Consider the following 68,609-nt stretch of genomic DNA (forward strand, 5'->3'; position numbering starts at 1 on the left):
GAACTCCAGGCCCTGGAGCTCTGGTGCTCTGGTGCAGGGTTCAAACTCGGGAAGAATTTGGGATGGAGGCTGGAGAGAGCTGCGGTGTTTTTACTGCCTGGGACGGGATCACGAGCAAGGCTGTGAAGTGACCTTTGCTATGCTCCCACTGTTTCTGTGCACTCTGTGTGTGGGGACACCACAGTCTCTGCCTAGGACACCCTTCCCTCCTCATACACTGTGGAGATTCCTCCACCACAGGGATGGAAAGGGCTGGAGCTGCGCTGCCTGAGCGTGGGGGTAGCTGGACGCATCATCATACAAAGCATTGTTGCAATGGCTCTGTACAGTGTCAGACACAGATCCTGTGGTCAGAGCTCTCTGTAGCTGAGACACCTCAGAGAGCATCCTGCCTGGCAGTGCATCGCTCCCTGTGTCTGCCTCCATCCTGCACCTATGAGCTATGGAAAAAGGTGGTGACTGCAGGAGCCCAGGTAAATGAGCAATGGGTTATGTGCAGGAAATTGTGCCTGGCCAGATGCTGGAGGGTGCTGGTGTTTGAGACCCCTAAAAAGCCTTGTCTCCTCCCCCACCACTGTCAGCTCCTCTGTATCCCAGAAGTTTGGTCATCCCTGCGAACAGGGATGCTCACTCATCTCTCATTGCCAGATGCTCCCTTCTTTCTCCTTGGGCTGGGGGAACAGGAGACAGAGTAAGGCACATCAAGATGAAGGACTGAAGGGGGATGGTCTGAGGGAAGGGAGGCAGAAGGGGAGACAAGGCATGGACCCCCAGACTGACTTCCAAGGGGCCCTGCTGCTCAAGCATGCAGATGTGTCCACAATTGCGAAGTACCCCTTTTCCTCCTGGGACCTCTCCAACCACCTTCCCTGGAAAGAGTGAGAGTTTGCTCATCCACATGCTTTGTTAGAGGTGCAAGTCACAGCAATAGGGAATTGCCAAAGACTGATGCCTCTGGCAAGGGAAGCACGTGCCCTGACCCTGCTCAGCAGCTCAGACCGTGCTTGGGGCTGGCCTCCGGCCAGAGGTTGCTGCTGTGGTGTCTTCAAAACACTCAGAGAGCCAGGGACTTTCCAGGAGCTTGCTGCCTTAGTGGGACATAGACTGGGCAAGGAAGGAATCTGGCTCTGTGCTGGGACTGCAGAGCTCCCCTGGGCTCCTTTGTGAGCACCCAGGCACTGCTGTCTGGGGAGGCTGCACAAGTAAGGGCTGGAAAGGCGCTAAGTACCAGCATGGCTCTCCTTTTTCTGCCCTTCCTGATGCCACCAGTGCTTTGGGTTTAGGGGGATGGGTGACAGCACACAGGAACTCCTTCCCCATGCTGCCAAATACCTGGAGACCTGCAGACAACCTGCTACTGCCCAACCTGCTGCTTGCCTCGGGCTCTGCTGCCCGACTCCAGAGCAGCCTCGTGCTGCACAAATGTGTGGGGATTTACCTCCCCCTGTCTGTGTACCTGGGTACCCCCTGGATGGGATCTCCATGCGTGAGGGATGGAGGAAGCCCCAAGAGTGCAGCCCTGGCACACTGCCCCAGGCTGTCCCAGAGGAATGCTGGTCTCCTGGCTGGCAGTTGTTGGTGATCCATGACTCCAGCATTGCCTTCTCCCTCCTGATGGGAACAAGGGAGTGGGCACCTTACACAACTCTGCTTTCTGCAGCAATTGGGACTTTGGTCTTCTCCTGGGCTACTCTTTGTCCTTGATGACTGTTTATCAGGGTCATTAACAGAAACTGCTGGAAGGTCCTGGTGTTACAGCCCAGCTCCCAGGCAGCAGAGCCCTCAAAGGGGTTTGACCCCCACTATCATTGGTTATACTCCATGAGAGCTGCCCATTCCACTGGGGCAGGAGCTGTCCAAGGAGCTGGAAGCCAGGGTGACTGAAGAGGGGCTGTTAGCAGTGTGTGGTGAAGGATGGTAAGCGGGACTTGCTGCTGGGGGTTTTCTAGGGGGGCTAGAGTGGTGCTGGGACACCATCTCTTAATTAAATGGTGGGGGAAGTGTTTTCAACTTGGGGATGTATCAAGCACTGGAACAGGCGGCCCAAAGCAGTTGTGAAACCACCAACCTTGTTCTCTTCCAGACCATGCTCTGGTGATTACCTGAAATTGTCTGACTGTCCTTTCCCCACAGCAGGACTGGTGTCACACTAGTTGCTCAGGGTTTGGTCCAGTAACAAAGGCCATCTCTTTGGATGGCTTTTGTCACCACAGGAAATTCCTGTGGGGTCCTGTTCAGCTCTCTGGGTTCACTTGTTTGTAGTCCCCATCTGTCCAGCTATGTCCAGCTGCACAGGGCCGTGTTATGCTGCTGTGGGTTTTCATATCCTTGTCAGCACATTCCTTCAGCTCGTCAAGGTCCCCACTCACCCCAGCTCCCCACAATTTGATATCAGCACCAAAATATGATGGTCTGTGCTGTTTTCCCCAGCCCCATTGCAGTCTGGCTCTCACACATCCCATCCCTACAGCTGTATGCAGCTCTGTTCAGCTGGGGTTGTCCCCAGGACAGCCAGACTTGGATGGGGGCTCATGTGGGCTCACCCTGAGCCACTTCTCACCTGCTGTTTGTGCTGGTGGTTTGGCTTGGAGGCAAATCATCAAATGGGGGAGCAAAACAGTTGATTCTTCGGTTTCTTTGAAGGCTTGGCCACCTTCCAGGATCCATTTCATGGGAACAAACACCCGACCCTCTGAGAGCAGGTAGTGGCAGGTTGTGAGACTGTGTAGGAAACTGGAGCCCACAAACTCATCTAGCTGTGATGGGAGCTGTATCTCCAGCGTGTCCCCTACCTGGCACCCCACGCCGTGATGGGCAGCTGGGAACAAGACAGGACATGTCTGTAAAGGGGGGCTTGCAACTTACAGGAATCCCCCACCCTCTACTTCTGCATCACCCAGCCCTTGGCCGGCTGGTGGGCTGCCTGCCAGGCTGTCTGAAAACGAAAGCAAGGAATTCACAGATAAATAGGAGCAGCCCCAGCACGAGGCAGCAGTGCGTGTCCTGCTCCCAAGCCTTGTCCTGCTCCGTGCCCGTGGCAGCACCATGGCTCTCCGCCCTTTCCTGCTGCTGCTGCTGCTGCTGGCTGCCACCCTCCTCATCACCCAGGCTCAAGGTGAGGGGCGAGGAGCCCTCCTGCCTGCTCCTGCTGGGATGGGCAGGGTGTGGGGGTGCTCAGTGGGGTGTGCACAGGGTGCCGGTGGTGTTTGTAGTGCACTGGCGTGTGGGGTGTGCAGGTGTGTGTAGGGCTCTGTGCGGGTGTGTGCCTGTGCTTGCAGGGCTTGCTCAGCTTGGAGTGTGTCTGTGTGCATGTGGCTGGTGGGGCAGCAGCACCCTGAGCTGAAAAGAACAGGGGGACACTGAGGTTCACTACCAGGTTCAGTGCCTCTTCAAGGAGCCCCTCTCTGCCTCAGTTTCCCTGCCACCATCCTTGGACGTGGTATTCATGGGGCCAGGTCTGACCTGGGCACTGGGTTTCAGAGCTTCCAACCTCGCGTGGTGCCCAGGATCACCCCCAACCTGTGACACCAAATAAGCCCTGTGCTGTCAGCTGGCATTCTGTGCTGAAGGTGTCCTGGCTCACTGGCGATCCCAAATCCCACATGTCCTCCTCACTCACAGGCATTGGAAGCTCAGCCTTGGACTGCTGCCTGAAGAACAGACCTTTGAAGAAGGAAATCAGTGGCGTGGTGACATCCTACCGCCTCCAGGGACCCGAGTCGGGATGTTACCTTCGTGCTGTTGTGTGAGTACCCTGTGGTGGCCAGGACCACTTGGAACACTTTGGCTTCAGAAAAATCCTTCCCTGTCCTCCCTCTGCTCCCCCCCAGAAAACCTCTCTGCTGCTCCCCAGGCTCATCACCAAGAAGAACAGGAAAATCTGTGCCTCTCCCACTGATGACACTGTCCAGAAGCTGATGCAGCAGCTGGACAAGAAGGACAAGAATGACAAGAGCAGGAAGAAGGGGCAGCGTCCCAGGGGCAGGCCCAAGAAGCAGAGGCGGCAGCGGGCCTGAGTCAGGCCTGAACAGGTAGGTGAGGGGGGTGGGCAGAGTGAGGGTGCTGCACCCCATTCTAGATCCTTCTGTGTGGGAGGGCGGGCGTTCAGCTCCTGGTGCAAAGCCTGGGAGAGCTGTCAGAGCCATGGCTGGAGCACAGAGGCACTTAGGGAACAACTCTCTCCTGGTTTGTGTTTGCCTTGAAATTAAGTTTGTTTCTGGAGCTGCTGGGATAAGGCAATGCTTGGGGACGGGCAGGGCAGGTCAGACTGGGGAATGGCCCCCAGCTGGGGTGGATGATCTGGCTGAGACCCTCTCCATCTCACGGCCTCCTCCTTGCCTTTGTTAGGACGGATGCCTTCCCACTGGTGACTGACCCACGGCCCGGCAATGGCGATGGACATGCACAAACCACACACCCACCCACCCGCCAGCCCCAGGGCGGGGATGGGGCAGGCTGAGGAGGATTCCCTCTGCCCCACAACCTCTTTGTTGCTGCTATGCCTGACACAGAGATCCCCCAGCACCTGCAGTGCCTGGGTGCTCTCAGCAAGGCAGGCACCCAGGTCCTCACTCGTCCCAGGGCCAAATAAGTGGGGACCTGGGCGTGGGAGCTGAGCCATGGCCTCTAGAGGGAAGCAGACATGCTTCCCACTAAAGGGGAGTTATTTAGCCTAGCAGGATGGTTGCTTTTCCTATGACTTTTTTTGGGGGATATTATACATTTGTATTTATATGTGAAAACTGTGCTTTCATTCAGTCTTCCTGAAAGGCTTTAATTCTCTCTCCTTATGCTTCACAAAGTAGCCTTTATGCTGTAGGCTGGGTTTTCTGGAAGATTTCTCTTATTTTTCTACCAAATAAACCATGGCTGCATTTTATTTTCCTCTCATCTCTTTGCTCCTTCTTGGCTTGCAAGGTGTGGGGAACGAGGCAGGTCCCAAATCCCGTGGTCCTACTTGAGCTGCTTGCTGGGTGCTTCTTTGCAGAGCAATTAACAGAGCTGAGATGGAGAGTTTTGGGGTAACAGTGTGGCTCTGTGTCTGGGCTGTTCTAATCTTCCAGGTTTTATGGTACACTGTTGCATTGTAGTTTGTATAAAGATAGCCACAATTTGTCCCTTTGTTTTTTCATTTTCTTTTTTAGGCACAGCATTTCCATGAAGTCAGAAGTAATTGTTCAATTTAGTAGAATTATACCCTTTTAGCTCCCCTGGCTACAAAATTGCAATGAAATCAGAACAAATTGTTCGGTTTAGTGGAATTTTACCCTCTTCTTTCCCCTGGCTTTGCTTGTGTCAGGGCTTTAGACACTATTAAGACAAATGCTCAGTTTTCTGGGAGAAAAAAAACCAAAAACCACCAGCATATTTACCAAATCTGAAAAGCCCATATGGTGAAAAACATGTGAGGCTGTGAAGGTGGGGAAATAGCAGATATTGTAACATTCACCATAGACATCCTGCAGCCATTTGAGAGCAGCTCTATGCCAAACTTTTTGTGAGAAAAGTCACTGAGTAGAGGACACCTTTAGGTGAGACTGCAAGTGGAGGTGGGACAGACCCCTGGGAGAGGGCTGGGGGAAAATGGCATCTCCCTGTGCTTGCAACCTGCTCTCCCCAGCATGCTGAGAAGAAGCAAATTAAACAACTGTGCTAGAGCCATACTGCTATCTGCTTGCAGAGATTTTTGAACATGGACTTTGGTCAGTAAAGGTCTATTAAATCATATAAATGCAATAATAGGATTTGCAGAGCTTAACAGTATCAGCACAGGCGGTGTGTTTGTTGGAGTAAAGCTTATAGCTGAGTGTTTCTACCAAGTATGTATCTGGCTTGATTCCTTTATTAATAGGGCATTTAGGTCTATCATTTTAAGGCTGTGTAAAGTAACTGTGAAGTCCAAGATACTGGCCCCGAGCATGGGACAGGCGCTGAGCTGTCTCCTCCTCCACACTGAACACCCGGCCATCTGCCAGACCGGCTTTTGGACAGGATGTGTGTCAATAAAATGTATTCTTTATAACCAAACTCATTTGTTCTGGCTGCTGTGATGGGCTTTGGTGGGGTGGGAAGGGCTGCATGGCAGGGTGCTCTCCTGCCCCACTCACATCATCCCCCAGGTCCAGGCTTTTGCAGTACTCCCATGCGATGTATCCCTGGGCTGCTCAGGCTGGGAGCTGCTGGCACAGGGGAGCAAGGCAAGTCCCCTCTCTTGTAGCTGTGTTTCCCAGCAAGGTGGAGACATCCTGGTTGCTCATCTGTCCGCGGTGAGGGGTTCTGAGGTGCCAGAGAACATGGGCACAACACTGGTTTGGACACAGCATCTTTTCTCAGGGCTGAGCCTGTCCCTCTAACTCCGACCCATCCTGGATGTGCACTGCTTGTTCAGAGCAGGGGCTCTGTGCTCTTTGCTGCTTTGGCATAACAGCAGTAAAACAGGTTATTAATGAGGCTATGCTCTGGACTGGGCTTTGCTGGGAGCTTGGGAAGTGATGCCTGCACACAAGGAGTCAGGTAGGGGTGCCGTGGGAGGGCTGGAGGCAGCCCTGTTTTTGATGGGGACACACTGCATCCAGTGGCCCTGCCTCTGATGAACTCCTTGTGCTGGTTGTGGTGTCAGGGGATTGTGAAATGGTTGCAAAATTTCCCTAGAAATGAGGTCTAGACGAATACATCTGAAACCACAAACAGCTAAGCATGAGAATATGGTAGGAGCGAGCCAGCATGTGAAATGTGCCCTGGTGCCTCTGTGGCTGTGGGAGAAAACACCAAACAGGAGGGCTTTTTCCCTTCAAATGTGAGGAGGGCATTAGGCTAAAACAGGTGAAAAAGATATGCCAGTGGCGGTGTTCTAATTTGCCCTGAAACTTACCAAAAAACCAGGGTCTGGAAGCACACGGGAGCTTGTCCCTTGCTCAGGAAGGCACACGTGAGCATGGGCACAGGTGCACAAATGTAAGCCCACGTGTGCCTATGCCTGCACATACACAGGTGTTTGCAGTCACCTTCCAGATTTATTGCTGAATGCTGCTTTCCAGGAAAAGAAGGTGGCAGGGTTACTGGGAGCGTCTCGAGGCAGGTGTGAAACAGGTGGTCAGAGTGCTACTACAGTGAGACGGCACCAGGGAAACACCTCCAAGGAAATTCCCTGTGAGAAGTAATGAGCTGCAACCTGCAGCACTCAGTGGGCACCAAAATTCCTTCTTTACAAAGGAGCTGAATCCGTGGACCCCAGCTGGGACAAGAGATAAAGGTGAAAAAGAAGGTCTAAGGTGGTGCAGCAGTGAAGCAGCAGAAAGGAATTCACACAGCTGTACCCCTGGGCAGGGCAAGCCTGATGCTATGTGCAAAGATAAGGCAGTGTTGATGAAGTATGTGTGCTGGGGTAGTAGGTGGGCAAGAGATGTATAAAAGCCCACCTAGACACAGAATCAGTCTGCAGGGAATGAAGCAAAGCTGAGCAAAGAGTTGGGATAGCTCAGCCACTCTGGAACAGAAAGGCTTCAGTGACAGCAGAGAGCAGCCGGGCGAGACAGAAAACAAGTGCAGCCAAGAAAGTCTTGAGCCCAGGCCAAATGATTAGCTCAAGTCATTAGCTGGTGCAGACGATGCTCCAGGGCTGTGCCAGCAGCAGAGTGCTCTGGGCTCTGATGCCAGGTGCAGCTCCAGCAAGGCTCACCTGGACACAGGCACATCAGCTCCATGCCTCCATCCCAGGTCCTTGCCCAGCAGCAGGAGTGGGCAGTTCTGCAGCAGTCTCGTGGGGGCCAAGGGCTGTTTGCGGGGCTGCACGGGTGTTAGAGGGGCTTTGGATTCCAAGAAAAGCTTCGAGGTGTTTTTTGGTGTTCTCTCTGCCAGCACTGCTCTCCTGAGGTTTGCTATGGTCTTGAGAGCAGAGAGGATGTGGGAAAGTGGCTGGTGGCCAACAGGGGCTCTCACCCTTCCTGCCCCAAGGTATTTCCCAGCTGGCCATCCCCTGGCATTCATGCTGTCCTAGAGGGCACAGCCTAGAGCTTCCTTTCAACCCTTTTGTTGCCTACATGCAACTCCCAAGGGTCCTCCTTCTCCCACCTTCTGTTTTGCTGTCTGAAGACCCTTGGCTTTGGGGTGTCTCATGCTGTTATTCCTCCTTCCATTTCCCCAGAACCCAAGGTCCCTCTGCTTGTGTCCCATCCTTGTCTCCCCATTGCAGACCTGCTCCTTGGCTGTGAAAAAGCATCTGCTCTATTCTGAGAATATCCTGTGCTGGGGCCAATGTGAGCCCTGCCCCAGAGCTGCAACAAACCAAGAACTTCACAGTCTCCCCTGCCCATTGTCAAAGAGCCAACAGAGCAGTGAGGCAGCCCCCGAGAGTTTGTTCTGTCCCATTTTTCTTGTAGATGTGTCCACAAGTTCACTGGGTGTGCAGCCTCACCAGGCATCCCTCTCTGCCAAGCCATGCAGGGTGTGTCAAGGAAATTCCTGATGGGCTGCTTTTTATACAGGTGTTTGAGCTGTCCCCAGCCATCCCCTCTGAAATCCCTTTTCAGGGAGGGGTTGGAGAAAGGACAGGCAGGATGATGGCAGGGAGTCAGGGCATCCCACCTGGCCACTGCCATCTCAGTGCTATTTGCAGGAAGCTTCTGGCTGGGAAACTGCAGCCCAAAGGTGATGCAGAGGGACATGTGTGCTGCAGGGAGATGGTTGTTTGCCTAGGAGTGTAGAGCAAGGCACAGCTGAAGGCTTTTTTTGGATCTGCTGCTCATCATTCATGGTGACCTAAACATCAGTGACACTGTATTAGAGACAGAGAAGGAATTGGAACATTTTGAGTCCTTCTGGACCAGATTCTCAGGTTCATTTTTGCTACTTCTGGGCAAAGCTGTGACTTGCTATTTTTCCCCCCTTGTCTCTATATAAATCAGATTGGCTGTGTTCACTCAGCTAGACGAGACCCAGTGGGGGCCTCAGCCCCACAGTAGCCGCTGTAGCCTCAGTCCTTGTGCTTCACCAGGACTGGGAATGTGATGGGAGCTGTGTGAGGCTGCCATGAGCTGGGTGTTGCAAGCGGAATTGAAGCAGCTGCAGTGCTTTCCCAGTATTTCCCAATGAAATGAATGCAGCCAGCCCAGATCCCACCCCCAGGGACTGGCTGTAGCTGGAATTTGCTGAAATTCCCCCTTTGCCCTTTCCAGCTCTGTAGCTCAGAGGTGGAAGGCAGACCACCACCCAGCCCGGGGAGGAGCTGTCCTGGCAGCTCCCGTGGCTGTCTCCAGGAAGGCAGCAGCATGGTCAGTGCTCCCTGAGGAGAGCCCAGCGGTGAAGGTGATAGCCACATGGTGTGTTTACATTTCAATGGGTTGGATTTCCCACAGTGGTCATTAGTCCCTTCGGATTTCCACTTAAATTAACAACTGCATTGTCGAGGTTTCTGCAGGAGTGAGTGCTCATAGATGCTTCCTGCTGTATCCTGTGGTGTCCCTGGGGCTGGAGCTCCAGTGCTCTCTAACTGCTCAGGAAGAGGCTTAAATGAGTCAGTGTGAACAATGCTCTTTCCTCATCCCCACCAAATCCCCTGCCTGTTTGTGCCTCTGGGGGCCCTGCACCCTGAAGATCCCTGTCTTCCCCATCTGCACCGCCTCTTCTGGCCCCTGAGACTCAATTCTGCAAGGGGGATGGGTGACCTTCCTGAATGCCACAGGGATGCACTTCAGAGATGACCACACTTTTCTTAGAAATTTTATTGACCCCAGTAAGAGGGGGGAAACCCACCACATTCCCCTTTCACAATGCAAGTGGAAAGCCCCTTTCCTCACTCTGGTGTTCTTCCTGGGGAGCAGAGGCATGTGAAGCTGCTGTACTTTGACCCACTAGGCTCCCTGACAACTGTCAGGAGGAAGAACAACCTCCTTTCCTGCCCGCACTGTTGGCAGGGCTGTGGGCAGCTCAAGGGATGGGGATCCCCTGCAGCCAGAGGTGGCTAAGAGGTTTAGTCCCAGATGGATGTATTCCCAACTCAGCGTGCTCCTTCTGGTGGAGAGCCAGTTGGGAGCCAGCAGCAGGTGGGAGAGCCTTGTGCCAGGGAAGTGGTGGCTGGGAACACCCCTGCTTGTCATGGGGTGCAGGATCCAGCAGTGCCTGGAGGCGAGTCCCACAGCACATTAGTCCCAGCACCCCTTGCCAGCCCTCAGTTGTGCTCCAAGATCTGTCAAACACACTGAACATGCAAGGAGGTGAGGGTTTGTTGCTGGGCAGCCCCCCCAGCACCCCCCAACCTGCAGTGGGTCAGGCCGCTGCTCTTGGGACCCACTTTTTGCAGAGGGTTCCACACTGTCAGACCAACCCCCAGCGAGGAGCTGGCTCTGGGCTGGGAGCAGTTCTGGCCACCAGCTAGCAGGAGCTGTCATCTTCCCTGCTGTGACATCTCTCTGGCAGTGTCCTGAGGAGATTAGGTAGAGACCAGGTTGCAGAACCATCCTACATCCCCAAACCTGCGGGGAGCCGGGGGCTGATGACACTAATCCTTCACCACCTAAACTCGACTTCTGCTGGCTTGGGAGTGTCAGCAGGTGCTGACTGAAGTTAAGCTGGCACATCCTGTTTGTGCTACTCCTCTGCCCACCAGCCCCCACCTGATTTCTTCTCCACAGTGCTGGCTTGCCGGGCACAGGAGCAGCCAGAGGCAATGATTTCTTGATGGAGCCGATTACCCCACATACGAGGCTGGTGCCGGTGCCAGTGCCAGTGCAGAAATGCAGCACCATATCTGGGGGCATGGCTGGAGTCTCCTCTTGCTTCTTAGCATGGAGTGGGGAAGGGGCAGAGCCTCTCCTACTGTTGAGAGGAGCATGAGGGACTCACTGAGGTGCCTGGGTCCCAGCTGTGTGCCTTGTGCCCGGGTGGAAGGGGGTCTGTACACTGCTCTCCCCTTGGGTGCACAGAGAGTCCAAAGCTGGAGCAAGGGTAAAACTGCAGGCATAGAGACTCTCCTGCAGGGCTTGTTTGCCCCTGCTGCAAAATATTTTTCTTTTTGTCAATGGGAATTTATCTGGGTGCATCTGATGCCTTTACATTTGTCCTGCCCCTGGGCCCCTCAGAGAAGACCCTGACTCTGGCATCTCCAACTCCATACAAAGCAGATGCTGACAGCAGTGAGTCTTCCATCGTTCCTTCCCTGGGCTGCACAACCCCGGTGATCCCTCCTTCTCACAAGGGACTGAAGCAGCCTGGTTTGAGGGACATCACTGCAGGTGGCACTGGCACTGGCACGGTGGTGAGTCACCATACCAAGGAGAAACACCCCCGTTCCTGTGCTCCTGTGAAGATTCAAAGCGGGAGCGCTGGTCCTCGCTCTCGGCAGTGCCCACGCAGCGGGTGAGATGCTGGCACCCTGCGCTGTGCACACAGCCTCCGTGGGGAATTTCTGCTCTTGCATGGAGAAAACCTGTTTGCAGGAAGCTCTGTAGCTGCCTTTGGCCAAGAACCATTTTCTGGGACACCTGGAAATCAGGTTGTCTTTTGGCCTGTGAGATCTTGGTCCTGGAGTGGAGTGCGCTGACTGGGCTCTGCTCTCTCTGCCAGCTTCGGATGTGCCCCATGCAGGCACTGGAGAAGGCAGGGGGGAAAGCCAGGCTTCAGCAAACAGCCAGGGAGACTCTGAGGGGAAGACAGACATCACCCCGGTACCAACATATACCCCAAAAATGGGATTGAGGCAAGTTCTACGCACCATAGCATCAAAGGGTTGAGAGTAATATAATATTTATTGTGAATGTCCCAGAGATGTCTCAGAGAAGAGACTGGGAAATGTGTGGGGTGAGAACACCACAGCATCAAAGGGTTGAGAGTACATAATATTTATTGTGAATGTCCCAGAGATGTCTCAGAGAAGAGACTGGGAAATGTGTGGGGTGAGAACTCCCAAGTGCTGTCCCAGGGCTCTGGGGTGTTTTCACCCCAGGTAAAGGGATCCTGGAGCTGCCTGGTCCTTACCAGTGACACCTATGGCCTGAGTGCTGGCAGAGAGGGCAAGAGAGCGTTTGGCTATGGGACCACAGAACAGCTGGCTGCAGGGAAAACAGCTGCTGGGATATTCGGGAACTGCTCAAAGATTAAAATCCAGCCTGTTGTAATTCTTTTTACAACCTCCCAGCCTCCGAAAGAAACTGAAAGCCATGGGCTGGAAGGGTATATAAGCGTGGGGAGCAGCAGCAGCAGGGCACAGGGAAGCTGTGCAGAGCTCAGCTCTCCTTGCCTGGAGCTCCATTGCCTCCAGCCCATCCTCTGCCAGACTTAGCAGCAAAATGCAGCGGCTGCGTCTTCTCTGCTTCAGTCTCCTGTTGCTGGGACATATCCTGGATGGTAAGATGAGACCTCTCAGGCTGCCTTTCCTGGGGAAATTAGAGGATTCTGTTTCTTCTCTCTTCTCCATTTCCAGCAGACTTTTAGAGGGACACATGGCTGCAGCTTCCTCATAGCCATCCTGCATCCTCTTCTTGTAACCTGTCCACAGGGACTTTGTCCTGCCCAAAGTCCAGACAGGAACCTGCAGGGCTCTGGGTCAGGGCTGACATGTTTGGGAAAGGCCATGGAGCAATCCTGCCTCCCAGTGCTCTAGCCCAGCTTGCACGTGTTGGGCTGGGATTGTCTTGGTCCCTTTCTCCCCAGTACACCACCGAGGTGGCATTTGTGTCACCCTGTGGTGTAGGGCAGCCTGGAGGCAAGCAGCAGGGCTGGGAGCCAGAGGGAAGGTGTCTCTAAGGGCAGGGCTGATGTTTGAGGGGCTGCTGGTGTGGGGTGCAGCGTTTGCACAGGTCCCAGCTGTCTGGGTGGGTGACATCAGAACCTCTACATGTGGCGGGGAGCTGGGGGGTCCAGATGCCTTGTGCTGTTGCACCACACCTTGCTGCTGAGGGTACAGACATCCATGGGTGCTGCCAGCCTTGTCAGGTGTTAGCAGCGAATATAGGATTTGCTGGGAGGGTGACTCTGGATCTCCTTCCCTGCAGAGAAGCACAGACAGCTATGTCCTTCAGCTGCCACGGGAATGATCCCTGTAGGGTGGGCTGGTGCTAGGGTAGCCAAACCTGTGATTGCTTCAGTAAATGAAGCTGAGGTCATCCCCAGCCCCTCGGAAATGCATGTCTATATTGCAGCACCCTGAAGCAGGGTAGATAAAGACACCGGTGTCCTGGTTGCTACTGGGGTGCAGGCGGGCTGCCTTCTGCCTGTTTACCCTTCCCTGTCTCCTTTGCTTTCCGTCAGAGGGAGGCAAAGGGCCCTCAGCACTGGGGTGTGAGCGCGGTAAGGCCGGTGCCGGTGTGCCCAGCCCGGGCAGTGCGTGTCAGCATTCCTGCAGGCTCCGTCCTGCCGCAGCCCCGTCACCCTGCGGGGAAGCTGGGAGAGGAGCAGCTGGCTCAGCCTGCACGGTGTGCTCCTCCTCCAGTGTACACCGGCAACAACGTCCTCGACTGCTGCCTGCGGACCAGCGAGGCGCCCATCCCGCGGCGGATCGTGCAGGATTACCGGCTCCAGCTGGTGCAGGATGGCTGTGACATCCCTGCTGCCGTGTAAGAGACCAAGTGATGATGGCTGAGGGACAAGGGATGGACCTTGCACGGAGGCAGGGTGGAAGGCAGAGCAGGATGGTGGAGGGATGTTGAGTGGGATTTGAGGGTCAAGGAATAGGAAGAGCTACAGAAGAGATCCTGGAGATCCAGAGGCTCAGTGAGAGGGGGAGCAGCTGAGAGGGGAGAGCACGGGACAAAAACCAGGGAAGAAAGTCATCTACAGGCAGAGATGGGGGAGGGCAGTGAGGTGGGGAGTGGGTGAGAGCTTGAGCTGTTCTTGGGCATCCATGAAGTGCCTGTCACTACATCTTGTTTTCTTCCCTCATGGCCTGGCAGATTCATCACCACAAAGGGCAAGCGCCTCTGTGCACCCCTCCATTCCCCGTGGGTGATTCGTCTCCAAGAGAGACTGGATGCCAGCTCTGTCAAGAGGGTAAGAACCATACCTGTTCCCAGCCAGGCATGAGGTCAGCCCAGGGGGTGGGTTTACCCACTGCCAGACAGGTTTTTACCATTGTGACTGGGCTGCTGGGAAGAGCAGGGCCATGCTCTGCCAAGGCATGGATAATTTGTCTTCGTCTCCATCCCTCCTGCCTCCAAATGGGACTAATCTGCCTCCTCAGTAGTCTCTCTTCCACTCCAAATAAATGCAACCCTGGGATTTTTGTCTACCCAGTGCCACTCTTGTCTGAGTCTGGTGTGTTGACATGGCAAACGGCACCAGGAGCAAAATCCCTTCTCATTTCTGCCCTGTAAGCTTGGAGTCTGCTGCTTGTGCATCTTCATGGAGAGGGCTTATGATGAGCTTGGTGGGTGCTTTACAAGGCCTGACAGGTCCATCACTACCATGGCTTGTCCAGCCGAGGAAGGGACCCTGGGGAAGCTCATACCCCAATGAGTACACTAGTATCCGTTGGGTTTTTCATTTCCAGGGCAAACCACAGGGCAAGTAGGTCCTGAAGAATCCGTAGCTGGTCCCATTAGCTGGAGGGGACCATTTCGCAGCTATGAATCTGATGCTAATGGAGCCAATCTGCTTCCACCTCCAACTTCAGGGCTGACCCTCCTTGAGACTCATGCCAGTGTGGGCAGAGCCTTGTCTGCTCTGTCCTTTTCTCTCTGCCTGCAATGTGACCCAGCAGCCTGTGTCAGGCTGAGCCAGGGGCTGCTGGACTCCATCACCTTTGCAGCCTGGAAGCTGTTTGATGGACTGATCTGGGAGGTGAGCTGGGGACTCTCAGACTTGCCATCAACACAGCAGTTGTGACCTCCGGCTATAGCCTGATCCCTCTGGTTTCCATTGTCAGCCCCAACCTCCTGCATCCCTGGGAAGGGCTGCCAGCATAGGACAGTGGGGTGGGGTGGGCTGGTAGTGGAGTAGCTCCCAATCCTGTGATTTGGGGTTGGAGGGGAGTGATGGAGATGTTCCACAATGGCCATACCTTGTACTGATCCTTTCCAAGTATCACCCAGATGCCCTCAGAAAATGTGTAGCTGATGTTGTTTCTCTCTCACTCCTGAATTCCCTGCACTGTTTCCCTCCTGCCCTTCCTTGCAAGGGTAGAAATAGAGCCACTAATGCGGAGCAGGCAGAGATGTGGCTCTTAGCCCCTGCTGTTCTCCGGGACATTGCACCCCTTCTCAGTCCCTCAGCCTGACACCACTGTCCAGCCCTGCCCCATGCCCATGCCTGGAGGTCATGCTCTCAGGTTATTTGCTGCTAGATCTGTTCATTGCAACAATTCCACGTGTATTCCTCTTCTTTACTCTCTCTCTTTTTTAAATTTTTTTAAAATTTTTTTTTATTGTGCTGTGATTTTGTTAAATAAAAAGAAAAGCCAGCAGGCAGTTGTTGTGCCTCATGTTTGAGCCTGAAAGACAGCATGGAGTGTTTGTTGAGCAGACAGCACTGCCTGCTGTGCTGCAGCAGCAAGGGGACTGTGCTGGGGAAGGAGGGTTCATGGGGATGAACTGGGCTGCAGGTCTCTCCTGGGAGTCCTTCAGCACTATGGAAAACAGACGCCCTGCTCTGCACTGCTCAGCCAGCCTATGGGTGTGCAGGGATGGGGTAAGAGGGAGCAGGCCAGGGTTGCACCATCCAGCCCCAAACACTTCAGTCCTGCCAGTGCAGAGGCTGAGTTGGAGCTCCCCAGCTCTCAGCTTCCACAGGAGCAGAGGACATGGAAGAAGTGCTGCAGGAACAGGAGGTTTGTCCTTGCAGTGAAGGGAAACTGAGGCACAGTGTGGTTAATTACTCTGGCAGGTCAGCACTTGCTGGCAATTGGGGTGCAGGTGAGCCTAAGGATAAACTTTTGGGGCAGTGGAGGCTGCTGAAGATACCTTCTCCTGGACACATCCATGGATAAGGCACAGATGGCAGACCCCAGCTCCCAGCACTCATCAAGAGTAAGCTGAGAATCTGTGGCCCTTTTCCTCCTGAGCCTCAGGTCTCCTGTGCACTCTGAATAAGGTCTTGCTGTATCAAAGTGTCCTTTTGTCCCCTTTTGTCCAGGCCATGTGATGTTTGAACAAAGCTGTTCTGTCCAGATGAAGCATTTTTGTGTCCAACAGGCAGGCACCATCCTCTCCTCCCAAGAACTGCTGTCACTGTCTGCACCATTCAATTAGTCAGGTGTGGTGCCAGTCAGCATGCCTGGGCACAGGTTGGGAATGAAATGGCCCAGGACTATTCCTGAAGGCAAGGGGAACAGCCCTCAGGGGGTGGCATCCACAGAGCTGCAGTGGCTGGGCTGCCCAAGCCAGGGAGTGCCCTGATGGCTTCGTGCTGACACCTCTTGAATCCAAGCTTAATCTTGTCCCTTCTTCTGCCCTGGTCACCTCTCTCACTCAGCTGGTGGCTCGTTTCTCTGTCAGGTGTTCTCCCCTCTGGGGTCCTTCTCCCTGGTATGTGCACACACAGTGCCTGGGCTTGGATGTCTCTGAGTGTGACTCACAGAGCACCAGCTCTGTCCCAGACCATTAACTATAGTGACAGCCCCAGCAATTCAATCCTGGGCAAAAGAAGGAAGGCTGGTATAGGAAGAGGGGCCAAGATAAACAGTGTGAGTGGGAAATGAGGATAACTGGTGCTGGCTTGGACAGAAGCCTTCCTGCTGCTTGCTCAGTGACCTGTGAGGGGGCCGAGGCTGGGGAGGGGGAGGATACTTGGCATGGATCTGCTCTGAGACTGAGCTACTGCAGCTGGAGCAGGTCCCTGTGAAGGGCAGGGACTGCCAGAGGGGCTTAGCCTGGGGTGGATTAGATTCATCCTTGGCTGCAGGCTACCAGGATAAGGAGAACAGTGTCATGGACCAGGGAAAATGAGGCAGAAGGGGCTTACACTGATCTCTTGGATGTTGGAAGCAGGTTAATCCATTTCCATGAGAGTTTCAGGGATGTCTTAGCCAACCAGCCCATAAGAGCACAGTTGCAAAGCCCAGGGTTCTCATCTCTCCTGGGAGCAGTAAAGTTGTTGTCTCCTCAGAGCAATGCAGCTGCACACCACAGATCCCTGCTAGGTCCTTGCCTGCTCTGGTTCTCAAGTGGATGGTGATGCAGATCCCAGCTCTGGCAGCAGGCTGCCCTTATTCTCCCAGGAGAGGACAAGAAGAGATACTGTCCTGGACCAGGTACATGGTCCTGGCTCCTGTCCCTCCTCCAGCCCTGCAGCAGCCTCTCCATCCATGCCAGAGCCCAACTCCTCTTGGAAATCTGTCAAAAAACAGACTGGTTCAGTGCTTAGTAAACTAGGGAGTGAGTTTCTCTATTCAAAATGTCAATGATCTCTTTAGAAGGAAGCAGCCACTTTCCTTAGGGAAAGCAGCTAGTCACTGCTGTGTCAAAAACCTTGGTTCCCAGCCACCCAAAGCTAGTTTCAGTAAAAAAGTCTTCTGCTTTTCTGTCCCCAGACATGTTTTCCTTGCTCTTTTCCGAACTTCACTGCAGGACCAGAATCCATTGCAGTAGGATGCAGACATACCCTCAGCAGCTCAGGAGTTACATGCAGGGATCTCTTTGGCTCTGGACCATTGGCTGGATTCCCTGTAGCCCTTTATTCAAACCTGGGGGCCTGTATTTCAGAGGTTGTGGAGCAACAAAGTGCTATACCTGCAAAGCTTTCACAAGGAGCTGACAAATCAGCCACTCTCTTGGTGACTGTGCACAAGGCAGGAGAGAAAGGACAAGGCTGCATCTATGCAAGCAAACTGAGCAGGCATCAGGTTGCTCCCTGGCTGTCAGCACTCACAGCTGGGATCATGAGAGCACTCGTGTGTCTGCCTGGCATGGTGGAAGCAGTCTTGGATGCTGCCCAGGCTGAGTTCAAGGGGCACCAGACACAGCAGGCACAATCTGCTGTGGTCTCAAGGTCTGACCTGGCACAGACATACTCAGCTGGGAGGTAGGATTGAAGGTTCCATGGCAGAAAACACCCATTGCTTCTCTGCAAGCAGGGCACCAAGGGAAATGCTATGTTGGTTTCCCTTGGTTTTGTCCCTTGCCTCCAAAGAGACAGTGTACAGGGGCTCTTCCTGTCACCAGCATCCCCCATCTGTTGCACATCTCTCTCCTGGGAGATGCATCCTCCCCACATGGACCTGCAGGCAAGGTGAGCAGCACTACGGGGGCTAAAAGCTGTTCTCCCTCTCATAACCTTCACACAGCTTCTTCACTTGACTCCCTGGTGCACAAGAGTCAACAGGAGGTGTGGACATGCCCTGGGCACATTTGCCAGTGCAGGGGCCAGTTGCTCCCCATTCTGGTGGTTTCCACCCCATGGTGCCAAGGCAAGGGGCTGCTCTTCCTTGGCACAAGGGCCAGATCTGGCTGGCAGGGGCTCAGGGACCTGTCTGGGTTTATATCAGGAGATGAGACATCTGGATGGTTGGGAAGGGTGGGAAGCCAGGTGAGGAAAAGCCCCTTTAACCTTGTTCCATTATACTGTTTGCTCTTGCCTAAACAACATGTGTGGATGATGGAGAGGATCCAGAACTGGCATCTCTTATCCTCAGGCCCCTGCTTGCTCCCCCCTCATTTCCAGCATGTCATCACCACTGCTGCTTGTCTGGACACTTTCTGCTGAGATTTGTCCTGTGGGAAGATGCCAGCACTCTTAGCCAGGCTGCATGGCTCCAAAAAGGAGCTGGTGCCATTCCTGCCATGCTCCTCTTGCAGCTGAACTCTCCCTGGTGGCATTGCCCAGCCTGCTCCTCCATGGTCTGATCCTCAGGAGCATGAGACCAGGGTGTTTTTCCTGCCCTGAGCTCCTGGAGTCAAATTGAGTCCAGAAGCTGTCTTATATGGAGACCCTTGTGCATGGACAGGACTCGACTTAGCTTTGGGTTTCTAGAAATAGCAGAAACTGCAGCTCATTGCACTGGGGGCTGGGCCACAAGACAGGCACAGCTCTGCCCAGGTCCCAGGGCTGCCTTTGGAAAGGGAGGGGAGACTCTTCCCCTGTGCCCTCAGATGCACCCATCTTCTCTCTATGCACAGAAGCACTACAAACTGGAGATAAAAACAAAACCAGGAGGGCAAATGAAGAGAAGACTTAACGCTCTGGAAAGTACCTGTTACCCATCCCTCCTGAACAAGCAGTAGGCAGTGAGAGCAGGCTTGGTGCCATTTCCATGGCTCTCCCCACCTCTCCCCTGTTTTCCTGCTTAGCTGTGCCTCTAGGTAAGGCTTTTTTCTGCTCTCCAGACTGTGTGCCCAGTCACAGAAAGCTGCTGGAAATCTATCCTCTCTTCTTTCCTCAAATGCTCTGCAACCACAGCAGAATGGCCTGGATACAGGACAAAAAGAACAGAGACTGAGGGGAGGGGTCACCACCAGCTCAGATTGTTGGTATGGGGCTTGGAGGGGGCTAGCAAAGATCTGGTTAGCTCTGCTCGGGATGAGAGGAACAGCCATGGGGCAAGCAAAGACGAAAAGATTTTGGATGTTCTCATGGATTTGTGAAACTGGTGTGCAGTCTGAGACTGGCTGGGATGCATTATACCCATAAGCACGAGAAATCTTTCCTTGTCCATGTTGAAAAGGGAAAGCCAGAAGATTAGGTAAGGCACGCCCAGGGGCTCTTCCTGAAATCTTTCTTTAGATCTAACAGCACAAACCTCTAATCCTGCTGTCTCACTCTGTCTGCTTGGCCCTATGCTGCCCAGTTTCTGCCCAGTTTCCTTGGATCCTTCTGCCCTAGATATATTTTACTGGCATCATGACCATTCCATGCCTGTCCAGAGGATCTGTCAGCTGTCAGTGCAGATTCACAAGGTGTGGTGTTTCACAAGCTTCCTGGCTTGGGAGGTTCACCTGCTGCAGCCTTTAGTTGTTTCTTGCTCCAAACATATCTCATTCTTCCCCACTTTCCCACAGAAAGCAACATTTTCTTTCTTGCAGATGTTATGGCTGGGAAAGCCCCTTCTCTTCTGAGATGTGCACTGCAAGCCCACAACTCTGTTTACACGGACGCTCCTTAATCCTGTTTAAATTTTCAAGCTGTGACTTTCTGCTCTCTGTGGGAGGGACAATGCTTCAGAAATGTGAGCTGCTGAGGTGGTCTTTGGTAAATAAATCAAGAGCTTTCCTTGAAAGTACCTGCAATATATAGTTTCCCACCTTTTTATTTAGCTGACACAGCTTTTGGAGAGGCACCAGTGTGTGTTTATGGTGATGGATGACAGCCACTGTTCTGCAAAGAACAAAAGCAGAAGTGTCCCGGATATGCTACAGCTACAGATTCAGCCTCTTCTCACAGTGCTTGGTTTCATTTCTCAGCCACTGCATTGTCCTCTGACCCTGACAAGGACAGCTACCCCAGGGAATTCCCAGCGTCAGAGCCAGCAGGGCTGCGGGTTTCACTGCCTGCCTGGGGTGAAAGCAGGGATAATATCTGCCGTGTGGAACCTGGCTGTTTCTGAAGGCTGTGTCTTTGCTGAGCCTCTGGGATTCACTTGGCTTCAGGAGGGCAGCAGGTCCTGGAGCTGCTGTCACTCACCTCAGCACTTCTCACTTCGGGTAGGCAGCTCTGTCCTGTTTGCACTGCTTTGCCCCCCATCCCACTACAGACACTGGGAGCAGCAGATGTTTTGCAGCTTGACAGAGAATGGTAGGAGGCATGCTCTCTCTACCTTAATCTGTATTCCAGCTAAACTACTCACTAGCCCTGCTGCCAGAAAATCCAACATAGGTGGTTTGTTGCAAAAAATAGCATCTCCTGGCATGCCTGTGTGCTGTAGAGCTGGTGTTTAAAACTGAGTTACTGCAGACTGAAGCAAAAAATCACCACAAAGAACCATTTGTGAGTCAGCCTCACACCAAGAGGTGCTCAGGTCTCCAGCCCAACCTGGCAGCTGCTGCAGTGCTAACAGGAGAAGTGGGGGTTGTGTTGGGATGAGGAAAAAGGGGTGCATGTCCTGCAGCTTGCTGTCACTGCATGCAGCTGCTGTCCCCTTCCCTTTCAGTAGGGGTGGCTGCTTGATTTATCTCTGAGATTTCTTCAGTGAGAATTTTGGACATCACTCATGAGTGGTCCTGTAGGGCATGAATTATAAAAATCAGTCTCACTGGGTGGCGTGTTCCCAGATGGGACAGCTGGACTCTGGAAAGGTGTGCACCCACTTGGGAGGGTTGTGGAGGAGCAGAGGTGTGCATGATGTGGCCTCAAACAACAGGCTGAAGGAACTTGATTTAATCTTGCTTCCATGAATGAATGACATGGCCTCCAAGTGCACAGAGTGACATAGTGAAGAGAAAGTGAAAAGAAGTACTGAGTTTAATTCTGATAAGTCAAGAAACCACAGGGGTCAGACTCTGGGGGAAATTCCATTTAGCAGGAAGAGGCAGATGAAGAAATACTGCATGTCCACTGCTGGAAACTTTTACAGTGAGACCAGAGCTTGTCACAAAACTGGAAGCAGTGATGGCTCCGGCTCAGCACAGGATGGGTTAGACGACCCCAGGCAGTCCTTCCTAATCCTTTTTCCCCCTGGTTAAACTGTCCTACCAGGTTTCCAGTGGGTGAGATGGACTTCCTCAGCCTCATGCTATACTTCTGAGGGCTATGTGAAATCATTCACTTCCCATGACCTTGGGAATCTCTCTAAAAGGTGGAGAAGGGAGGATGGAGTTACACTCTGAAGCCCCCATTTACTTGCTGGGTGCTTGATGTGAGGCTGCCTGTGGTCACAAGAAACCCTTGCTCCTGGATGCAAATCCAGGATCTGACCTAGAGCCCAAATGATGAAGGTGCCTTGGGAGCATGGGGAGAGCTTGCCACACACCAGACTGAAAGAAACAGATCTTGTGTTCTTCCATTAGAAGTGCCTTTGAAGTGGAGCAGGCTGTGCGGTGCTAATAGCAGAGTGTGAACCATCAGCAGAGAAAACCAGCATTCTTGTTGTCACCATCTGGGACACATGCTAGGGTGCTCCTGACGAGGGCCTTGGCAGGCTTGGCTCTGTTTCACCAGCATAATCTGAGTTTGGGCTTGAGGAAAAAAAGAAAGCAACCCAAAGAGATAACAGAAAAGAGCTCTTCAGGGCGAACGTGAAGCCAACAAGTTTAGCATCAAACGCCTTTTCAAAGCAGCTGTGCAGCCTCGCTCAGGGATAAATAAAGGCTGGTTTGAAGCTGGAGAGCTAGCTGGCAGAACACACTGTTCCCATCTTGCCAAACACTTCCCAGACCACCTGTCCTCGCAGGGCTGGCCTCCCTGCAGAGCTCTCATGCTGCTACATGCTCCGTTGGAGTGGATGGGTGTATCCCCTGCATCCTGATGCTCAGCCCAGGATTGGAGTGAGGGCACAGCTCAGGCTCACCTCGTGGGGGAAGCCCTTGCAGGGTCCTTCATCTCTCTGGAGAGCTCAGAGAGATGGAGACGATTCCACTCCATGGTATATCCTCACCCTTGTGATGTTTCCAAGATTTGGAGTGGGAGGCAGCTGTGAGAGTTTGGCTGGCAGGAGATGTGGGCTGCCTGGCCCCCAGGGTAGTGCCAAGCAGAGGCCATGGCTTTGGGCTGGTGCAAGGTCTGAAGCATTGGAGTCAAGGGAGCTCTAATCAAAGCAGGCCCTCAAGTGTCTGCGCTCAGTGCTCTAGCAGAATAAGGAAGGACTCAAGCAAAAAAACATCTGGAAGAAGATCAGAAGCCAGACACTCTCCTAAACAAAGGAGATGCATGGCCTTGGAGGAGAAAACAGACATGTAAATAGAGACAGAAGGGGCCAACAGAAGGTTGGGTTTCTCTGTATCTCATTTGTCTTCCTTGTGCTGCAGCTGTCTAAAATAAATGCTGGGGGGCTGTGGTGTGCTGGAACATGCTGGGGCCATTCATCATGGGCTGTGCTGGCAGCTGGGACAAGTCCATGATGAGCAGAACCTTCCAGCTTTCCAGAGGGCTCTGCCTCACTTGCACCACTAGTTTTGAAGCTGCAGTCTTTCTTGTGCTGCAGGCAGGCAAAGGTAGGGAGGGAACAGCTTCTTTCAACAGGGCATTCACCCCTGTGAATGTGACCCTGAGGTGCTTTTTCACAAGGACTCTGGCTGGTCTTCAGGAGGGTCATTGCCCTCTCTCTTTCCAGAACCCCTCCAGTGTACTCTGGGAAGGAATTCCTCCTGGTCCAGACCTTGCCCCTCATAGACTGTGTCTGGTTGTACTTACACAAAAGCCTTCTGGGTCAGTACTTTCCAGTCTGAACAGCCTCAATCTGCTCAGCATTTCTCCTTCTCTTTCTGCTCTCCTGTTCTGGACAGTGTGTGTCAATGTGCAGGGCAGGTAGTTCTGCAGGGATTTGGTACAGAGCTGCTACAGTGGGCTTTCTTTGGCAGCCAGAAGATGGAGTCTTGGCACAGCTCTGTTGTGAAGAGAGTCTGCAGCTTCATGCCATGCTTGCCTTGGCCATCAGGGACAGCACAGGCAAAGAGCAGAACATCAGAATTCCAAAGTGAGACTTTTTCTCAGTTGCTTGCAAAGGTTGCTGGAGAAGGCCACAGTGGCTGGGATTTTGAGAGCTTCCCTGCAGAGCAAAGGGGCTGTACTACTCCAGAACAGCATAATCTTCCCAGTTTTCCTGTGGGATACCCCAGTCCAAGGATTTCCAGGCAGAGGCTTATCAGGAACAGGAAAAAGCCATCAAAGAAAGTCAAGTTAAAGTCTTATGGGACAGAACTGCTGAGAGTGCACAGGGGGAGCTAGGGAAGTTTCTGAAGCGTGTAAGATGTACTAGGCTGGTATCCCTAAAGGGGCACAGCAGCAAGGAATGGGAAGTCCCTGGCTGATTCTTCTGTGCCTGATAAGGCAGACTGGCTCCATGCCCTGCTAAGGAAGGACTTGCTTGTGCATCCTTTCTTACTGGAAACAGAGGGGAGAGTCATCAAAATAACAGTCAGAAGAATGGGAAAAGAAAATGTGTCCTACTCCAAGCACAGCCATCATGTTAGCTAGACTCCTAAACTGTTGGAAAGGAGCTACCAGAAACTGGGCAGCATTGAAAGCTACTGAGCCCCTGAGCTCCTCTCCCTTCACATAAAACTACCCCTGCAGCATTAGAAGTGCACTGATCCACTGGAATCCTTAAAAGCCTTTTAAAGCTTCCTCCTTCTTCAGGGAGGTTGACCCAGGACCCCCAGTCAAACTTGGTGAGAAACATCCTCTGCACAGCCCACTGCAGCATTGCCAGGGTCAGCCCAAAGGCTCCTGTTCCATCCTGTTCCATGCTCAGGTCAAAGTTTAAAAACAACAGCAGCGCTCTTTTCACGCTCTCTGTTGACACCCACTGAACACTCAGCACAGGGTGCTGGTGGGCACAGCCAGGGGCTGGACAAGTGCACCACCGGTAGGTGCATGTGGTTCCCACACAAGCTCCACCCGGGAAAGCTCCTGCACTGGTGACTCCTGGATGCTGGCAGGGAAGGATGACTCTGGATTCCCCTCTGTCTGCTGATTTCTCTTATGTATCTAGTAGTGGTCTCAGCTACCACTGAGACAGAAGAGGCAGAAAAGAAGAGAAGAGAGAGACAGAGTGAGAGAGCATTCATCCTGACCCAGTACTGGTGGTCTTGGGTTGTTTCCTTCACCCTTTGCACTGTGAAATTTCACATGATGCCTTTCACATCCTTTCATTCTTGTAAGAGGTATGTACTGCCACTCTCCTGAATGATCATTAACCTCATTAACATTAACCTATTTTCCCCTTCCTTGTTGGTGTCCTCTGACAAGCCCCACAGGGTATGGGGCAGCTGCTCTTTCCAAGCATCCTGCTTGCTGAGGCACCCCTCGCCCTACAGAGGGTTGGGATGAGGGGTACTAGCACAGGTTCTTCCCTGTCCTTCATCCCCAGGAGGTCTTTTCCTACCCAGCATTTCTCACATCCTGAGGAAGCGGCTGCAGACGGAGGAGCTGTGAGTGCTGTCCGGGATGGAGCGTGCCGGTCCTTTGACCTCCTGTGCTACGGGAACAAGAGCTCTCCTGGCTCTCTGCCCTGCTCTAGCAATGCTTAATCCACTGTCCCTGACACCCTGAAAAATCCCGGCCAGCAGAAAAAGGCAGCCACCCGCTGGGAGAAGGAAGGCACCACCAGGTCTCTTCTTGTCTTTGTTCAGGCAGGCAAAGTCCAAGGCTAGCTGGCACACTGAGCCATCCCAGGCTGTGGGCATGTGGCAGCACACCCTGGAGACCCACAGAAACTGCCAGCAGGGATAAAAAAGCTGGAAAGAACTTTGCCTGAGGGCACCCAGGGGCACTGCAGGGCTCAGCACACGATGCACGAGGTTGGGCTGGTTTTATGTGAACTCACAAATGGTACTGATGGGTACTTCCAGTTCCTTGCAGTAGAGAAACAGCACCCTGGACCACATCTGTGCTGACTATTGACTGAAAAATGCTGATGGGTCACTCCAACATATTTCAAGTATTTTGTGGTTTGGTTCCTGTTTGTGGGTTTCATTCAGTTTGTTTGTTGGTTGTTTTGGTTTCTTTTATTGAAAAGGAGAGTGATTTCTGTGGACAGGGGTGCTGGGGGTGGGCATGACAGGACTCAGAGATGGGCACAAAGTATGAGGCTGCTCTGACAGATGCCTGCCCTTCCCCTAAATTCCTTGCAGCTGCTGTTGCTGCATCCCAAACACCATTTCTAAAGCAACAAGAGGGTTCATGCTCGTGCTGAGGGAAAATGCCCCTTGTCACCAGCAAGCCCCAGGGTGGAGGAGCAGCCCCAGCAGAAGAGATTGCCCCCTGCCTATGTCAGAGAGCTTATCAGACAGACATAGCTGCAGCTCTGAGCCCAGGAGCACCTGGGTTTTGGGAGAATGACACTGCTCAGCTCTGCTCCTCAGTAACAATCACCCTTTAACTTTAGCCCTGTCATGGTCTGTGTGTCACTCACTGTCCTCCTCCTTCCCTGTGTACAGGAGGGGCAGATAACTCTTCCATTCATTGTATGCCTGGTCTGTTTAGATAAGACTGTGAGGGCTTTAGGGTCTAGTGCAGGTCTGGGTCTCTGGACAGCACCTGTAAGAGTAACAGTTCCTTGGTAGAAGCACACATGGCTGGCACATCCTGCACTTGAGTGCTGATGCTCCTTTTGGTGTGCAGGAACTGAAGCCACAATGCTGACTGCTGGCATGGGCCATGGGAAACGCTTCAGCATTCTCTTTACTGTCTCCCTACTGTCCTAATAACACAGGAAAAGACTTACAGTCCTCCAGGGCAGGGGAGCCCTGCTTTGGTCATGTAATACTTGTCTTTGCTGGAGACCCCATCTTAAGGGGTCTGTGATGGGTCCACAAGCCTTGCCCCTACAGCTCCCCTCTCAAAAAACACAGAGCAAGGAGAAGGCATCTGCCAAACTCCCACCAGCACCAGCAGTGGCTGCAGGCAGGCAGTGGGAGCTGGGCACAGGGCACAGCCACACATGCCCATGGCTTATGATGAAAGAGCTTTCACAGGACACAGTGAGCATGGGAAGAAGCCAAAATCTCCATCCTGGTGGGTCTCTGCTACACTTTTTCAAGGTTCCCATGCTGTTACATGTAAGCCAGTGTCAGTTCAGAGCTGACATCACATCAGAGCGCATTCCATCCTGCCATTCACTGGGTTTATCCCTCCTGACACCCTCCTGGTGTACTTGGATGGTGTCACAAGGCTGTGCATGGCCCCCTGTACCTGTGGGAGGACACTGAAAGCCAGACAGGGACGGGGTAAGGCTAGCCTGCTTAGCCTACCCCAGGTGCATGCCAGTGAATACTTCCCAGCTAATCAGGGATGTTTTCTAGAGAGCTCCGAGCCGTGCACAGCTAATGTCTCACACCACTGTCATTTCCCTCTGCAGTGAAATAAGCTGCTGATTACACAGCAGTAGATTAAAGGGCTTTCCGTATCTTTATTGGGTACAAGATACAAAAACTTAGCCTGGAAACTGTCTTTAGAGAAAAAAGAAGTGAAAGTAAATCTAAATGATAAAGGGAGGACTTGGCTCCTTTCCCCCTTTTTACAGTCTGCTCAGGTTTGCAGATTACACAGCTCTGTGTACATTTCAGTAAATACAGTGCTACAATGAAGGTTCATTTCCTTGCAGAGACACTTGCAAGCTCCACACCTTGGCCTTATCATCTCTCTTTTCGCACTGCCAATGGTAATTTTTCCTTTGCTGCTGATGGATTGGGTGGCTTGGAGAGGTACTTTGTCACTCCTGGCCCGAGCCACAAGTAGAGGAGCAGTGGGGAGTTGTGTTGTCTCCTTGCCATTCTTGACAAAGATGAGGAGCACAGGAGAGATACAAGACATCAGCAGCACAGATCCCAGAGATACCAAGAGGCTGGGCTTCCCTTGGTGTGACAGGAGCAAGACCCCACAGCTGGGTGGGCAGCACCCCCTTCTCGCACCTCGTGAGGTTTCAGCTGCTGGTCATCCCCCTGACAACTAGTCTCCTTGTCTTGTTGGGGCTTTTCTTACTTTCTATATCCAAGATGTGCTTTGAGGAAGGGTATCAGAATTGCTGATCACAGTACCAGTCACCATGGGCTGTGCTGGAGCTGTGCAAAAGGAACCTGTGCTTCCCTTTGCAGCTGGTGTTCCAGTGAAGGTGGCAGATCCTTTTTGTTTTTGATCTTTGAAGTGACTGCCTTCCTGAAGAAATGAAAGCATGAACTTTCAGGCACCCGTACACTTCCTCTGGGCTCCAGATCCCAGTTCTAACACTTTTATAGGTTTCCAGCCCTGCAGAACAAGGAGCACTGCAGAGGTGAAGCAGGTCTGTAGATCACCCATCAGGTTTTCACCAGGAATCCTCAGGCCAGAGCTTAGGAACTGCTTCTTTTAAAGGATTGTGGTGTGAAAAGGAAGAGAAAGAGGCTATTTTCTGCAGAACTGTGCCCTGGAGTAGAGCCAAGCTCCTATGCTGATGTAATAAGAATAAGCAAACAGCAAAAATCCCGCAGGAAGGGAAGGCCACTAACCCGCTGCAGGATCTGAGACACCAACAGTGTTCACTTCTTCCTCTTTCCTCCAATTGAGGCTTTGGTTTCTGCTGGGTTCCCCTCCTGCTGGGCAGCAGCAGGCTGCCCTCCCAGCAATGGTGGCACACAAATTGTACTGTGCTTCCTTTCATCTGCCCTTCCAGAAGCTCCTGAATTCAGCAGCTCTCTTTAGCCAGGCTACAGGCAGGAGCCTGACCTTCTTGACTGTCCCAGTCCTCCTGAAGACAGAGGGGTGCCCACTGCAGGGCATCAGGGCTGCACAGGTGACAGCAACTGAAGCAAATGCCCCCTTGTGCTGGAACACTCTGAGCATCATTTCCAGCAGGTTTCAGCCCAGGTCAGCTAGCCTGACCCCAAAGGCAGGCAATGTTCCCACCCAGAAAGCAGTCCTTGGCAGAGCTGATTTCTTAGTGCAAACGTAGCTGGAGCGTCCTTGATCCTCTCTGTGCAGGCCTGGGTGTTGGTTTCTGCACGATGATTCTGCTGGGGCTCTTGGTGTGCCATGGTGGCTTACTGCCATCACCCTGCCACATGGGGTTGGAGGGGCTCATCCCTCAGCTCTGCACACAGCAAAAGCATTTCTCCAGCTCCTTCGGCTACCTTGCCTGCTCATGCCTCTCATCCATCACCTGCTGGGGCATCTGAACAAGCACAAAAGGGATGTCCAGCCCCAGAGTCCCCTGCAGCCTCTTTGAGTCTGCCACCAGTGCCCCACATCATGCCAAAATATCATGCCATGGGAGAGAGGTGCAGGTCCTTACCTAAAGTAACTTGGCACAGCTCTACCAGATTTTCTGAAGCATTACCAGCTTCATGCTTAGAGGATTTTCTCACCAGGCAGCACGAGCTGAGGGATGTGGATGGTGTCACCCTGCTGCAGATGGGACAGAACATGGCTCCCAGTTTGCTTCAGCCCCTGGCTTGCTGGTTATCTTGAGAGCACTCCTGACAGGGCCCAGCCTCCGGGGATCTGAGACAAGGCCTAAAGTAAGACTGGGGGGTGAGAGGGTGGCTGCTGCCCATGGCAGCCTGCCGCCAGTTAGAGATGCCATACAGAGGAGGAAGCATTTGTTTGGTGGGAGACACCCCCAGAACCCTGAGCCTACAGAGAAGGGACAGAAACGCTCCCAGACCTGGACTGGAAAGCTGGAATCAGGCACACATCAAGGCAAAGAAATGACAACCCCAGATATGGGGACTTGTCCATTCCTTGGTGTCTTCAGACCAAGAGGTCAAACCCTCCTGGACTGGCAAATCTCAGCTTCAGGAGTGAAGCAGCCACATCTGTGCTTAACTTCTGCTCTGCTGCCTGTAGAGGCTGTGAGTTTCACCAAGGGATGGGGAAGCCTCAAGCCACAGGGGTGCTGCCCCAGAGCCCACACCATCCATGTTGTCACTGCTGTCCCTGTTGTCCCCAGCCATCAGCACACACCAACACAAGGGTTGGCAGGAAGCCCAGCTGGAAAGGGCCAGAAGGGCTTTCTACCTGCTTGGCTCATCACGATCCTTCCCTGGCTTGCTGCCCTGAGCCACACACTGCAGATTGGCTACCAACAGCTCCCTCAGTTTCTATTCCCCAGACACATGATTCCTTTCATTTTCAAGAGCTTTCTCTGTGACTATAAATAGCCTTGTGAGGAGTTGCCAACCCTCGTGGAAGAAGAGGCAATGATCTCTTCCTGAAGGAAGTGGCCAGGACACCTGCAGGATCCTTCCAAGCCAAGTGTAAATGTTACCAAACAATGTGCCCAGGAGGAAACTGAGGCAGGGAGGGCAGAGGAAGCTGTGAGGAGCAGGGCTCCAGAGTGCTTTGAGGAGGGAATACAGCTGCTGCCATTACTTAATTAAAGCTTGGTGAGGGAGTGCCATTGCTGGGGATCCATGGTGCTCCTGTCTAAGCACTGCTGAGCCACAGGCTTGCCACAAAACCAGGCCACAGGCTTGCCACAAAACCAGGCAGCATGCTGTGAACAGCCAATAGTCCTGTTGGAGGTCTACAAGGAATGTTTTAAGTGAGATGATTTACTACTTCTCATTTGCCAGCTTGGCACTGGAGATGGCTGCCATCCCCTCCAGCCAACCAGAGGTCTGCATTCCAAAAAAAAGTCTTGTTCTGAAAAAACTGTCCTTGTCCCACAGGTGAAGGTACATGCAGGGTGGACTGGAGGTCTGCAGGAAGATCTGCATCCAGCATCTTTACACTTGGCTGGTGTTAGGAGCTGCTGATCCTGCAGTGGCAGGATTTTACCCTTCCACAGAACCTCTCCTCCACACAGGACAGACACAGCTGAGATGACACAGTTTTCTCTTGACATTCCCTAATTGGCTTGATTTGTCCATATTAAACATTTACCATCCACAGTTAGCTCCTTCATTAGCTATGACACATCATGTTTAACCACACAGCAATATTGCATCAATGCCAGGGCCAGCAGCAAATACTCAGGAAACTTCTGCACAAGGATAATACAGAGACCATGAAAAAATCTGAGTCTGAATTAAAACTTAAACAAGCCTGGAAATACTTCTGATCTGGTAGAAGACCTCAGACAAGTGTGCACATCTCCACACACAGCCTTCATCCCTGCCTCCTTTATTTACACACAGCATAATGGCTTGCCTGTGGACCTGGGCACTTGCAGAGAGGAATGAACACTCATTTAGTTCGCAAACCACAGAGTAATTAATTCCCAGAAAAGCTTCTGGGCTTCACTCTCTGGCTGTGGAAGTTCAAGGTGCTACCCAGGGTTAGCCAGAGGCCTCTCCCACACGCCCAGGGTGCTCAGTCCCACCAGCATAGGGCGAGGGGTGGGTCTTTCAGTACCAGGGAGAAACCAGGCAGCTGGGAAAGGAAAACCATTTCAGAAATGACAGAAAAAGCAAGATGAGGAGCATGCCGGGGTCCCTGCCACCCCCTGCCCCACGCTGAAGGAGCCTCAGGCCTGTCACCCCCAGGGCTTTTCCCTGAGCGTTTGCTCAGCCTCCTCTCAGAGGGATGGACACAATTTCTCCGAAGGCTGTTTTTGAAGGCGATGTTTGCCATCTAGTGGGAAAACAGAGTCTGTGTATCTCGCCTGCAGAAGGACGCTAGTTGTGGTTATTTTGGCAGTAGCAGGGGGCCACATGCCCCCTTACCCAGAGCTGGGCAGCGGCTCCCGGCTGGGAATTCCGGGGAGGAGGGAAACTGGAATAGGTGGTGCTGGTTTAGCTTCCTCCAGGCGGCTCGCCAGGCTCTTTGTCGCCAGCCATAGATGCCTGCCTGAGTGTGGATCCCTAACCCAAGCCCTTGGAGAGGACCCTGGCTGAGCCGCTGCCCAGTGTAAGTGGGGAGCTGGGAGAAGTGCTCTGCAGTAGGGGAAAAAGCACCATAAATTGTGCCTTTCAGAATAGCAAGCCCCTGGGGATTGGCGCCTTCCAGACTGGCATCCTCCCAGGCATCTCTCTTCCAGGTTAGTCTCCTCCCGGGGATCAGTGCCCTCCAGGCTGGCATCTCCAGCACTCCACTGGCAATCAGCACCTTCCAAGTCAGCATCCTCTCTGGCATCAGTGCCTTCCAGGTCAGCTTATTTCTAGTGATCAGGATTTTCCAGGTTAGCTTACTCCTGGGAATCAGTGCCTTTAAGACCTGCAGATCATCCTGAGGATCATCCATGATCCCAGGAGGGGATCTCAGGCAGTTCAGACACTTTTGGCACCTAGTGACCTCCAGATCCATCAGCACAGAGATGACTGTGCTGGTGCCAGTGCCTGGAATTCATGTGGAGCTCAGCTGCTCCCACATCTGGTGGATCTCCCAGTGGAGAACAAAGGCTGGGAGTTGCCTGAATGTGATGTGGCCCTGCAAAGAACACACAAGACTCCCAGAGGCACATCTAACTGGGGTCCATCATATTAAGGATGCAGACAAAGGCATAGCTGTACAACTGTCTGGCCAGTGCTTGCTCCATGGAATCCTGGAAACATGGGGAGCACTGGAGTGCCCCAGCTGGTTCAGAAGTTTCTGCAGAGGTCTGCGCCATGCTGTCCATACTTGTTTATTCTGCCCATGACAACAAAGCAGCTGATGTGGCAGTGAAGGAAAGGAAGGAAAAGGTGCAGCTGGTGGAGGAGAGCAGGTAGAGGTGCTGCCCAGGGAAGCTCCCAAAGCGTGTCCTGCTCTGTTTTAGTCCCTGCAGCTGGAGGAGAAGATGGAGTTCCTACCGTGGGGAAGGGAGGAGATCATCTCCTCTGAGCAAGTAACATGGCAGTAGTGAGGAGGTGTAGTCCTCAGAAATATGTGCATGGGGAGCACACAGCATGTGTCCCCTAGTGCCACCACACTCCAGGGCAGGAACACAAAACACTGGGAACTTCTGCTTGGACAGCAGGACACAAAACACTGTGAACTTTTGCTTGGACAGCAGGACTGTTTCCAGTGCTAAAAGGGAATAAAAATAAACTAAAAAAGGAAAAAGCTAGCAGGAAAATTGTGGGCTGCTGCTGCTTGGAGCAGGGAGCAGCCATTTCCCAAGATCATCACAAGCAGCAGTGCTTGGGCAGAGCTGTGCTGCTGGCTGTTGACTCCCAGCATCTCTGTGGCCAGGTGCTTAGCATTTCCCATCTGTGAAACACCAAAAGCATCCTAGAGGCAGGGAAGGGGCCAGCCCCAACAAGCAAAAAAAGAAACAACCCATTTCTGGAGGGAGAAGCTGACAATGCAGCAGCAAGGGATGGCTCAGGGCTCTTCCTTCTCCGCATCTGGCCTGGCAGTTCATGTCTCCTCTTCTGTTTCAGGCAAGAAGGGCAAGGAATGTTCAGGCCTGTGGCAGCTAGAAAGGGAGGCAGATGAAGAAGAGGGAGTATGGGGGGTTGCAGGCGTCTCTAATGGGTTGAGTCTTGGATCTCTAGCAAGTTCCCAGGCAAAGGTATTGACATGGAGGTGAGATGAAAGCCATAGTCAGGGTGAATGCTCAGCATTACATTTTTAAAGCATTCAAGTTTGGATTCACTGTGTCTGTGGGCATAGTCCCTGCTGTTGCTACTCTCTCAGTGCCTGGGCAGTGTGAGATGGAAGTGGCTCCTGTGGGGGATGCAGTCCCTCTGGAGATGGCCCACATTCTCCCCAGTACTCTCAGGACCTGAACTGGTGACAGTTCAGGCTCTGTCTCCTCATGTTAGCTGTGATGCCATTTATATGAGGACTTGGTGCATAGGTCACACCGAAGACTTGTTCCCAAACATGGTCCTTGCTCTCTGCCCATGGGCCTCTCATCCCTCTTCACAATCAGCCCCTGCAGAGCGAGCATCTTTGATGCTTAGGATGGTAACTGAGTGTCCAAATACTTATCCATACATTCATCTAAAATTCATCTATCCCTTCCTCCGTCTGACAACTGATCCACACATCCATATATACATCTTCATGTCTCCTTCCCTCAATCCATGCATCCTCCTTCCCTCCCTGCCGAACCACTGACTGTGTACGTACCCTTTTCTCTCTGCATCATCTCATGACACATATAGATTGATGTATGTTTCGTGGCTATTCTGCTGAAGCTGCTTTTACTTCTTTCCTTGGCTCAGGATTTGGCACAGAAGGAAGCAGGAGCAGCCATGAGAGGTAAGTTGAGACTGTTTTGCTTCACAATCCTGTGCAACTCGCCTCCTCCCCTGCAAAATGTGGGCAGATCCTGGCAGTGAGGGAGGGAGAGGAGGAGGCTAATCCTGAGGGCTAGCTCAGAAATTTGGCAGGGTTGGTGGCAGTCAAACAGCCCAGGCAGTGCTGCACAACCGCCCACAACCAGTGCCCTCCTGCAGAGGCTTTTGCCAAAGCTATGGATTTCCCAAACAAGCCCCTGCCTGAGATGTGATCTGGTCACCCACCCTGTGTTGGATGGAGACAGTGGATATGGATGTCTCTGTGTCTCAGTGCTGGGGACCTTCCCTTGTTGTGTAGCATTGGCCAATGGAAATTTTTCAAACCAAGTATAACCCAGGCCATGTTCTCCTGCACTTTTTCCCTGCTGGGCTGGTCCCTGTTCCATGCCAGGAAGCTGGACCCATCCCCGCCTTATGTGGATGCAGTCCATGGGCTGCTTTGACCTGGCACATTCTCAGCATCTCCAGGCCTGGCTTGTACCAGCTCCTCTGGCGATCTTGGCACAGCATCCACCCTGGGGTGGGTGGGATATGGCAGCAAAGGCAAGTTTGGATGTGCCTCTGCCTACTTGGGGCAGGGTGCGTCCAGGCAGGGCTCCAGCCTGCAGCAGGAAGCCTCCTGCTCACTCAGCAGCTGTGTGAGCCACCAGAGAGCCCAAGCCCGGAGGAAGTGCCCTGGCCCCACAGTGGGACAGGGAGGTGCCGGCACTGGGACTGGTCTCATGGTCCCTTCCTGTTTTTCTTCTCCACAGCTTGAAGACAAAGTTGATTTTGGCATCTGGATCCCTCTCCTTTATTCCAGATTGCTGCTCACCCCAGCCCTCCCCTTGCATCTCCTCACTGTGCTGGAAAGCCCTGTTTGCCCATGTCCAGCACCAGTGCATCTTCTCCTTTGGCAACAGGGAGGGCAGCACCCGTCACCAGGCATCTTTATTCCCCAAAGCACAGAATTTGCTGATTTCTTTGGGTCCCCAAGGCTTGTATGTCAGATTTACAGGCTGCTGGGCAGGGAGCTGAGCCATGAGGCATCCCAGCAGGAAGCTGCAGTGCAGGCAGGCAGGACTTTGTGGTGGCATGCAGACCCCCCTGCCTCCTCCTGGTATCTCCATCTGCCACGTGGATGGCAGGTCATGACTCCTTACAACAGAGAGGAAAGGGGTCACCTTCCAGGGCCATGGGCAGCAGGATGCAGTGATGAGGACCACATGTGCCTCTCCTGCCCTCAAGCTGCCCTGGTTCCTAGAATTGGGTCTCCTTACTGCCTGGCTAGGCAAGCCCCAGCTAAGGAAGGGGACACAGGGCTTGGCACACAGGGACAACAGATCTATGGGTTCTCCAGACAGCAGCAACAAACTTCTGTTTGGAGAGTGCATGGACTTTCTGGAGTTTAAAAGCAGGCAGAATTCAGGGGCCAGAGCTGCTGTCTCCCATTTTCTGGCTGCTGTGCTGCTACATCTCAAGCAGGCATCAGTCACTAAACCAGCACCAGATGCTGGGAAATTACTAAGTTGTTTGCCAAGACTGGAGCCACAGCTATGGGATGCGCATCACCTCTGTTCCACAGCATCTCTGGACAACCAGTGCCTTGATCCCTTCCATGGTGGCAGAGTGGGACCTGGTGGTGATAAGAGGAGGTTTCCAATCCAATGGTGAAGGCTGCCCATGCCATGCTGGGGACTGAGAAGAGACAAGGGTGACTGTGACATGACAAGGGTGACTGTGTGACACACCAGAATGTGTGTTGGTTGGGTTGGGTGCTGGGGACCAGAGCACAGTGGATGACAGCAGTGTGCTATACCTGGAGCTGTCAAGCTATGGGATACACCTGGGAGAGGTGATGTGGCTGCTGGGCCTGGAAGTCCAGGCAAGATCTGGCTCCTTACACCTCCCCAGCTTGGTGACCTGCCTTACCTGCCCTGTGGAGAGCTCTGCTCTGGTCCAGGGATGGTGCCATGCCAGCAGCACGCTGCAGATGGAGGGCTGACCCCCATGTCTCTCACTCAGTGTGTTGGGACAGTGAGGGGCTGCAACCCCACAGAGCCAAGCATGGAGAGCCCTCATGACCCCCAACCAGGGCACCCAGTGAGAGCAGCAGAGCCTGTGGGCACACAACACATTGCAAAAGGCAACAGCCTGCCCCAGCTCCCTCCAACCCAGTCCACACAAGGAGCCTTTGTGGTTGCCCCAGTCCAGGCATTGTGGGTCCACGGGCAGCCTCAGGGCCCAGGTGGGTCCCCACCCTGCACTAGCTCTGCTGCCTGTGCTCCACGCGTTGCCTCTGTCTGAATTTCCACCCAGCTCCATCTGGATCTCGTTGGGCTGCTGGCACTGAGCACCGGGCTCTGGAGGTGCCAACACATGGAAGCCATTAGAGGGGCCGGGTCGAGGTGCAGCAAGGGGGCCACATGCAGAGCAAGGGGGGCTGTGCAGAGGGTCCTGTCTCAGCTGTCATGCTGGTGAGGGCAGGGGAGAAGTCCCACACAGCTGCCTGTCTGCATGCTCTTCTGGCACTTAGCCTTGGGTCTCTCTCAGCCCCTCCATGCACCTGGGGAGAGGGCTGAAGTTTGGGAGGCAGCCTTGCTGTCCGTGAACTTCCTGCAAAGGGGTTTTGCCTGGACAGTGCCAATGATAGCATTGGCATATCCCCTTTATTGGCATCTCTGCTTCGTCCAGCCACAGCACGGGGGATTGGGGCAGAGGGGAGGGGCAGGGGGTGTTCTCTTCTGCCTGCTGGCAGCTGGTGGGGGGGTGACAGGCAGGGATCAGCACCCCTTGGTCTGGCACTGATGCCCAGCACCCCCGGGAGCCTACACCCATGGTCCCCCTCAACACTAGGCAGTGAAGTGGGGCTGGCTCAGTGTCTTATCCCCATTTGTTTAGCAGCGCTCAGAGGTGGAGCTGGCCTGTCACCCTGAGCCTGAAGTGACTCCAGCTGGCTCCTGGTGGGCTCAGGCAGTCCAACGCTCCTGAGAGCAGAGCCTCTCTCCTTAGGATCCATCCTGCAACCCCAGGGTGTTGGGGGCTCTGGCAATGTCCACAGCTGTGGGGTGACCCGGGAGGCGTGGGGTCCTTGGGGGCCAGCAGTGGCATCAAGTCCCACGCGTGGGCAAGCGGGTGCAGGGAGCAGGGATCGGCCAGGGCTCGCTACAGGATCTGAGCTTCTGCTGAGAGAGAGGACAGGAGGTCAAGGGGGACACTGGAGACACTGACCTGCCCCATGCTCCGCATTCCCCGCCCCACATTGCCCCCCATTCCCCACCCTGCAACCTGACTCACTTGGTAGTGCCTTCAAGTGCGTGGCAGCAACCAAAAAGCTGGGTTTGGTCTTGTCCTTGCCATGTTTCCTCATCCGGAGCCTGGGGATGAGAGACCCCAAGCAGCCTCCCTGAGCATCAGGATTGCCCAGATTTCCAGTGATCCTGCTGTGTTTCCATCCAGCTGTGCCTAACTGTGCCCAGCTCAGCTTAACCTCTCCAGTGGGTCAGCTCCAGGGCTACAGCAGGAACTGGTCACCAGATGGAACAGGACTGGGATGGGAACAGGGACTGACAGCAGAGCCAGAGCGTGGCAGGGAGATCCCATGGTGGGGGAATCAGAGGGGACGTGGGGACAGGATTCCCAGGGAGCGAAGGCACATGGAGGGATGTCTGTGCTGACTCTGGAGTGTGAGACTCTCCAGCAGGAGCCTCTGGGAGGATATTAGAAGGAGCAGCATCTTGAGGGGATTCAGAGAAGGGTCTCTTGGATCTGGGGTCGTTAGAAAGAGCCCAGGCAGTAATGGGTGTGCTGGGAAGAGGCAGTGGTGTGGCACAGGGGCAAGGGGAGCATAAACCACCCCACAGGGCATCAAGTGTGTTTTGGCAGGGACCCCAGCGCAGGGCTGGGGGATCACAGGGCACTCCATGCTGAGAGTTCAGGATAGGATGGGGACAGCAATCATAAAGCCCCTCCTTCTCCAAACCCAGCCTACCAGATGAGGATGGTGATGACAAGAACAGCAGCCAGGATGAAGAAGGCAAAGATCCCAAGCGACACCAGGATGGCCATCTTCTCCAAGGGGTCACTGCGATCTGGGACAGAGAAAGTGTCACAGCTGAGGGATGTCACAGTCCCCAGCACCCAGAGGAGCCTATGGCAAGCTCCTGGACACTCCAACAGCCCAGCCACACATGGGCTTGGGGCAAGAGACCCTTCCCATTGCTCTCAGCAACACACATGGCCCTCCTGCCCGCCACCCTAGCTCTACTCACTGATGGGCTCAGGGTTGGGAGCCTGGGAGGGCTCCTCAGCCAGGCTCTCCAGTCTGGCATCTGTAGTGGTTTCTTCACTTGCTGTGGAGGCCAGGTCTGGAAGGACAGAAGGGACAGAAACACTCACCAAAAGCATATGCAAAACCCCAGGGACCCACAGAAAGGAGTGTGGAAGGGTATCTTTGTGCCCCAGAGGTCCCACGAGCCCAAGGGTGCCATTGAGGTGCTAATGCTGCTTTGGAAGCCCCTCTCTGTCCCAAACCTGTGGGGGGCAATCCCCAAAGGGCATCAGCACAGCTGCAGACTGACAAGGGCTGGGAGATCTGGGGAGTTTTGTCCTAGTGCAGCTCTGCCTCCCAACCTTAAGTGGCGCTGGAGTTGAGACTCTGGTTGATATTTGGGGGAATGAGTGCCATGGGGAAGGGACTGAAGAGGGGAAGTTCAGAGTTCTGGAGGGACTTTGGGGAGGGATGACACAATGTGATAGGCTGTTCAGGGCTGCAGCCTGTCCCTCTCTCACCTCTGACTGGTGTTGCCCGGGCCTCAGCACTCCACTCACTCCAATTCCCCGCATCCAGGAAATCCTTGGCACTGACTTGGACCACGTGCTCCAGCCCAGCGAAGGCATCCGTGATAACCTCAGACAGGTTCACTGTCTCTACCTGTGCCAGGCAGAGAGGAGGTGAGCTGTGGGGCAGGCAGGGGCACCTCTCCCTGGCCCAATGCACACCCTGCTCCTGTGCTGGCCCTGCCTCTCCTTGCACACTTACCACGGACCAGGAACGGTGGATGATGGGTCGGTACTGGAGCCGGAACCTTAGCTGGAAGTGGGGCTCCTTTGGCCAGGAGGAAGGGTACTTCCAGCTCACATGGAGTCGCCTGGGGGCCAGGGGGACGGGCTCCACCACCAAGCCCTCTGGAGGGTCTGGCTTAACTGTGGGAAAGGACAGGAAGCCCTTGTCACCCCACACTGCTGTGCTCGGGGGTGTAGGGTGCCCCCCTGTCACCCACAGGTAACTGCCCAGGGATGGACAAACCACTGACAGACAGATGGGTGGATGGCAGGGGACTCACTGATGGCCTGCATGGTGACATCAAGAAGGCGGTAGCTGAAGCCCAGGGGGTTCACCTCGGTGATGTTCAGGCGGTAGGAGCTCCAGAACTCTGACCTGTGGACGGTGCAGGTGCCGGGGCGGGATGGATCCTGCAGGCACAGCCCCACGTGCCCGTTCTTGTTCCTGCAGACAGGGAGGCAGGCTGGTGACATGTCCTACCCACCCACCATGCAGTTTCCAAATGCTGCCAAGGAGGTGCCATGGAAGACCCTCATGCCAAGACCCAGGTGGAAGAGGCAGCCCCTCAGGCTCAGCTGCACTCATCCTTCCAGAGTCTGGCATATCCCTCTGAGCATGACAGAAGGGACTCCCATCCCAGCTCCACACTCTGCCTGGGAAGATCCCTGAGGCAAAAACTCTTCTCCCAGACTCCCAGGGTAGCTGGGAAGTAGCTGGCCCCCTGATGGGGACCCCCAGCTCTTGCTCTGGGGTCCCTGCTGAAGACAGCAGCAGAGCCTTTGGGATGGGGGCCAGTCCCTAGGGAGCAGGATCAGGGTGGGAGTCAGTCCTACCTCCGCTTTTCTTCGCCTGTCAGGGATTTCTTCCTGCCATGGAGACAGATGGAAAAGCAGATGATTAGGATGAGGGGGCAGTAGAAAGTGAACCCCACCATGACCCAGAGGAGGGACAGGAGCCGCACTGCAAAGCAGCCCCACACTCCCACGCTGACATACACATGTGACAGCATGGGGGAAAGAGCTAAAACCATGTCCAGCTCTTCTAGTGAACAGCCTGGCAGCAGGAGCTGGCAATCCCAGGGAAAAGAAATGGGATACCCTTCCCTGCCTGGGATTTCATCACACAGAATAAAAAACACTGATAAAAGCAGCTCCCCAGAGCCTGGCTTCACCCTCCCCCCTAAAGTCTGCCAAATCCCATGCTTCCACTCCCCCTCCCTGTGGAGCCCCCGATGCTCCACTCAGCCCCCTCCCCACCAAGCCCTCGGCTCCTGCAGCTTTCAGCAGGGCTGTGCTTTATGAGCTCTATTTGACTTCAAAGCTGCCTGCTAATTTGGCTTGCAGGGATAATTAGAAGCAGCAATGCTGTCAGGGCTCCTTTCATCCCAAAGCATGCTGGGGTGTGGAGACTTGCAGATGACCTGCTTCTCTATTATTGCCCCTCTGGTGCTGGCAGAGCTGTCAGCAGGGAGCTGACAGCCCCCCAGTGCTGCTGAGACCCCCACTGAGAGCAAGCAAAGGCTTGGTGCTCTGCTCACCCCAAAACAGGACCTGCTCTGGGGTGCAGCACGGTCCTTGGGGCAGGAGGTGAACCCAGGACATGTGTGGGATGGCCAGATGGATTTGATGGTTATCCTTGGCTGTGACCCAGAGCTCACACCATAACAAGCTCATTCCATGCCCTATGGGGATACCTCACCTGTATGTGGTGATGTATCTGGTGGGAAGGAAGGTCTCCACACTGGAGGTCCAGGAGCAAGAGAAATTCTCATAGTCAGATGCTCTGCAGGACACAAAGGGAACTCCAGGCAGGTCTGGGGTCCGGGGGAAACAGCAGTCAGCGAGGAGTCCCCCATCCCAGAGCCCATCCAGCACACAGGGATGCCTGTGTCAACACCAAGCCCCCTTTTGGCAATCCCCTGGCAGGGCTGCAGGCCCCCCACTCCCCCTAGGACAGCCCAGCTCACAGGCATGCTACTCACGGCCCAGCCGCAGGGACACGCTGTGCAGGAGGCCGCCGTCCTCGCCATGGCAGCTGTATGTTCCCGCAGAGGCCAGGCTGGCGCTCGGCAGCACCAGGGATCCCTGCTGGATGGCTGAGCCCTCTGGCAGTGCCATGGCCCCTGCTCGCCTCCATCGCACGGGTGAGCTGAGGAGGAGACACCAGGCAGGCTTTGTGAGAGGACAGGCCTGCCCTATCAACCATCCCATTGGATAGATCCCGTGATGTGCACGGGAAAGTCTTACCTGGCACGGACACCAGGGCATGACAGGGTCACGTCGGTCCCCAGCTGTCCATACTGCACGCCTGGAGGGACACACATCCCCAGATGGGTGTTAGCACTCCATACCAGCCCATGCCAGGCCTGGGGGGGCAGGTGGGGAGCCCCTGGGGCTGTATCCCACAGCGGGCACTGGCTATGGGGTCTGGCTTCATGCAGGTACCACCACAGGGGCCTAGTAATGACTCGTCCCACTTGGAGCTGGGCAATGAGCAGAAACACAGGCAGGCCATCACTGCAGGATGTAGGGCTGTGTTTCACGTAGCCCTGGTAGGTCTGTTCCTCTCCGGGGGAAATGGGGTGCCCTCAGGGTCCTCTTGCCTGGGACATGGGGAGGGGTGCTGCAGGGGGGCGCTTGGTGGGGGTCTCACCTTCCTCTCCCCAGTCTTCAGGGATTGCAAAGGAGGCTGATGCCAGGGCTGCTGCGAGGAACACCATCACCCTGCCCAGGCCTGGGATGGAACTGCGCATCTGGAGGAGGCAGACAAGGGGAGGAGAGAGTGTTATTCCCTGCAATGGGGCAGCTGTTACAGTCCACAGCCCACAGTATTCCTGCAGGGCCTTGGCTCCTGCATCTCCCTCTCATTTCATCCCATCCTGCTGGGGACAGAACAGGGACTGAATCCCAGGACCCCAGCTGGGACATCTGGCAGTGTCTGTGCCACAGTCACAGCTGGTTCCCGGCTGCTGAGCAGTTCCCATGCCTGGAGCAGGGACACAGGGGGCAAACACTGACCAGGAGCTTAGGGCTGTGTGGGTTAGGGGGATTAAGGGTTCTTTGCCATTGCAATCCTGTGCGGGGAGCCTTGGCTGGCTCCCAACCCCAGGGTGGTCCAGAGACCTGTGCACATGCAGCTGGGGTGGGAAGGGACCAAGGAGAAATTCTGGCCTGTATTTACATGGCAGGTGACAGCAATCTGATCTAAACAGGCTCACACAGCCAGGGAGAGCAGGGCTGTGGTAGCTCAGGTTGTAGGAATCTCACATCACTGCCCCTGCCTGCACCCACTGTGAGGCTGGTCCAGGTAAGTCTCCATTTGTGGGAGAATGGCACTGAAATCCCTTCCCCACACTCAGTGATCACCAGTGAGAGGGGCAGGGGATGCAGGGGCAGGGATGTGTGCCCTTTCCATCCCAACCTACACCACTATGGGCATATCAGCCAGTGCCATCCTGGCCAACACAGCCAGGGTTGCCCTGTCCTGCCCTACCACTGTCACCCTGTCCATCACAGCCAGCAGTGCTCCACGGTACCCACCCCATCCAGCATTCTTTCTGTGCCAGCCAGCACTACCCTAAAGCATCCAGACCCACCTGCAGAGTCCTGCATCAGCAGGACATATCAGCCAATTTCACCCTGTCCATCCCAGCCCCATCTGTCTGTGCCGGCAAGCATCACCCCAGGGCATCCGTCCTGGCCAGCATCACACTATCCCTGCCAGGAGTGCCACACGGTCTCTGTCAGTCAGAAATGAATGATTTCTCCCTAGAAGACTTCCTCTGCCCACCCCTCACAACTGGACAGGCCTGTTTATTTACACCCACACTGCTGGGCTCTGCTCCCAACTGCAGGCAGGGGCTGAGGGCACATAAGGCAGTGAGCTCCCTGCCAGCCCCAAGAGCAGGCATAAATCTGCAGGCATAAATCTGCGTCCCCCTGGGTTGCACAGCTGACAGAGTGGAGGGAGGGATGCTCCAGCCCAGCAAAGGCACCCCAGAGCAGCAGCCAGTTCCCCTCCTGTGGCCGACTGCCCATGGCCACAGACCAAACCGCCTGGCGAAGGAAGCAAGAGCTACAAGGCAATCTGCTGCAGGGGGGAAGGCGTGCGGCACCCCACATCAACCCCGCGCTGAGCATGCCAGGCAGCCTCAAACACAAGCCCCAAATGTAAATAATTTCATGAGACTGTCATAAGCTTTTCCTACCAAACCACCCTAGAAATGTTCCCAAGAAATATCAGTCAAAAAGTCTCTGCCAAAACTATGCTGGTAAGTAACTGGGAACATTTGGCCTGAAAGTAAAATATTTTGGTGATGGAAAAAAAAAAAAGAGAAGAAGACAAAAATGAGTGTATTTTTTCTTAAAAGCAGGAACCAAAAATAACTCCAAAAACCACGTGGGCTAGAGTGAAGGAATAGTTCTGGGGGGAGGAGGAAGGGGAGTGGGTGTATGTGTGTGTGTCAGGAAGAAGGGAGAGTGTTAATATACAGAGAGAAAAATAGCTTAAAAATAAAACCATTTCTTCTCATGACCATCCTGGTTTTTCATTCAAACACTGCAAAGGGTATCCAGCCCATCTCCATAACGACCCTAATGGTTAAGCCTGGTTAGGGACCACTAACCTAGACCCCAACCCTAGTGCTCCCTAACTCTAACACTAAACCTAACCCTAAGACTGCTCATCCTGATGGCCAGTCCTCATCTTCCACCCTTCATCACCCTTTGTCCCAGGGTCCTCCCAGAGCTCCCCATCCTCACCCCAGCACCCCAAGAGCTCCCCTGTCAGCTCCCTCAGAGGGACACCCCTGCCAGCACAGTGTGAGAAGGCAGCCCCTCCAGACATGGTGACTCAGTAAATGACCCACATGAGCACTGCCAAAAACTATCCCTGGGGACACAGAATCACTGCAGAGAGAAGGAGCAAGCCCTTTCTTGCCTGCCCAAAGGCCAAAAACAAAAGAGGAAAGAGCCACAGAGCCGGAGAAGACCCAGAGCCCTCGTCTGCCCCAGGTGCAGAAGCAGGGCAGGGGGCCAGGTGCTACAAGACAGCCTGGCCAGAAAGGATCCCCTTATTTTCTGCCACCAAACTCCCTGGCCAAGGGAAAAACAGGCGTGCAAATGAACACAAGCATGTGAGTGGCCAGGCCTACCTTCCTTGGTGGCTCCACACCCCCACAGATGGGCACACAGGCAGAGAAAACATCCCTTGATGCTTGCACCAGCAGTGACACATTCTGGGGACACAGAGTCCCGGCACAGTGGTCCTGGAGCCGAGCCGGGACAGAGGGAACAATCAGAGCTTTTCTTCCTCCCTTCATGCTAATCCTGGCCAGAGAGACGTCTGCCGCCAGCCCGGGGCTGGGTGACATCCCGTTGCCACAGCCAGGGTAGAGGGACCCAGCTCAGCCCGGGGGTGTGGTTTGGTCCTGGTGGGAAGGGCAGCAGTGCTGGACCCTGCTCCCTCAGCACGGGATGCTCTTGTCACTGGCATGGTCAGGCTGACCAGGCAGCCTCTGGCACCCGTGGGTGTGAGCCAGAAATGTAAAATTTCACTCTCCATACCTCCCTGATCCTGCTGTTCTGCTGGGCACCATTTGAGCTCATGCAAAAGTTTTTGAGCAGTGCTGGGGAGAAGTCCTCACATAAGCCCCATCCTGCAGGCAAACTGAAGTGCTGTAAGCTAAAACTTCCCTCAAAACCATGGGCATGTGCACCGGCACCAATGCCCACATCGGGTGTGACAGTCCCCTTGGCATAACTGATCTGTGCCGTGGCCTGGCACAGCCCAGCAGAGATTCCTGGGGGAAGCCAACTTTCCATTGTGTTTAGTGCTTTGAAAGACATTGGGTTTTGTTTTCTTAGGTTTTTGTTGTATGGGTTTTTTTTTCCTTTTTTCTTTTTTTTTTTTTTTTTTTTTTTTTTTTTTTTTTTTTTTTTTTTTTTTTGCTTCATTTGAAGTTTCTCTTCAAAGCAAATGGGCTGCACACAGAGCTGGGGTGATGGGGACAGAGACAGAAGCAGATGACACAGTGCCTCAAGGCTGCAGATGGTAGTGTGAAGACTTGGGATGCTCCCCACTGAGCACAGAAAGCTGGGGTGCCTCTTAACCTCTTCCTAGGGTGGTCAGGGGCAGCATTGCTGCAGCAGAGCTATGGCACATAACCCAAGAGCACTTGGCAGCTCTGCCTACCCTGTGCCAGGCCTTGGTGGGAGTCACCCACCTGCAAAAAGCAATGGGCAGAGGCCCAAAGCTGGCTTTAATGTCCCAGAGATGGCACCACTCTGAGCATCCCCTGAGCTGGGGGAGCATCCCTGGCCCTGTGCTACAAACTCTCCTGTCTGCCAGTGATGGCTGTAGGAAGAATGTCCTACGCTGAAATGCAGAATACTGCAGGAATTCCCCTCTCCTTGTTTCCCTGCAGGGAAATGTGCCTCTGGAGCTGTGCCTTGCTAATCCCTCTGTACCTGAAAGGTCTGCAGAAGCACCATGCCTCACTCTGAGGAGCCATGGCATGGTCTGAGTACATCCCTGTGGCTGCTGATCTGCCCTGGAATCACCCCATCCCTGCAGCACTGTTGACTTCCACCATCACTGCACGAACGTGTGCCTGTGAGGGGAGCATCAGCCCCACTGCTGGATGGTTCCCTGCAACAGCCACCCCCCAAATGCTGCTGGCACCCTCCCTGGGTGCCCAGAGAAACCCAGCAGTGGGTGCTGGAGGGAACCATGTCCCCCACCACCACGAGGGCCACCAGGGCCATGCACAATCTCCCGGACTACCAGAAAGCACTGAGGCAATACCTTGCCCACCTTGGGCACAATACCTTGCCCACCTTGGGCACCATGGGGGTGATGCTCTGAGCACTGTCCCCATCCCAGTCCCCAGTGCCTTGGGGACCTCAAAAAGGGCTGTTTTCCTCTGCACCACTTCAGTAGGGTGCATGGGCCCCCATGCCTGCTGTGTGTGGGGTGGGGGGGGTACCATGCATTCTGGGCTGTGCCAGAACACACACATGTATAGCTGCAGCCAGTGCAACCCCAGTGCACTGGAATTACCCCAGTTAAACCAGTAAAACCATTTGGAGTCTTTCCCTGTGAGGCCAGTGCAGTCCCATAAGACCTGTGCACAGTCTGAACATAGGACTAAACCCAGTACTGTCCTGATGCAGGGCTTAACTAAGGGCAACTCAAATATTGGATTATGCCCCACAGCCCAGAAGAAGAATTAAATTCCACCCAGCCCAGGAGGACAATTAAATCCAGTGCAGTCTAAATGTGTGGTCAAACTCAGCCCAGCCCAGGAGTGAGGCTAAACCCAGCTCAGCCAAAATGTGAGGCTGGACCTAGCACAGGTCAAACATGTGGTTATGCCATGCTAGTGTGGGGTTAAATTCGGCACAGCTCAGGAGTGGAGTTGACCCACAGCTCAGCTCAAACACAGGGTTAACCTCAGCACAACCCAGTCATGGTGTTACACAGTTCAAATGTGGGGCTAAACCAAATGCAACCCTGGCTTAAGGTTAACCCCAGCTCAGCCCAAACACAGTGATAACCCCTAAGTTGTCCAGGCAATCACTTATCTCCACAGCCAGATACAATGCACATCTCCATCCAAACCAGACCAACCCCTTGGTGACACCCAGCTGACCCTGGCCCCACTGGTGTCCAAAGCCAAGCCCAAACCCCTCCATAACCCAAGGGTCACCTCTCTCCTCTGTGGGGCCAGCAGCTGTCAGCAGTTCCTGTGCTTGGGGCTGGTGCTTGGGGCTCCTACACACCTCAGCGTGCCAGCAGCCCCACGGAGGTCAGGCTCTGCTCCTACCCCAGCCGGGAAACTCTCACCCCAACACCCTGATTTCCGCTCTCCTCTGCTCCATCCTGCAGGAAGAAGTCTCTGGCTCCCGGCTGTAACTGGAGGCATCGGCAAGGGCCAAAACAGCGAGGGCTCTGTTAGCAGCCAGCAGCCCTGACACTGTGCCAGCTGGCAGAGCTTGCATTCCAAGGGGGGAGAGAAGGGGCGCCCCCCTCTCCATCCCCATCCCCACACTCCTCTCTCCAAAGCCACGTGCCAGAGACATTCCTAAAAATAATCTCCCGGCTCTAAAGACACCTACCAGCGCTGTAGCTGCAGTGCTGGTGGGTTTCTTTACAGCTTGGAGATTATTTTTAGGGTGGAGGCATGCAAGTTGGTGGGAGGGGGTGCTGCATCCCCACTGTCCTTGGCACATGGTTACAGGACAGGGATGGGCACAGTGCTGGATCTGGGGACAGGGGTGGGACCTGCCAGCAGAAAGCTGGGCCACCCTGTGATTACAGCAGGGTGGGAAAGGCTTTTCCTGTCCCAGGAACATTTTTGGATTTGGGACATTTTTCTGCTCCTGGGCTCAGTCCAGGCTGGCAGAGAATTAAGTGAGCACGCAGCTTCCAGTGCGGCAGAGCAGCCGGGCACCAGCCTGCAGCCTGCTCCCCCGGGACCATCTGCACCTCCCAGAACAAAGTTCCCCATAAGCTGGCCCTGGAGCTGATATAAGAGCGCATGCTTCCACAAATGCAGGGGACAGACATACATGTACATACCTGTGAACACCCCAGGCACACCCAGCTCCCTCTGATGCTCCTCATGAACTCCAGCCTGGGGCTGGGAACTCTGATTAGGAGCAGGGCCCCACAGCATCCCCCATAGGCAATGCTCCCCCTTCCCTCCCCTCCCCCTGCTCCAAAGCTGGCCAGAGCCCAAGAGCCATCAGGCTCAGCTCCATCCCTGAGGCACGAAGGCGCATGGGTCAGCCAAAACGCAGCGGGGCCAAAATAAACAGCTCACCTTACACAAATGCTCCCCCAGCTAGCAATTTGCTGTCACTCCTTTTGCAAAACAAAATCCCTTTTGGGCAAGAGAAGGATTTCAGGAGTCATTAAGGACCACCTGGGCAGCCATATAAAGCCATCAGCAAGGGGTGGCCCAAATAAAGCCACCAGCAAAGGGCGTCCCATTAACCTCGTGTACACCACCAGCAGTGTCCCTGTGGGAGAGGGGCAGGGGGATAGAAACTGCAGGTCCCCAACAATGTGTGATGTGGGGATAATGGTGCCAGTCTCCTTCACCTGGTGGGACAACCATGACCTGTCTTCTCCAAGCTTGGAGTCAACCCTACCTGCTTTTATAGAATCACTGAATAATTAAGGTTGGAACAGACCTCTGAGGTCATAAAATTTGCCACGTGGAGGTGGCTCAGGGGTGGCAGCTGGTTGCAAGGCACATGGAAGGAACAGAGGCTGGGAAAACACCTCACTGAGGGCAGCATCCATGCTCTCACACCACACTGCTTCCCAAGCCAATCAGATGGCAGTGCCCAAGCCAAAAGGAGATGGAAACGTGGCAAAAAGTGGAAAGAAGGGGAAAACATGGGGGCTGTAGTACAGGGCCAGGGGATGGGGGCTGAGCCTTGCCTAAGTTGAGAAGGTTGGAAAAACACCGTCCGGCTCATTTTTTGCAAGGGGAAAAAAACCCAGCCAAGTTCTGAAAGATTAAGTGTGATTGTATCCAAGAGGGGGAAAGCAGGGCCATGCAGTGAGTGTGCTGACACATCTCCTTCCCCAGTGCTGGAGAGAAGCCCCAGCCCCACTCGGGGCCAGCTCTGTTTACAGGCTCCTATTGTCTCTCTTTTTTCATTTGGATTCCCCCCCTCCAATGTTATAGTTCAGAGTAAACAAAAGCAAGCAGCCTCTCGCTCCAAACATTTCAGCCATCCCAAACTTTCTCTGGAGGGGGGCTGCCTGTGGAATTTTCCTCATCCAAAAGAATTTCGAAATGTTCCCGTTGCAGCCTGCTCTGACTGGAGGCCAGGACAGCTCTAAAATTCTTCACGAAATGCTTGAGCTGCCCTGTGCACTGCCACAGCTCCGGCTGTGCCCCAAAGCTCCCCCCATGCACAGAGAGATCCTCTGGCCTGGCCAGAGGGAAAGAGAGACACATTCCAGCCTGGATAATTCCCCATAACTCATCCCATTCACCTGAAGTGAGACAGCAGGCCTAGGTGAGGCTGGATCCTACCTTTCTATTTTAAGCTGCCACTTCACTTCTTATCGCTCCAAGTCAGCAGCGCTAGTGCGAAGTACTTGGGTGCACTGGGGGGTGTGTGTGGCAATGCACCCCAAGAAAACATGGTACTACCCTTTGCAGGCAGCATCTCCCTAGCACCAGGCAGAGGGGAGAGGATGCCGTGGGTGCCAGAGCTGCTCCTGGGAGGAGCACCTTGAGCACCAAGAGCGCTTTTTGCAGCAGTGATGCATCTTCGGTGCTGCTGCGTGACTGCAGGGCAGGTGGAGAAGGAAGGGATGGTGTGCTGACACACCCCCGAGGATGGAGTGGGGGCACAGCACTGTGCCCTGCACACCCCTGTTAGATGGTGTGTGGAAGGGAGGAAAAAATGTACTCCAGGATGAGCCACGTGCTGGGTGCCACCTGAGTGTGCTGCTGCTCCTCGGCACACGTCGTGCTGTCAGGGTATGCACCCCGGTCCCAGAGGAGGTGAACCAGGGACCCCCAACAGCTCTCTTGCCTTTGGCTAAGTCCAGATATGAGGTGCAGCCCATGAGACCCTGGCGTAAGGGTGCCAGCACTGCTCTGCCTGCTGGTAATGGGGGCACTGGAGGTAGATCCTGAAACAACTGGAAGGGGAAGAGCCCAGCTAAGAAGCCCCACAAAAAGCCAACACTTGCAGGAAGAAGTACCTAAAGCTCAGTCCAGTGTGGATTTGGATGTCAGTGCAAGCCATTGGAGTGGCCTGGAATGCTGATGTCCCTTGTCTGCTGTCCAGAACAGCCCTTAAATAGGTTTCACTGGGTAGGTGGTCCTGTAGCCCGAAACACAACCCAACATGCTGGGGAACCCCCACATCCTCCCTCCCCAGGCACACACAGATTTTGGGGACTGCAACCCCTCGATGAACATGCTGTTCTCCACCCCAGGAAGGCAAAACATTGCTGGTACCTGCTGCACCTCCCACCCACAGCATCCCACCCTGGTGGGCACAGAGCCCTGTGCCACCACAGCAGCACTGGCAGGGGAGAGATACCTCAGCTCCACGCCGGGCTGGAATCTTGCTGTGGGACAGGGCTCTGCCGGGTGCCCCCGCTGCCTCTGCACCATCTCCCTGCGCCGCCTCGGTGGGTTCTCCTCCTCCACGGAGGTTGCTCAGTGGTTTGGCGTGGGAGCGGTCCTACCCCCCCAACCCCAGCAGCCCCCTCCCCTATAAAGGGGCCAGGCAGCGGCTGTGTGGGGAGCAGAGCCCCCGACACAGCAGATGGGGTCTGTAAAGTGAGGCTCCCGCAGGTGTGTTTGCCTTGGCCGGGGCTCAAGCCCGTCCAATTAGAGCTATAGAAAACATATCTTACAAAAAAAACGAGGGGGGAAAAATAATCCTCTCCCCTGCGCTGGGGCCCAGGGTTTGGCCGGGGTTTCTCGGCAGGCCAAGCGCAGGCGATGCAGGCTCTGCTGGCAGCAGCCCGGGGAGGGCGGGATGTTTGTGGATATTAAAATGCAGTCGTAAAGTAGAAGAAAAGGGCAGCCTTGTTTCAGAACGAGTCTCCGAGGCTTTCCCCTCTCCCGTCATGCTCGGCACCTGGCCGGCAGCACGAGCAACTCCCCCTTCCCACAGCCTCCCCAGCCACCCCCAGCTCACCCAAGGGCTGAGGTGCTCTCAGTGAGACCCCATCCCTCATGGACTGAAACTCATTGTCTCCAGGAGGGAGCAGATTTGGCAGGGTCTCCCTCTACAGAGACCCATATTGGGTCAACATTACAGCTGTGATTCTGTAAAACCCACCCCTGCACGTCCCTTCCTTGTCACCCTTGCAGCTCTCTGCTTTCCCTTGTCCATTGCCCTGCCTGCTTGGAGCCAAGGCTGCCAGGCTCCAGCTCCTTGGCAGCAGCCACATGGCAGCACCACTGTTACTCCACTGGTTGGCCTCTCCCTGCCTCCCTGCTGGACCTAAAATAAGCTGGATGGTCTTTTGGTCAAGGCTTCAAATTATTCACAGGCACCCAACACCCTGCGCCCACGCAAAACAAGGGGGACATGGCAGGGTCCCGTGGGGATCCTCCCATTCCCAGGGACCCCAAAAACCTCTGGAGAAGCCCTCTCCTTGGGATATCTCCCCAAATCCATCCCTGAAGCAGGATGCTTCCTCTCCACAGCATCACCTCTCTCTCCATGCTGCCATGTCCAGCTCTGGAAAGTCACAGCAGGAGGCTGGGAAGTAATTGCAGGCATCAGCTCAGCGAGGGTGGCTCCATCCCAGCCCACCTCTTCAGCTGGAGATGCCCAGTGCACATCTGGCTTCACCACTGCCTTCTGCCCCCCTTCCCAGCCTAGTAAGGAGGGACTTTGTTCTGCCAGCCTGGAAGGCCCCCCTTCCCCATCCATCCCCGCCCCCATCCCTCTCCCTTTGCCTGTACGGGCTCTCCAAGCCCCCGTCCCCCTGCCCACGGGGACCCGAGGCACATCGCATCCCCAGCCACGGCCCAAATGACTAAGGCCCCGGCGAGCGAACCGGGTGCCGCCGGGGCGAGCAGGGCTTGTCCCTTGGCCGCGCTCCCTCCCCGCAGTGGTGAAATCACGTCTGGAGAAAGCCCGGGGAGTGAGGCGCCGGGCCCCCCCGCTGCTTCCCAGCGAGGATGCTCGCTCCCCGCCTGCCAGCCCCCGCTCTGCACACCCCACATCCCAGCAAAGGGGTGCTCCAGGCACGCAGCCTGCAGCACAGCCTCATACCTCATCTCCTCCTCCTCCTCCTCCTCCTCCTCCTCCTCGCTCCGGATCCCATAGCAGCATCCCAGCTGTGGAAGTGGCTGTGAGAAGTGGAAACGCAGCAGCGAGCCCCAGATGCTCGTAAAAGTGCTCCCGGGGAGTGGGCAGGAACCTCTAATCTCCCTGTAACTTCTGTGAACCCGCCAGAGGCTGGGGGGCAATGGGGGGGTGGAGCGGCTGGCGGGGGTCCCCCTCTCGCTGACACAGCACCCCCTCCACGGCAGAGCAAGCTGGCTCATGGAAGGAGCTGGTGGCTCGGGCTGCCTGGAAGCAGCCCCGGGCAGCACCAGAGGGGACAGCGAGGGACGGGCCACCAGCGCTCGGCCTCGAGCTGTCACGCGGCACGTGCCGGCTGCCACGGGGGGTGACAAATGCGGCCCTGGAAACGCCCCCGCCGGCACGGGAGCGTGGCTCCGGGTTAGGGTTTAATTATCTGCCTTCCTCCGCAGCCCATGCTCTGCGCTCCCTGAACCGCCACAGGGACCCCGGGAATGTCGTCCATCCCCCCGCTGGCCGGGGCTGCTGGCATGGAGCGAGCAGGGCTGCGGCGGGGAGCTGGCTGGGAGCACGCCGAGGCTGCAGCTGGGGGCTATAAAAAGCACGGCTGTGGTATGCAGCGAGGCACTGAGAGGGGAATAAAATAAAATCAGGTGGTGGATGAGTCGGGTGCTTGCTTCTGCACCGGGTCTGGAGACTGTGCCGCTCCCCATCACCCCTTCCCTGCTCCCTGCCCGGCTGACTCCCGGTGAGGCTGGGGCAGAGCGGGGAGCTGGGATTTGGCAAAGGGTGGAAGATGCACGGTTGGGTTGGCGGGGAGTGGAGGGGGTCAAGGCTGGGGAAACAATCGATGGCTGTCTCATACATGGGCTCCTGCCCGGGATGGAAGCATTGCCGCCACCCCTTGTCCAGCTCAGAGACGCCTGATCCAGGCACTCAGTCTTCTGGCAGCTCTCACCAGAGGATTAACCGTGTGCTGATGGACGGCCAGAGCTGCCTTTGCCAGGAGAGAGCCCCACCATCCCCCAGCACCCGGGTCCTCGTGGGGACCCATCCAGAGGGGACAGTAACGCCGCAAGCTGGGTACAGAGAGGGCTCCCCCGAGGCCGGCAGGAGCTCCCTGCCCACGGACCAGCCGTGTTTGCACAAGTCTGAGCAGAGGAAGGTCAGATAATTTTAAAACTGAATAAACAAGGAGAGAAGGCAATGCCAGAGCTCGCCCTTCTCAGTAGGGATGCCCAGAAGCAGAGCACAGCACCCGCAGCACAGCTCTGCCCTGCCCAGGGGTTCACATCCCCCTGAGAGAGCTGGAACAGAACCACAACCAGGGGCCTCCCTTTTCCACAAGGAGCTCCCAGCTGAGTCAGTGTTGGCAGCAGGGAGAGCAGCTCCTGCTTGGTTCTGCAAGATTCCTCTGGTCTCCACAGGGAGGCACCCCACCCTGGGACCCCCATCCCACTGGGAACAGCACCAGGGCTCGCCTGTTCCCTGGCCACAATGCACAATGTGGTCTTGGGAATGAACAAAGAGGAGAAAAGAAAATAGTAAAATTGTTTGTAGGTCAAAAGGAAAATGAAAAAAAAAAAGAAGTTTGTGTTTTTCATGCCAAAAGGAAAATGAAAACCAAAACATTTTGTTCTAAATGATAGGCCTTGTTTAGTTTTCAGTGGTTTTACTTTTTAAAAAAGGTTTGAGTTAAATCGAGCTAAATTTGTCTTCCAAACATTACCTTGGGGCAGGGAATAAAATAAATTGGAAAAAAAAAAAAGAATAAATCAAAACATCTCATTTGGAAAATGTCAAGAGCAAAACGCGACGGCTTTCCAGCCTGGGAGAACCGCAGCCGGGCGCTGAACCCAGCCTCAGTTCACAACTTGTGATGGCCCCCCCCCACCCCAAAGCAACTTTTTTTCCCAGAAAATAAAGCAACTACTGTGCCAATTGATGGCTGGCATGGCTCGTGCCCTGGTGCCTGGCTCCCATCAGGGATGCCCCCACTGCCCATGCCAGCCCTCAGGACCTGCTGGAGCACGGAGAGGCCCTGCTACAATCAGCAGCCATGTGCATGAGCTGAATCTGAGCTGAGCTGCTCTCCAAAACTCCTCTTTAAATGTCTTTTCTATTAGGTCAGCATTCCTGCGTCGCCCAGGGAAGGTGGTTACGGCCGGCAGCCCGGCACACAGGCTCCTCGGTGCTTGCTGCTGGCTCTCCGACAGCAAGCAGCCTGCCCACGCTATTAAATTACTGAGAAAAATGGATCGTTTCACCAAAAATTAGGTGCAGGAACCTCTCACACAGTGGCAAAGCGAGCTGGTAATTGGAAATTCATAGAGCTGGCCACAAATGCTGCCTCTGGCTCTGCTCCACCCTCCTCTGGTTGTGGTGAGGGATGGTAGAGAGGCATTTGCTGCCATCCCTGAAATGTTGCTGCTGATGGAGATGCAGCAGCCACGTTGCCAGCAGCAAATGTGAGGTCCCCCACATATCATTGGAGGGTTAAATGCTGCTGTACAGTCCCTCTGACCTTGATAGGTGGGGAAAATAGGTGAAAAAAGCTCTCAGAGACCTTTCCAAGCACTGGAGGAAGAAAGTTCTTCATGCACAGCTCACCATCAAGCACCCTGCTGGGGACATGTCTCGTGGGGACATAGTTTGGGGATGCAGCAGGACACGCTGCCCCAGCACCATTCCACTCTTAGAGCAGCACCCCAGGGGTGCTTCCCCAGAGACCATGCCTTGCTCATCTATCCCTCATCCATCCCAGGCACAGGGTAAGCACCACTGCTGCTCCATCAGAGCTTGGGCATCTTACCATCCTCCTGAACCACTCTGAGCCCAAGCCTCAGTGCCTTGAGAGCTCAGAGCTCTCCAAGACATCTTCAGGGCCAACCAGGCAGCTTCAGGAGCAAAAAGCTGGGAAGGAGGAATGTGGATGTACAGCAGATCAAGAGCTGTGTCAAGGTACTCTGAGAGACCAGTCCCTCACACTGACTGCTCCCTGTGCCAGCACAGGAAATGGAGGCACTCATCTTCCTTGCTATGTCCACTGTTTTTTGTATGCTGGGGGACAAAGACTGAGGGCACACTCCCAGCTGGAAAGGGGAAATGGAGCTAGGCACAGGATCAGGGAGGCCAGAGAAAACGGATGCCTTCCCTGGCACAGCCACGCTCCAGCCATGAAGCTGCAAAACTCAAAGCCAGGATGGGGTGGAGCAGCCTCAAGGGGGCCATGAAACAGCCCAGCGGGAGCCTTGCAGGAGCTAAAAAAATCAAAAGCGGCCGAAGCACTGAGGAACCCCCGGGGTTGCGTGTTGGCCCTTGCAAGACAAGGATGGAGCAATAGCTGGTTGGGTCCACCAGCTCCTCCTAAGTCTTGAGGCCTCAGGCAAAACTCATGGAAAGCAAAGACTCCTGCAGACCTCCCCAGCAGCCGGGGGCTGGCCCTGGCCCTGTAAGGAAGTCTGGAGAGGTGCCAGCTGGCCTGGGCACCCTGCGTGACAGCGGCTTTTGCAAAACCACGCTGGGCCACTGGGCCGGGCCATCCCTGGAGACCTTTGCAGGGCTGTTGCAGCACAGCTGTTGTGAGCTCTGTCGCAACACTGGCACGGCACTGGGCTGGAACACAACGAAGATCCTTCATGACAGAACCCTTTCTGGTTCTCCCTATCTATTTTTGCAGGAAGGTAAGGGCTGAACTGCGCCTTTCATGATGTTACTGAATTCAAAAGGCACTGATGCCCATGCCAACCTTCATAAAAAAGGGACTGGTGATGTGCCTTTGGGACTATTGGTCTGGCTAGGATGAAAGCCTTCTGTCCCAAAGGAAGGGGATGGTGAAAGCACAGGAAGCCAAAGGAAACAGCTGGACAGGCACAGCCACGCCAGCCTGGGGGCTCCAGGGACGCTGTGCCAGCCCCACTGCCTCCCACGTGCTCTTCTGTGAGGACATCCACACCCCCAGCAGGATGGCAGGCAGCAGCCCCAAGCCCTGTCTGGAGCTCCCCAAGGTGGGATGACACTTAGCTACTGCTGAGCACAACATTCCTCAACATCAATGGGCCAGAACACCCTCCCCAGACAGCTGCAGAGATGATGGTCCACCAAAGCTGGAAGCTTCTTCCTTCCCTTCTTCCCCTCAGTGTGTCATCAGCGCTGGCTTCTCAACAAGGGTTGGCATGCCTTGTTTTCACTTGGGAGGTGAAATAAACCAGAAGATGCCCAAATGATTTTCTTTCCACAATAAGGATTTCATTAGATGGTGGAGCCCTGAACTTTCCACCTCTCCCTATACGGCAATCTCTGTGGGTCCATAACCATTTTCATTAGGCAGTTTCTATTTTGGCTGTCTCCATACTGAGAGGAACGGACCAGAGCTGAGCAGCCTCTGGGGAGCCCCAGGCTGATTTCCAAAGTGCTTTCAGCATCCTCCCTTCTCCTGACCAGTGCAGTCTTGCCTGCATGCAGGCCATCGCTATTTGCATGGGACAGCCCCATGTTCAACCACATCAGATCTCCTGAGGTCCCTCCAGCCTCCTTGTCCTCCCTAAAAACATCTTTAGGAAACATACATGAGCAGGTGGACATGATCTTCCCCTGCCCAGACTCTTCCAAAATTCCTCAAAAGCCTTTTCAGCAATGACCAATGCCTGCTGCAGCAAGCCCAAGCTGTGCTGGCCAGATGAGAGCAGTGAGACCTCAGTGAGCAGTCCTGGTAAGACAGAGCCAAATCAGGTCTTGATATATTTCTTGTCCCTCTTTTCCTGGATGCCCCAAACTCAAACGAGAGTAGGAGGAGCATTTTTCTGCCATGCCTCGGATTTGTACCACTAGAGGGAAGGAATTGCACCTTCCAACCCACCCATCCACCTGTACTGGACAGCTTGGCAGATGCTCCAGGGGCTGCAGGTGCTGTGACCTTTCAAAAGAGCCCAAAGCTCACCCCATCCCACTGCCATGCCAGGGTGACTCAGAAACTGGAAAGCAGTCAAACTTGAGAGATAATTCCTAATCACACACTGATCCCTGCAAACCTGCTACTAATCTCCAGAGGAATTTTCCTTTTTCCAAGGAAATGGTCCACAGGAATCTTGCTGTTGGAGAAGACTCAACCACAACTGCAAGGCATCTGCCCTTCCCCACCTTCATAACCTGGATGGGAGAAGAAAACCACCACTGGGAGGCACAGAGAGATTTGCTGGTAGAAACTCAGGTTATAAGGTCATGGCATCCGTGGCCAGAGAGATTTGGTGATTTTCACACATGCGATGCTGTTGTAACCACAGGAACACTTAGAAAAACCAAAAACTCTCTAAACATCCCAGCAAGCCAACTCAGACATCCCAGGGCTAATCCCTTATGCTGGCATTGTATCAACATCCCAAATGCTGCTGAAGATCCCATGTGTTGCCTTTAGGGAAGAGCTTTCATACCATCCAAGCTCTGTCCTTGGCCATATCTTCAGCAGGGGCAGAGCCACCCTCTTTCCTGCCTAAACAAGAGGAGGGGAAACAAGCTGTGAGAGATGCTGAAATTTTCCAATGGGAGAAAAGCAGAGACACAAGCCGGCACCTGCCCCTCCCGCGGGAAGCATCTCACAAGGGGTTTTCCTCCAGAGCCAAACCAGCGGGAGAAGAGGAGGCAAGAATCCTTTGGCTTGCTTAACCTAATGAGGAAGCTATAAATATAGCAGGGTAAACACCAGAGAGGGAGAAGAGGTCTTGAACTAAAAGCACAATGTTGGCACAAACCCATAGGGGAATAAGCTCTCCAGGAACGCATTCGGCAGGAAACCAGAGGGAGGTTGAGGCCTGTGTGAGCAGGAAGAGCCTGGAGTTGCCTTTGAACAAGAGCAGAGTGGAAATAAAAGGTTTAAATTGAATGCTCAGCTAGTTCATGGCAGGTGAGGATGCCATGAACTGTTGCCATCCATGAGGGTTTCCCCACTCAGGATGGTCCAGGTGGGCTGCGTGAGAAGGGCAGCAGAGGCAGGACACCTTTACGTGTGGGCTGCAGCTGTGGGCCACCTCGGTGCCCACCCAGCATGACAGCTTCTGATAAGCCCAGCAGCTGCAAAGGGGAACTGCTGCTGCTGCCACGATGAAAACGGCGGGGAGACTCACTGCGCCGTGAGTCATTCATTCATCCTTCACAAACAGGGCCTGCACTTGGCCAAGCATCCTCCTCCCCCCGCCGCTGGGACAGCTTGCTGGGACAGGGAAAAAGTGGCTTATTAGATATAATCAAGTCAAGTTTTCCCCTCCCTGTGAGGTTCCTCTTCCTGGAATAGGAAGCACAAGACCAGAGCTGCTTTTCTTCCACCTTCCTGCAGGCTCTGCTATTAGCTGCACCCTCCAGGGAGCCCCCTCCCCACCCTACTGAACCCCACATACCCTGTTCACCCACTGCAGGTGACATCCAGCCCTGAGCACAGCCCTGCTGTCACCAGTTTGACCCTGTTCCCCACCTCCAGTCCCACTTTGGCTGCCAAGGTCGGTTTGCAGCTCTCTGGAGAGCACATATTGCCTCTTTTGTTTCTGCCCAAAAGGTGCCAGGTTGGTGGAGCAGAGGGTGTATAGGTGATGAGGGGGAATTGTGGCCATAGCTCATCCTTGTCCCTACTACAGGAGGTCCTCCACCAGCTCCCAGCTCCCTGTTAAGATCCTTTCCCTGTGCCAGGCTGGGATGATATGTGCCTCATGTCACTGCACACGCCGTAACCTTGCTGCGACCTGCCCTCCTGTAAACAGGTGAGTGCAAACGCGCCACCTCCTCCTGCAAACACAACAGCCAGACATGGGGCAGTCACCTCCTGGCATATAAGGTGCTTGAGCAGCCCCAGAAGTCTCAGCTCTGGCTATGCCACTAATGCCAGCCAGTCCAACACCATTTTGTGTGCATGGCAACACATCTGTGAGCTGCTGCAGCGCTGGGTTTCTTCCCATGGATGGGGACCAGGCACAAGGTACCCTCAGGCCCCATCACAGTGGAGTCACAGTCGCTGACAGTGATGCCCAAGCCAAGCTCAGCCCGTTGGACACCTCTGACAGCCTTCACCAGCCCAGAGGCAGAGCTTGGAGGGGACCTTGTGGGTGACACAGCCAGCCGGTGAGGGTGGTGGTGGGCACAGCCCAGGGCTGGCCACTCAGCAGGGCTGGCACGGGACAGACAAGCTGGGATTGACACAGCATCCCGGGGCAAGGAGGGTCAAGGCAGGCAGAGCCCTGCCAGCGCCCGCGCATGGGAAAGCGCCTCTCTCAGCGCCTCTCCTAATTGGGAGCAGCTTTTCCCTGGACCCCCCAGGAGAAGAGGGGGCCCTGCCAGGGGGGCGCTTTGCCTGGCATTCCAGTCTTTCTCCAGAAAACTCCCTTCAGAGACAGCAGGGGTGTCCAAATCGGGAATGGTAGGGAGTGGTATGTGGAGGCTGGGGAAGGGGCTCAAACATCCCAGCCCAAGAACATCCGTCCCCCGAGCATCTCCGGGCAAGGCGGAGGCGCGGAGGGCGGAGAAGGGGGAGCAGCACTGGGAACCCACAAGCAGCCGGGAGGGACCGGGAGGGCAAGTCTCTGGCAGCTGCTTTGCGAGGGGGCACAGACACACAGACATCCACACACACCCGCACAACTTTCTCCACCGGGCAGCAAACAGCTCCGGGAGCTGCCTGACCGCAGCCGCGCGTCCCTCACCGCGAAGCCGGGGCGGCGGCGCCTCGTTCCCCTCGCGGGCTGGGGACCGGGGGACTGTTCCCTACCTTCCTGCGTGGCGCCGCGGCTATGTGTCCATGGCGCTAGAGGAGCGGGAGCCGGGCCGGGAGCGGGAGCGGGATCGGGATCGGGAGCGGGGCGCCCGCACCGGGCTGGCTGGGGCCGGTAGCGCAGGCGGTGCGAAGCCGCCGGGGCTGCCGCCGCCGCTCCATTGGAGCAGGGCTCTGCCAATCTGCCGCCACCACCCCGGGACGCTTCCTGCCTGTGAGCCGCCCCCCGGGACCGGGAGGGATCCGAACTTGCGGCCCGCTTCTTGCCCGGGATTCGCGGTCCCCCCCGAGGATCCCCGTCTCAGTCCGGCCGCAGCGCTGGGATGGGGATCCCACCGTGGCGCACTGATGTGCGGTGCCCTCCGGAGCGCGGGTGTTCCCCTGAGGCTCAGGAACCCCCCGAGAGTGCACATCCCTTCCCGGTGCTCTCGGGGGTCAGCATTCACCAACCGTGCCTGCCCCCATCCCTGCATCCTGGAGGAGTGGAGGCAAGCAGGTCCTGCCTGTGACTCAGTTTCCCTTGCCCCTGGGCTGGCCATTTCTTTGGGGTTTATTATTGTGGTGATTTATTTGATGGGGAGCATGCAGGGTGAAATCTTGCCTCCCAGGTTTGTGTCCCTGGGTTGAAGAAAATGCTCATTCCTCCTCTCAGCTTGTGGTGTGTGTTTGCATCTCTCTTTTGCAGGACACATCCACCACCCAAGCTGCTTTCCCTTGGAAATAGGTTTGGTTTGCCATTTTATCACAGTGAAAATTCTCAAGAGGAAAAAAATTTGTTGGAAGTGTGCAACAGGAAGCCAACTGGTGATGACCCACTGGGAACTTTCCTCCAGGTCTTTTTTTGGGGCTTCCCCATGTGATGCCACAAAGGCTGGCACTGCTAGAGCCCTGGGATGGACCCAGTATTTCCCACCCCACATTGTCTCTGCCTGTACAGAGATAATGGCCACTTATTCCCAGTGTGTGCAACACCCACGCAGCACTTCCCCTGCAAAAACAGAAGGCTCTCTAGGTTGGCAGGAGTGAACAGAGTCAGAGATGCCTTCTGCAACCCTACAGTAACAAACTGATCCTTGCCATATCCAGGCACATCCCTGAGCCCCTGAACCTACAGTAACAAAAGACCACCTGCTGTTGTCCAATCCTGTCTCTTTAACACCACAAGAACATACCCATGAGCTATCCCACCTCCTGTGTATCCATATCATAATAAACTAGTGTTTTCCTTCATCCCAGCTTTCCCATGCAACCCCACCATATCAGACTTTGGGAGAGGTGGAGGCTGTGTGTGGGGTGAGCAGTTCCTGTACTGGCTCCTGGCTGCACTGTGAGTGTTCAGCTCAGCCATGGTTGAGGCTTGGGGCCCACATTGTCTGAGGAATTGCCCAGTGTGGCACATCTGCTTGTGGCTGAGGCTGCTACCTCACCAACCACATGTGGCCAGATCCATCCCACCTGCACTACAAGAGCTGGGGATGTGCCAAGGCTGGGGATGTCCCTCCTTCAGTCAGCTCACATGGCCTTTCAGGTGCTTTGCAGGTGGGGTCTGGTTCCACCAGCCTGCTCACATCTTCCCTCAGCTAGTGGCTCATGTGGATTTTGGGAACCTGAGGATGTAGGAGGGGCTGGCCTAGGCAGAGAGAGTTTTCCTCCATCCAGCTCCAAACTTTCCCCTTCCCACCTCCCGACACTGCTCTGCTCTCTGCTGCCTGCGTGAGCTGAGGGACGCTGAGCATCTTCCAGGATCAGCCAGCTCCTCTGGAAGGAGCAGGGTTGGACGGGCTGCAGCACACATTTGGCCCTGGGTCCTCCCCCGGGAGCAGACCCTGAGCTTTCCTCAATGCCTGGTGGTGCTCGCAGTGCACCGGGAGCTGGGCTGCTTGGCGCCAGTGCTGGCCGGCAGCCACGCGCTGCTTTCTCCGCCGCTGCAGTGCTGGAGAGCTGAGCCGAGCCCGGGATCTGGGGAAACCCCCAGCTCTGCAGGGCTGGGGCCACCCTTGGGGGTGGGAATCTGAGAGCAGAACCTGATTCAGAGGGGTATCTGTGCAGGGGGTTGGAGCTGGCGCTGTCAGTGGTGTGCTAGGAGGAGGGATCTGGACTGTGTTGAGCCACCAGGTCTGAGCAGAGCTAGAGAGCTGCAATGTTGGGTGAGGAAGAAGGAGGTTTGGCAGTGATGTGGGGTCTGCTGGATGAGCAGGGCACTTGATGGGGCTGCATGCACCTGGGGGTCCTTGGGGCAGGATGTCCCTGGCACAAGGCAGCTCTGACATTACAGCTCTTCCTCTGCTCCATCCTCAGGCTCAGATGAGGATCATGAGCTCCACACACCTCCCTGCTCCTCCTTTCTGCTATGGCAAAAGGATATGTTCAGGCTGTCTGCAGCATCCTGTCCAACAGCTGGTCTCCCTCTCAGCAGCCCAAAAGGACTGAATTTAGGGACCATAGGGTCCCTTTCCCTTTCCTCTTGGGCAGAGGAAGCTGACAGCTCTTGTCCAGGCAGATCAAGGCTTGGACATGTGAGCAGACGTCTGAGGGTTAAATTACACTACCACAAACCCACGCAGAACAAGCTGAACTGGGCCATCACATAAGAGCTGTGTGCTGCCCTCCCTTCCTCTCCGCAGCTTTGCGTGACTTGCTGCTGCTGTGTCCTCAAAGATGTCCTGAGATCTTTTGCCAGAAGGAAGCAGTCCCATCCATGTACTGGTCTCCCATGTGCTAGACTAGGTGAAGAGATTGAGAGATTTGGGATCATGAGCTGAGACCTGGAGCTGGGCCAGCCTTGAGGTGAGATGTGTCATGCTGATGTACAGGTGCCCTGTCATGATGATGTGCTGAGGGATGGGGACGCTGGTTGTTGGCCATGCTGGCTGAGTTAGCACTTGCTGGATTTCTGCCTGGATGATGTGAGGGGAGCAGATGCATGGATGGAAGAGGACTAGGGGGACTGAAGATGAGTACATCTGAAGTCTGTGGTGTCCTCTCATGGTTTCTGTGCAGAGGGGACTGCCACAGGCTGTGTCTCCTCATGAGCAGGCTGATGGTGTAAAGCCTCTCCCAGTATCCATTTCAGAGCTGCCTGTCTGAGGATGCTTTATAACCCCGCAGCCTGGGCAAGGATGGGGCACACACATGCCCTGGAAGCCAACCCCAGTGACTGTCCCTGACATCCCAGAGACACAGGTGATCATTTCAGAGGTGCAGGTGCCTGCTGGATGCAGGGCATTTTGGGGCAATGGGACTGTGCGCTTCAGCACCAGCCTATTTGCCTTGTGTGGGACTTGCCCTGTGAAGCCTCCTGCTCAGTGGCTTTGCTCTGGCTGGCTTGGCATGTGTCCAGGCTCTGGCTGACGTGCTGTGGGCATGGCCCCGTCTGAAGTGCAGGCTTGTTGTGTGTTTACCCTGGCCAGCCTGAGGTGTACAGGAAACCAGAGAGCTCTGCTCCCTGGCTGTCACTTTATTTATTATGGTCACAGTTTGGGCTGCCCACACTGTGAAATGAAGGTAGCAAAAACCCCAAGTGCTGCAGCACAGTTCCTGCCCTGCCAGCCCTGCTCTGCTCTGATTCAGACTGCTATCCTGGACCTGGGAGCAATCCTGTCCTGGAGCAAGACACAGGATGCTCAGTGCTGTGCACAGATCATCCTGTCCGAGAGTAGGGTGGCTTTTCCCAGATGTGTCCAGCCACACTGTGCCAGGAGAAATTGCTTATGGATGCCTAAAACAATGTCACAGCACAGTCATTACCTGTGCTAACACCTGGATGTCCCAGTCTGGCTACATCTTCTCTGGCTCTTCACTTCTGCTCTGCAAAACAGTAGTGAGCATTGCCCGAGGTCTGCACTGCTGCTGCTCCAGGGATTTTCATCCATCTCACCTTGAAAGGAGGCATGGGGAAACACTGCCCAGCCACCACTGCAGTGTGTGGAGCCTGGGCTTACTCTTTGGACCCCAGTGTTTTGTTGCCTGTGGCTACCAGCTTCACACAGCCTGTTCCATCCCTGCTGACATGGCAGGTCCTCACCCTAGAGAGGACACCATGGTGGTGACTATAGTTGCTTTGAGGGTGGAGTTTAAGGTTTGGAGGCTGCTGAGGACTGGGAATATCTCCATGTGGGGTTGGGAGCAGACGCCTGTCAGAGACTTGAGCCATCCCAGCTGCTCCCACCACTGTGCACTGCAAGCAGCTGGGGGGGCACCATGTGAAGCACTGCATGCTGAGAGACTCAGTGAACTCGCAGCTGAGGAGTGAAGCAGAGCGAGGTGACTTACACACATGGCTGTTTACAGGGACTGCCCTCCTGCCAGGCCCTGACTGGCAGCAGCAAGGGCTGGGCTGGCATTTGGGGAGTGCAGTCCAAAACCACCAGCCAGCAACCTGGGAACATGAAACAAAACCTCCCAGCCTTCAGAGGGCTCCTGGTCCCTACAGGGTCACATGGCTTGCTGGATCGCATTGCTATTAAAGGGAGAAAGTGCTAGTGAGCTGATAAACAGGGGAAAGTGAGCCAGCTCCTGAAACCATGGACAACTTGGCAGCCCTTCTCCCAGAACAAACAGCTGGGTGCTGGAGCCTGCTAAACAAGAGTCAACACTTGGTCTGAAATCATTGACACAGTGTTTTAAGTCACAGAGAGTTAAATCTATGAAGGAGAGAGATACATTTGCCTTTTAAGGAGGATTTTAAGAGCTTGATATTTTGTTTTAATTAGGCATCTTAAATTTCTGTGTTTTTTACCAAAATAAAGTCGAGGCAGACCATGGCAAAATTTGAGTATGATTTTGAAGGCATTAAATTTACAGGGTGAGAGAGCAAGCAAAAATCAACTAACCAACGCAGAGATGCGGAACATGAAAATTTATTTACAAAGGAAAAACAGCGATGTTCTGGAGGGTGGATTTCTGTCCTGACTCTGCACATCATCTCCCTGGTGCCAGCCCTCAGCATCTGGATGCTGCCCATGGAGCCACTTCCTGGGCACTACACAAGGAGATGCTGCCCATGGGCAAGCTTGGCTGCTTCCCAAAGCCCTTAGTGGCTGTGTGCAGGCTGTCTTTTTGTTGTTCAGACCCAGGGGTATACCAGACACGTTCCTGCTCCCCATCCTCATGGCAGAATAACTCTTCATCTCTTCAGCAAACCCCAGCAGGGCTGAGATGCTGCTGATCCTGCTGATGCAGCCGTTCCTGGTACCTGCTGACATCTGTGAATCTGGGCAGGGTGGGGTCTGTCCTTAAGCCCCTGCCCCTGGAGCCTGCTCCTGGTTTGTGGCTCACATGGGATGGGAAAGTTCTTGGTGTTTCTTACGAAAAGTCCCATTGCTCCTGCCCTCCACAAGCCCAGATCCACGCCTTTGGAACAGGGGTGAAGCTGTAGCATGGAACAGCGCTGGGAAGCAGGGATAAGATGGGGAGAGAGAACCCGGTGGGGATACCCTCTGCCGTGTAGAATCCCCGGCTCCATCAGCATGCAGTGGTTTTGCTGAAGGAGGAGGCTCACCTCGGGGACGGGCACGGGCTGGTGTGTGCACATCCCGGCGGGATCAGCCGCCCCCAGGCTGGACCACGGCGTGCTCGGCTGCGGGGAGAGGGAGCAGCGCCCGGCGGGGCCCGAATGCAGGCATTCCTCCCGGCCGCGCCGCTCGGGCTGCGGCTGCCCTCTCCCGGCTGCCGAACGGGCTGAGCTTCGCTCCCCGGGCCGCATCCGCCTCCTCTGGGCTCCCGGAGCGCTGCAGAGCTGCGGCTCGCAGCCCTCTGTCCCCTTTGCCCGCCCCACAGGACCTTTGGTACCCAGCAACTCCGAGGCATCAAACTGGAGCTTCCCTGGGCGTTGTGTGAGCCCGCTTTTTCTGCTGAGAGTCACGGCAGGGGCGAGGAAAGCATCAGGCTTCAAATGGCCAAATGCTGCTCTTTACACTGGATGACAAAGGGCTCTGGGATACCTAAAGCCAGGGATCTTGTAGAATCACAGAATGGTTTGGGGTGAAAGGGACTTTAAAGATGGCCTTGTTGCAACATGCCCCTGCTCTGGGAAAGGTCATATTTCACTAGGCCAGAGGTTCAAAGCTCATCCAAGCTGGCCTTGAACACTTCCAAGGGTGGGACATCCACAACTTCATTGGGCAGCCTGTGCCAGAGCCTCACCACCCTCATGGTAAAAAGACTTCTTTCTAATATCTCATATAAAGCTCTCTTTTAGTTTAAAATCATTCTCCCTTACCTTGTTACTATCTGGCTTTGTGAAAATTCCCTCTTTTTATAAGCCAAGCTTCCTTTAAACAGTAATGTTGTAATGACTTGTTCTGCAGAGGTGACAGGTGCATCTCTGCTCCATGCTCCAGGTCTCCTGGTTCCCTGGAGCTCAGGGGCCCAGTACGGCTCAGGGGTGCAGTGGAACCCTGAAACAGTCAGAGCTTTGGGGACATCTGTCAGGAGATTTTTATTCTGAGCAAAAAACCCCAAAAAACCTCTGAAAAGCCAAAGTTTGGGAAGTGAAAAACCAGGAAAAGTATGGTGGAAAGAGCAACTGTGCTGTGTGGACTGTGTCAGGTGTAATTGTTATCCCAGACAGAACAGAAACGTGCTGGGGTTCAGGGAAAGGCAGGCAGCACAGAGGATGTCTTTGAGACAGAAATTTCCTGAGAGGGGTCAAGCCACACCCCATCCTCACTCAATTTTCACCAGGGTTTTGAATTTTGCTGCTCTATCCTCCAAGAAGCTCCTTCAGGCAGCAGCTTTCCAATCTTGAAAAAGGGAAAAGCATCCAGTTTGACCATTTTGTTTCAAGCTGCTGTTGCTGCTCCATGTGGCTCCAAGCAGAGCAGAACACCTGAGAGAGAAGAAGCATAACAGCTGAGGATAACAGCGTAACCTCTGCCTCTATGGCACCAGGATCATGAGAAGATGAGGGTCTTGAGGCTAGAGGCACCAGGAAAAAAGAGGACTTTCATATTTAACAGCAGGCATCCCTTGAGCAAGGACAGGTCTAAATGGAGAACAGACTACCCATTCAGGAAAGGGAGCAACAGCCACCCCTGCACCAGGGGGAGATGCTGTGGGCTAGAGATCATTGAGACACCAGGAAAATCTGATGTTTCCCTGTGTGTCACTGGGTTCACACCTGCTCCCCATGAGAAGTGACACCTGTGGAGCAGAGGGTGCCACTTGCAGTGGCAGGAGCAGCATGGCAGGGCTGTACACGGGGAGGAGGGGAGCAGTAGGGCAGATGAAGAAGTCTGTGACCGGAAAAGAGGGATTTATGTAATATGTCAAAACATATTGCACCCCAGGAATAAACACCCCAGGAATATCTATGTAGTTCCTTTTTTTGCCTCATGCCCAGCAGAGCAGGCCTTCCCTCTCTGTCAAGACAGTTCTCCATGAACTGCAAATCCAGGTGGAAGTTGAAATATGTTCGGGAAAATCAAAGTGAGGAGCTGTTGTTTAAATCTGAAGAGCAGACTGAGCTGCTCTACCTGGGCTGTGCCAAAATTGTTCCTGGGCAGCCAATTCATCTCTTTCTCCTGATACCCATAAGGAGCAGCTAAGGCAAGGGATATCTGAAAGGGTAACTGGGAATTCTGACCTAACCAAATTCAGGATTCAGCCTGGGAAGTTTCCCAGCTGATGAAGAAGTCGGTGACTAGAAAAGAGGCATTTATGCAATATGTCAAAAGCCACTGTCTCAAGTAAGTCCCTGGAACGTCCAGGTCATTGCTGGAAGCTGGTCTGGGCTGCTTTCTTGGAATCAGGCTGAGAGGGTGATGTGGGAGAGGGGGAAGCATCTCTTCTTTGGGCAGGTGTCTGTCTCTCACTGAGGGTCTGCGTGAGCTGCCCCGGGGCAGAGCTCCTGCTGCCGCTGCCAGGGAGTGTCACCCAGGCGCGGTCCCTGCGGACATCCCACAGCAGGGTGGCGTTGGTGGTAAATCCTTGTCCGCTCGTGGTGTCCTAGAGGCTCCGTGGTAGCCGAGCAGCGCAGCTTGAGTCTGTGGGTGTCTTTGCTCGATTTGGAGGTGATGAAGAAGTCGGTGACTAGAAAAGAGGCATTTATGCAATATGTCAAAAGCCACTGTCTCAAGTAAGTCCCTGGAACGTCCAGGTCATTGCTGGAAGCTGGTCTGGGCTGCTTTCTTGGAATCAGGCTGAGAGGGTGATGTGGGAGAGGGGGAAGCATCTCTTCTTTGGGCAGGTGTCTGTCTCTCACTGAGGGTCTGCGTGAGCTGCCCCGGGGCAGAGCTCCTGCTGCCGCTGCCAGGGAGTGTCACCCAGGCGCGGTCCCTGCGGACATCCCACAGCAGGGTGGCGTTGGTGGTAAATCCTTGTCCGCTCGTGGTGTCCTAGAGGCTCCGTGGTAGCCGAGCAGCGCAGCTTGAGTCTGTGGGTGTCTTTGCTCGATTTGGAGGATCCTCGCAGCGCTCCCAGAACAGCCGTGCGAGGGCAGCACAGACCGCCGAGAGCAGGAGCAGGAGCAGGAACTGGAGCAGGAAAAGGAGCAGGAGCAGAAAGAGCAGGAGCAGGATCAGGAGAAGAAGGAGCCAGGAGCAGGAGCAGGAGCAGGAACAGGAGCAGGAGCAGGAACAGGAGCAGGAGCAGGAGCAGGAAAAGGAGCAGGAGCAGGAAAAGGAGCAGAAGCAGGAGAAGGAAAAGGAGAAGGAGCAGGAAAAGGAGCAGAAGCAGCAGTAGGAGAAGGAGCAGGAGCAGCAGTAGGAGAAGGAGCAGGAGCAGGAACAGGAGCAGGAGCAGGAGCAGCAGTAGGAGAAGGAGCAGCAGTGGGAGAAGGAGCAGGAGCAGGAACAGGAGCAGGAGCAGGAACAGGAGCAGGAGCAGGAACAGGAGCAGGAGCAGGAACAGGAGCAGGAGCAGGAGCAGGAAAAGGAGCAGAAGCAGGAGCAGGAAAAGGAGAAGGAGCAGAAAAGGAGAAGGAGCAGGAAAAGGAGCAGAAGCAGCAGTAGGAGAAGGAGCAGAAGCAGCAGTAGGAGAAGGAGCAGGAGCAGGAACAGGAGCAGGAGCAGCAGTAGGAGAAGGAGCAGCAGCAGCAGTAGGAGAAGGAGCAGGAGAAGGAGCAGGAGCAGCAGCAGCAGTAGGAGAAGGAGCAGGAGAAGGAGCAGGAGCAGCAGGAGCAGACCAGAGCCTGCACACCTGCTTGCCAACAATTCTCTGCACAGGTCCTCTAGGACCTTGCCGTGTGCGTCCTCCCCCCTGAGCAGGCCAGGGCTTGCTCAGATTGAGCTGCTGCCATTCCTGCTGCTGGCTCAGGAATGTTTTATCTCCTTTCTCCGTGGTGGATGAGATGCAGTGACCATCGTGGCTGGGTGCAGGTGTTCCAGGTGTATTTCATCTGCCTCAGGCTATGT

At 54.7% G+C, this 68,609-nt stretch overlaps 3 protein-coding genes across 6 annotated transcripts; 2 read left to right on the forward strand and 1 right to left on the reverse strand.

The window, feature by feature from the left end:
- Window positions 1-2,999: 2,999 nt before the first annotated feature.
- CCL21 (C-C motif chemokine ligand 21) lies at window positions 3,000-4,634 on the forward strand. Its single transcript, XM_041422068.1, has 4 exons — window positions 3,000-3,115; window positions 3,622-3,745; window positions 3,854-4,031; window positions 4,348-4,634. Exons 1-3 carry the CDS (start codon window positions 3,046-3,048, stop codon window positions 4,014-4,016), a joined length of 357 nt encoding a protein of 118 aa, XP_041278002.1. The 5' UTR covers window positions 3,000-3,045; the 3' UTR covers window positions 4,017-4,031; window positions 4,348-4,634.
- A 7,589-nt stretch (window positions 4,635-12,223) lies between these two features.
- LOC121345261 (C-C motif chemokine 19-like) lies at window positions 12,224-36,321 on the forward strand. The gene is made up of 4 exons (XM_041421953.1): window positions 12,224-12,339; window positions 13,424-13,547; window positions 13,884-13,980; window positions 33,582-36,321. The coding sequence occupies exons 1-4, from the start codon at window positions 12,282-12,284 to the stop codon at window positions 33,696-33,698; spliced, it is 396 nt and encodes a 131-aa protein (XP_041277887.1). The 5' UTR covers window positions 12,224-12,281; the 3' UTR covers window positions 33,699-36,321.
- On the reverse strand, window positions 36,283-59,395 carry IL11RA (interleukin 11 receptor subunit alpha). Of its 4 annotated transcripts, none has more exons than XM_041421946.1 (13): window positions 59,254-59,394; window positions 41,353-41,452; window positions 40,947-41,007; window positions 40,682-40,848; window positions 40,399-40,513; window positions 39,534-39,566; window positions 38,981-39,144; window positions 38,677-38,840; window positions 38,427-38,568; window positions 37,907-38,002; window positions 37,627-37,726; window positions 36,933-37,012; window positions 36,283-36,817 (listed from the first exon to the last, which is right to left on the reverse strand). In XM_041421946.1, the coding sequence occupies exons 2-13, from the start codon at window positions 41,450-41,452 to the stop codon at window positions 36,801-36,803; spliced, it is 1,239 nt and encodes a 412-aa protein (XP_041277880.1). In that variant the 5' UTR covers window positions 59,254-59,394; the 3' UTR covers window positions 36,283-36,800. The 4 variants fall into 4 exon arrangements, with proteins under 4 accessions (XP_041277880.1, XP_041277876.1, XP_041277878.1 ...); XM_041421945.1 differs by having other exon boundaries at window positions 36,654-36,820; window positions 59,254-59,395; XM_041421942.1 differs by lacking the exon at window positions 36,933-37,012 and having other exon boundaries at window positions 36,283-36,820; window positions 59,254-59,395.
- Between the last annotated feature and the right edge of the window lie 9,214 nt (window positions 59,396-68,609).

This window comes from Onychostruthus taczanowskii, unplaced genomic scaffold (assembly GCF_017590055.1).
Source record: "Onychostruthus taczanowskii isolate IOZ18803 unplaced genomic scaffold, ASM1759005v1 scaffold70, whole genome shotgun sequence".
Classification (NCBI taxonomy): domain Eukaryota; kingdom Metazoa; phylum Chordata; class Aves; order Passeriformes; family Passeridae; genus Onychostruthus; species Onychostruthus taczanowskii.

Coding starts and splice junctions, on each gene's coding strand:
- CCL21 (XM_041422068.1), top strand. CDS start 3,046: ATGGCTCTCCGCCCTTTCCTGCTGCTGCTGCTGCTGCTGGCTGCCACC. Junction 3,116..3,621: donor CCTCATCACCCAGGCTCAAG/GTGAGGGGCGAG, acceptor CCTCACTCACAG/GCATTGGAAGCTCAGCCTTG. Junction 3,746..3,853: donor TGTTACCTTCGTGCTGTTGT/GTGAGTACCCTG, acceptor GCTGCTCCCCAG/GCTCATCACCAAGAAGAACA.
- LOC121345261 (XM_041421953.1), top strand. CDS start 12,282: ATGCAGCGGCTGCGTCTTCTCTGCTTCAGTCTCCTGTTGCTGGGACAT. Junction 12,340..13,423: donor GCTGGGACATATCCTGGATG/GTAAGATGAGAC, acceptor CTCCTCCTCCAG/TGTACACCGGCAACAACGTC. Junction 13,981..33,581: donor ATGCCAGCTCTGTCAAGAGG/GTAAGAACCATA, acceptor TCCTTGGCTCAG/GATTTGGCACAGAAGGAAGC.
- IL11RA (XM_041421942.1), bottom strand. CDS start 41,452: ATGCGCAGTTCCATCCCAGGCCTGGGCAGGGTGATGGTGTTCCTCGCA. Junction 39,567..40,398: donor AGATACATCACCACATACAG/GTGAGGTATCCC, acceptor TCTCCATGGCAG/GAAGAAATCCCTGACAGGCG. Junction 38,841..38,980: donor TGTCACCATGCAGGCCATCA/GTGAGTCCCCTG, acceptor CCTTTCCCACAG/TTAAGCCAGACCCTCCAGAG.